The sequence below is a fragment of the Scomber japonicus genome, chromosome 7 (genome assembly GCF_027409825.1).
Source record: "Scomber japonicus isolate fScoJap1 chromosome 7, fScoJap1.pri, whole genome shotgun sequence".
Lineage (NCBI taxonomy): Eukaryota > Metazoa > Chordata > Actinopteri > Scombriformes > Scombridae > Scomber > Scomber japonicus.
In genome coordinates, this window is record NC_070584.1 from 19,123,744 (window position 1) to 19,195,832 (window position 72,089).

Sequence of the window (72,089 nt, forward strand, 5' to 3'; positions counted from 1 at the left end):
TTCGCAGCAATTAGACCACTCAGATGTGTCAGTAGACAGGCCTCAAATTAATAAATAAATAACGTCGACCACAAGTGCTCGCTGATATAGCCTTTTGAGTCATTTGAGTCTCCCAGTGGTCTATTTCAGTGCAGAACACTTAGTCCTTCAAAAAGTGACGAGGTGTACCTCCTCCCCACTTATCCTGGATGACCTTTGTGTGAAATAGTGAGCGACTTGCTTAAAATCCATTTCCACTAGTCGTCCAAAACATTTGTTTAAAGTGGCAGATCTTTTAACGTTGGTTCATTATCAGTTTGAACTGCTGAGATAAACAAAACAGTATGCAATACCATGACTCTTTTCATTCCTGGGATGAATGGGCCAAATATGACATGAGTGCAAGCCATAACTTCACAGGTTTACAACGTAACAGTGAAGATAATCAATAAGTGAAAGCTGACGAATCATTTCTCCCTGCTGATATTGAAAGTTGTAGAAATATTCAGACCAAGGTTGTTGCCTTAGGCCTGAAAGTAAAAAGGAGAAAAAGAGTAGCCTCAGGCTCACCACTGTGTTGCCCCTATAAAACAATGTGTTTTGAGAGTCATCACAATCTGAGGGACTGTGTATTTGTGTCATTTTCCATTTTGTCTTAAGTCCTTTAGAATAAAGAAAATATGGGTGAGTTACTTCTATGTCTGTGGCTATTATATGTATTATAGCGGTCCTCCTAAATGATTGTATGTGTGTGTGTGTGTGGGGAGGGGTTAATGATACATTAGGAGATAATTTTCTCTGAGAATGCTACGTGTTGAAATTGAATGATGCATATAATGAAAAAAGTTTGCTATGGCATTCTTTAGAAAAAAATGTATTGCCCTGTTTGTAGATACTTTTGTTTCATATTGTGGACTCTTCCACAGAATAAGGCAACAGAAGACAAAGCAGAGCTTCTGAATTTGAGTGGGAGCACTCAATCAAGAAGAAGTCATTACCTCAAAATGAGAGCGAGCTACGCTGTGCTGCCCAGCTTCAACTGAATACCCCACCTTTCAGCAATGCATAAATAACGTGCCAACTGTCTTTGATCTGGTGGAGGCGATAACTTCACAAGCATGTGGACACCTTCCACTGATAGAAGAGCACTGCCCTGTCCAGACATGTGTCAACAACCATCACTTTCAGATAAATGTACTGGAGAGGAAAACGTAAATCAGAAGAAAGCTCAAGATGGTCAAAGGCAAAAAGAAGAAGAAGAAAAAAAAACATGTTCACTGTGATTTCAGATAATGAAATAGGTTTGTGATTTAGGAAAGAAAACTACAACTGACAATTATTTCATTAGCAATTAATCTGGTGAGTATCTTCCTGATTCATCGCTCAATCATATGGCTTTTATAAAATAGTTAAAAATGTACAAGCCGAACAATCCAAAGTTGTATTTCATTTAATTTACAATCGTATCAGAGAGAACCAGCAAATATTTACATATGAGAGGACAACGAATTTGTGTTTAAAAATGTGGCCTAAGTGATTGTTTTTTCTGTTGATCCATTTTATCCGTTTTTTTTTTTTTTTTTACAGATCTAACTGCAACTTTATAAAGTTTAGATGTCAAATCTTTATTGTGAAACATTTATTTCTGAATATTTATTTTATCCAAATTCATTTATTTTTTGAAAACAGAAAGAAGACATCTCATGTGGAGAGAAGCCTTATTTTTGGAAAGTAATACCATCACAATTATATTTGAATTAAATCAATGGTTAGTGTAATAGTTTTTTTATGTCAGCACAAAATAAGTCACGTTAATGACACCTGTCAGCAACTTTTCAATTACAAAAGTGGACACTTCAGATTGTGATTCCCCCCAAGAAATCACAGAGACTGGTAAAAGCCCCCTTCTGTGACAGAAGGGCAGATTGGGTGACTGTTCCTGGACAGTCAGGACTCTGACATAGCTGAAAAGGAAAAAAATAACACAGTAAAGTGAGCACACAAAGCACTCCTCTGAGAGGTCAAAGCAAAGACAAGTCCCCCTTTCAGACAGAAAGAAAAATAAAAGCCTGTGACTTTCAACGTGCCTGCTTTAACCAAAGTGCCCAAATCGTGTGAAATGAAGGGTCACCATGTAATAATGGTGATATTAAAAACTGTTATAATTGCCTCTCATTTCCATTTCAAATTTAAAATATGACCAGTAATGGCCCAGCCCTCAAAGAGGCAATTTATTTAATCCTTATTCAGTGCTGTGAAGTGGTGAGGAAAGTGAACACAAAGACTGCATGAGGCCATCCTGGAGTCTGTTTTTGCTTCATACATTGTTTTTTTAAATATTTTATGATACAGATACTCAATTTTTAAGGTCCAAAGCTATGCAGCAGAATATTTTGTATAACCGTTAGCAGCTCCAGTGAAATTGTCTACAAGAGCAAATGCATCTTTAGTTTTCTCTATATTGCAGTGAATGAGGCTGAAAACAGGTTAGGTTTAGCCCAGGGAACTTATTAGCAGAACCTCCCTGGTGGATGAACTTCCAGGGAAAAAGGAAGAGAGGCTCTTCTTCAGGCTTGGCTGTAACGCCATGAGCATCTTCTGCTGGTAAAGAAACACTTCAAACACCCAGCCCCTAATGAAACCCACCAGAGAGGCACTATACTAATTAATACACAACCTGCATGAATAACCCATATGTGTATACTCAGTGTTCAATCTTACATTATAATCATATCATACGTTGCAGAATGCATTAACAAACACATACACCCCGGGGAATAATGGGTTCAACTACCTTCAACATCATGACATATGCAGATGACAGTGTGCAAAACATCTGTCTATTTTTATGAGGTTTTCTCTTTTTTAAATGAACACTGTCTCTGAGAGGCAGGGGAAATAAAAGCAGGCATTATGTATGAGCCCTTCATTTTGGATGTGCTAATGGAGTAAATAAAGTGCTTGAGACCACATTGCTCCTACTGTGGTTATTTGGGGTTTCTCCTCATACTGTAATATTGCATGAATCTCTGCTGTACGGTATACTGAACATTTGACCAGAAGTCCTATGAAATGCTGATTCACTGTCTAATTAAGAGACATGTTTATATATTTAAAATCACAGTAGGTTCCTCTCTTTTATCTTGATCTTCATTTCAAGTGCAGCCCTACCAATAAATCTACTGGGCCTTTTCTAACATATGGCAAATACTATGAGTTAGTTACAATACAAATAACGAGTTAGAAAGTGCAGAACATAAATTTCGAAGATACATAATAGGTAGTTTAAAAATAGTGTATCAGTTATAAATTTTGTCCAGCAGAAAGTACTGGCAAGTCCTACTTAGCGCATATTGTGTTGTAGGTCACAATTATTTGTGTATAAGTCTATACATATCAACTGATCAGCATATTGTGATCTGATCATTTTAAACTTTAAAATATTGAAAGCTTGTTTGCGTCAAAAATCCAGTATTTGTTGGGCTATAATTTCTGGCATATTACAAAATGCAGCAAAACAATGCATTAATACCACACACTCAGGGGTGAACAATCGAAATTTGATCAAAATCACAATATGACATACTGCAATTATCAAATCACAGGAGGTTTGTCAAAGGATAAATAACATTTTAAATTAAACACATCACATTCTACAGACTTAAAGGACCAGTGTGTAAGATTTAGTGGCATCTAGCGGTGAGGTGGCAGATTGTTATCGGGCTACTGTGAAAACATGGCACTGCAACATGTCAGCCTCCATGGAAGGAGATCCACTCTCTATGTAGATTTACGATATCAGGCTCATTCTAAGGTAACAAAAACAAAACAGTTATTATTTTCAGGTGATTATACACTTAATTAAAACATACTTATTAGTACTTTACTCCATTTCTGCTGAGTCCATTTGGCTGGATGCCACTAAATTCTAAAAACTGCACCTTTAAGAATACATCCTTGTTTGATACTGATCCCCACAAAACCATACTTTCAATGAAAATGAAAATATGTAAGAAATGATAATTCTAATATCACAAATCAATTGCAACATCAGTCAAAATAAATACATTAAATGTTTTTTAAAATCATTCAGCCCTACATGCACTCAGTGGTCTGCTTTCCATACAAACTGCTATTTTTATGCAAACTTACAGTCAACTTCCAGGTCATAACAGCTTTGTGTAGAGTTATAACTTTACTGAAATATTATTCCAAAAACAACAAACTAAAAAAAAAAGACTTTTGATTGTGTTTGGGCAAACAAGTTAAATTCAACTGAAAACCAAAAAGTGAAAAAATTCAAATCTTGCAGCTGCCATAAAATATATACAGTACTGTATTTCCAAGATCCACGGTGGAAAAGCTGCTTGAGCCGCAAAACAGATTGCTGGGCCTATGAAAAACCACCATGTGGGTACAATAATAACTCATTGTCCACAAATACATGGGCTGTAGCAGTAATCTTCTGATCTACTCAGTGAGGAAATATAGATATTTGTAAAAGCGCTGAAGGGATTAGGCAGGGTTTTCTACCTCCTGCGGTACATGGCCTAAGTCATGCTGAGAACACCAGGAGCTCTGTGGAAGTCTGTTAAGGACGGAGAGGATTTGACCTAGCTGCTGTATTATTCTGATATGACCCAAACAAAGCCTTCACCAGCATGGGACCAGTGCAGGGGGTGCGGTCTGTTTCTGTCACTTATCCTCCCTCTTTACAATGAAGAACAAATATACTGACATACTAGAATTTACAAGAATATCTGTTAGATTAGGAAGGCTTTATGTGAATAATAAATATATTCACAAGAAGAGTATATGCTTTAACTGATACAGCATGACTGATACTGATTGTAGTGGTGATACCAGCTTGCTAAAAAAGAGCTTTGTTTAAAAAAATGTACACCGGTCTTTTGAACAGGCTCTTTTCAAAAGCATTAGTTCACACTGCTGATGTACACATACAGCTATTAACCCGCCCTGTGATTCTCCTGAGTTAATTCCTAATGAAAAATAAATTGAGTTGCTCCCTACACTTTCATAACATTTCCTCCTCAGAATAAATGGGCTCCTTTATGAGAAAAGACACACTGTTGTTAATGATTTTATAAGCAGGGAGCCCACCTGACATCCTGTTTTCTATTACTGTTCTTTATTCAATTTGCAGGGTGCGCTGCAGGTGACCTAACCTATAAAAGGGCACTCCAAATTAAATTATCAGAGCTCCTTGAAATTTTATAAATTCAGAATCAGCCTCACAGAGGGATCTTGTAGCAGAAACTAATGGCCTCACCTTTAGCTTAGCATAAATCAATCGCACCAAAGGTTATAACACATCATGCCAGAACGTATGAATGCAGTTTTTGACATCATAACATGTAGTCATTTTGAAAGTGTGAATGGCAGGTATATGAGGTCATATGTAAAAATGTTTGTGTGTAACTGCATACATGCATGCATGATGTTAGAGCAGTGATATCATAAAGACAAATACAGAACAATCCAAATAAGTCTACAATAAAACTACTAAATAAATATAGCATATATCATTAGTGTAATTTTCTCCACAGCTATATGGAGTTTTAAGACTAATATGTGTATTAAAATATATCACATTTTAATGAAGATTTTAAAAAATAAACAATTATAAAACTCCTCAATGTCAAATATAACTATATAAGATGTAAAAAAAAAAAAAAAAAAAAAAAAAAAAGTAAGAGCAAGTCTTTCAGAGAATTAGATTATATTAGAAATGGACTACTGGCCAAAATTAATCTCATATATTGATCAGACTTCTTTCATGGTTATAGGAAAATTATTTCTATTTGAATACAGTTGAAAATGTCCTGTAGAAGCATTACTGATCATTTTATATTGTGTAGTTATGAAAACTGGCATTGTGAAGCTCTGTCACCTCAGTAGGATCCCATTTACCCTTGAAAGAGCACAAGCTCTTTCCAGTGTCATTTTGTTCCAGTTGGTAACCTAACAAGAGGTTGGTGGCAGAAAAAAAGGCCCAATCAGTAACACTTGTTGCACCTGAGAACATGGAAATGTAAGAGTTCTGTGTTCGAGAAAATGGAAAACATTGTCTGGTAAAGAACTGGAATATGGATAGGATCATTCAACTGTGTTCAATCTCAGTCAGGACAAATGCTTTTATGAAGCAGTCAAGCATGAAGGAAATTCATTTGTAAATTGCACCCGATCTTTGGAGAAATTGCTCCTTTTTCAAATTCAAGTCCAGATGCAGAATTCATAGAGAGCAAAGTCTTTTTTCATATAATACAGCTGCACAGGGATTCCTTGAGTAAGAACATTTTCCAATAGTGCAATAAGCTGAAAGGTATTTTTACAGTAGCTTTTCTTTTTTGTCTTTTCTTTTTCTTTTTTGAGTAGCGTCATCCTGATAGGTATATTTTAAAATCCCACACTCTTTTCTTTAACACAATTTTTATCTGTTATTTAAAATAATTATTTAATAATAATTATAACAATAATTATTTTAAATATTGCATGCATTGCATGATGTTGTACATTATTAAAATAAAAACTTGTATATGATTTGTTCCCCTAAATTAACATCATAACATGTAGTAGTGTACCCATGTATGAGAGGGTTAACTGTCAAGGAAATGTTACACCAATTGAAATATTAGTCTTTGTTCTCTTTAAGAAGTCAGAATGATATATGCCACATGACAGTAAAAATGAATACAATTCCCTCACTTTTATCCTGAAGGCCAATCACCCATATCTGAAGTCTTCTAGTTGCTAGAATAATATTTTTGAATTCAATATTTTCCCCTTACAGTTTAATCATTGAGCATGAATTGCAAAACCTTGTGCTCATCACTACTGAGCTTCACACCAAACATCATTTTATAAAGCTGTGTTCCATTTCCTCAATATAAATTAAACCTTTACTAGAGCCCAATAACTCATGCCAAGTGTGTCCAAGGCAACTCAAGATTAGTTTTGTCAGACTATAAAATGACATCAACTAAATTTAAAATTAAGCATTAATTTCCATTGACAGTATATACATAGTATAAGTAGAATCAGGGCAAATCTATGATGAAAGCTTCCATCACAGTACACAGATCACAGTACACAGAGTGGAACTTTTCTCTGTAGCGCTATGCACATCTTTCAGGACTGGTTATTTTAATGTAGAATGGCTTACATTGATTAACATCACCTTCAGTCAATAACCTTGTTACTATACCTCATTAGATTCAACCCTCCTCCCACAAAATTAGATTTCACCACGATATCACCAGACAAAGGCAAGTAGTTGGCTATTTAGCTGGCAGTCGGCACTTGGGGAGGCACCTGAAGTTCTCATTAAGAAGATTTATAGATCAATTCTGAACTTTCACGAATGAATTGACTACATTGACTATTTTCGGATTCCCCTAATTAATGGGGGCAGCTACTTTGTTTCCTTATTGGGGAACACTCCCCTGAGGATTACATACCTGATTACAATTGTTGGCGGGGGGGCAAAATTCCCTAGTTTTTGTAGGAGATGCCCCCATCCCATCCCCCATGGCAATTATGCACTTGACCTCAGGTGCATTTAGTTGCATTAGCTCATTTGGCAACTACACAATTTATTTAGCAGGCTTGTTGATTAGGTGGCCATATAACAGAACTGTGAAACAGGAAGTTAAATGTTTAAAACATCCAGAACTTGGAGAAACACTTCAGTATGACGTTGTATTCGCAAAGCCAAAAAGTGCTATTCACTCTCTACCAACTTGGATCTGATTTTATCAAACTAGTTCAGGTGCATCAAGGAAGGTAAGGAAAAAATCATGTTGAGCCCTTTTCTTTCATAATTTCTAACCCTAACTGCAGTCCTTTTCGGTACAGATTTTGCGTTCATCGGATCACCAAATCCGATCACGACAGCTGACCCCATTTCTCTCCCTCATAATCATAAAGAGGAACTCTGATCTGGTCACTCATCCAATTACTTTTACAATTACAGAAAGTGGTTTCAAGTGTGTTATTAAAACATGTCAGAGATTTCCAGGGACATCCACTTACATCCAATACAGCAAAGAGTAGCTTCACTGTCCTTGAACATTTTCGTTCAACAAATGGAAATGCACGGCCTTGAAAACCTTGATATCTCTTAAGCTTAACTTGGTTAAAGAGTCAATGCTTGTACAGAGGTAGTTTCACTTTGCCATATTAAATAGTAAATAGCTTGTGGCAAGAGGCCTTTGCCCACTTTTGTATCAAAAACTGTTTGAGAAACCAGTGTATCAAAGTTTTGAGAGTCCAGATATTACCACTTCAACGTCATCTAAAGAGTACTGGGGTAAATATATCTATAACTATTAAATGTAGCTGCTGGATGTTCAATTTGCTTCTTTTTCCTCTATATGTGCTGAACAGTATTGTCCCACCATGTCCACTGTTCCACTGTTACCACAGGGTGGCAATGTGTGGAAACAAAAAGGCAACTATTAACTCTTCGTAAATCAAACATTTAACACTGTGTTTCAATTTTAAGATGTAACTCAAGAGCTCATCAATGCCTTTCTTATGCTTAAAAAGATTTCTAGCTTGTACAGCCGACCTCATCAGAAGGCAAAAGTGTCTGTAGAAGGAATGTCTTCATCAAGTTTTTCTTGGCCTTTATCCCGATCCAGGTCTGAGAAAGAAATAACATATCTGCAAATATAATCAGGCCAATCATACTGCAAACTTTTTGAATGTGTGGTCTTTATAATCACTTGTGTTTCTTTTAAATCTTGTCTTCATGACTTTTATGTTGAACGCAAAGCACTTTTGTTGTTGAAAGGTGTTATACAAATAAATCTGCCTTGCATATGAAAAATGACCGTGTGGCACACTATCTGGCTGAAGAGGAAGACACTGTCTGCTGCTCTGTTCCAATTGTCTCAGTATGAGAGGAAGCAGACGCTAAGCTGACTCCTGACCACCAGGCAGCTGCTGAACCCAGAGCCAACCCCCCTCCCCGATACACCCACCCACCCCTTCATTCCACAAACCTCAAGCTACAGTACGGGAACAATAAAGTGTGTGGGTGGTGAAGACAAGCTTCGGGCAAACAAACCTTTAACATCACACGTTATGCTGGAGTTCCTGACCACCTGCACATCTACTTTAGAAACAGTAAAGGTAACATAAGGTTAAAGTTGGAAGGCGTGTCTGTATATGTGGAAGAATGCTGTTTGATGATATTAGAACTACTATCTCAGCATGCTGAACCAAATCAATTTTCGATGAACAATGGAAGGTTTCATTCACAGGAAATAACTTACTATAAAACAAGCAGCAGTCATAGAACCTCTCGACACGAAGCCACTTGCAAAAATATGCTAAATGAAATTAATGAAAAATGGCAATGATTCATTTATTTATATAACACAGTTTTTGTGACACTGTTCTATTCTAAATACAAGCTGTGTCTGTAATCACTCATTCATTCATTCATTCACAAACATGAACACAATAGACAAACAATACTTTAACCCATGGCCCAATCAATCAACGGAAGACATTATAGCACATCCTCCACACCACCCTCTTACCTAGACAAGAAAGTAAATGTGAGATTGCTGTTCATTGACTACAGTTCTGTGTGTTCAATACCATTGTTCCTGCCTGGCTCATCACAAAGCTCAAGGACCTGGGATTACACAGCTCACAGTACATATGGAGCCTTGACTTCCTGACAGGCAGACCCCAGATGATGAAAGTAAGTGGACACACCTCTTCTACCTTTATCCTCTACACCGGAGCACCCCAGGGCTGCATTTTGAGCCCTGGATAAATCTCCCTGTACACACAGGACCTGACCCTCTGGTGTTGGGACAATAACTTACTCCTGAACATCAGTAAGATTAGGGGGCTGATACTGAATTTTTGGAAGAAGTAGTGTAGAAACTCCTAAATATCAAAGTGTCCTCAGTGGAGAGGCTAAAGAACTTCAAACACCTTGATGTCCACATCACCAAGGCCTGACCTGGGGGTTGCATACTGATTCGGTAGTGAGACAGTCAAGGCAGAGACTGTTTCACCTCCGAAACTTGAGGAAATATCAGGTATCTTCTCAAATACTGAGGAATTTCTACTGCTACACGAAGAAGACTGTTCCGACTGGCAACATCAACTACTGGTACATAAATATCACCAAACAGGACTGCAAGGTCCTGCAAAAATGGTTAATTCAGCTGAACATACTTAAAGGATATTTACACTTAAATTATATTTACACCAAATTGATACACCAGACCAGCACTGTAAGGATCAGGATGAGCTTCTTCCCACCACCAGGGTCCTCAGTCCCCCGTCAAAAACATATAGATTTACCTTTTTTATTTTTTAATTATTACTAATCATTAATTATTTTATCTATTTTTCTTGTACAATTTAAAGGAACAGACAGGATTGTATTTCACTGTGATTGTTCCTGACAAATAAACTTGAATGATTAATTGATTGATTGCAATTTCGAAGACTTAGAGTAAATTCATGTCGTCACTGAAAGGTGGTGTCCATAAAATGTGACACATTGCATTGGGTTGTTAGCAGTGATAATACCATACACCTTTTTTTCACTTGGCTCAGGTGTTACTGATAACATTTGCAACAGCTCAATCATATTCAACTCTTCTAAGTTAAGACAGTGATAGTGGGAAAGCATTCACAACACCAACACCCTGACATCTAATGGGATTCAGTCAATCATTAATTGAATTATTCACACCTTTGGGTTTCCTACTGTGACGTGTCAAAATGTTGTCTGTTAAACAGGCCTATTGAGGGAATTTTTGAGGGACTATATGAGGCATGAATTTCTAAAATAAAATGCCAGACAGTAAATAATATATAACAAATGACAAATTCTAAAATAAGGTTGCATCAGTGGATTTATTAATAGAAGTGGGTACAGCGCAGCCACTCAGTGGGTGTCATACCCAGATAAAGCGTGTCTGAGTTAACTGTCCACATTCGAGATGAAACTTTCCTGATTTTAGTCAAGTTAAATAACTTAGAGAGAATATAAACACTCAAAATTCCATGAAAATGTACCAGCTCAACAGCATGGGTCCTCAATTGTTTTCATCCATATCTCCAAAAGAGAAGAAAACTATATTTTGATGTTATTGTTTACAGAGGTGGGTAGAGTAGCCAAAAATTGTACTCAGGTAAAAGTACTGTTACTTCATAATAATATGACTCAAGTAAAAATAAAAGTAGTCATCCAAATAATTACTTGAGTAAAAGTAAAAAAGTGCTTGGTGAAAAAACTACTCAAGTACTGAGTAACTGTTGAGTAACGTCTGATTTATTTGTTAACACAAGCATTCAATCTGACAGACAAAAATACAAAATAAGGTAAAAAAAGAGTTCATCCAATCAATAAAATAATAAAATTAATTACAAAATAGCTTAAATTAAAATAATCCAAGTAAATTCAAGTACTTCAATAAAATTTAAAATCAATAAAATAAAAAATAAATGAAGCACAAGTAACACAAATTTCCAAACCTTTGTACTTTTTCGCCATGCTCTGCAGGCTCATAAACTCTGTGTGTGTGTGTGTGTGTGTGTGTGTGTGTGTGTGTGTGTGTGTGTGTGTGTGTGTGTGTGTTTGTGACAAAACACTGCATAATGTAGCTTCTGTTTCGCACTTTTTGTAAGGTAAACATGCTTTCAGTATTAGGCCAGTTCCTCCTCATCTGTGTCTGCATTACCTACCGTTGATTCTGACATTTTTCACCCGTTTCTCTTTTTTGTTGCTACGACTATAAATTGTAAAGCTAACCCGTCCCGCCGCTGAGATTGAGTATGGTCACGTGACGAGACTGCACGGCTACATTTGATTGGTGAAACACAGTCACGTGGGAGAGTCTTTGGCGGATGTCTCTCTCTCTGACAAAATAAAACATTAAAATGAGGCGTAGAATACCAAAGAGGTAAAAAGAAAAGTAACAAGCTCAATGTAGCCTAAATGTAGCGGAGTAAGAGTACAGTTTCTTCTTCACAAATCTACTCAAGTAAAAGTAAAAAGTATAGTGATTTAAAACTACTTCTAGAAGTATAATTTTTTCAAAAACTTACTCAAGTAAATGTAACAGAGTAAATGTAACTCATCTCTGATTGTTTTTTAGCATCTCTGTTTAGCTCCACATACAGACATGTCAGAACTAACTTTGACCACATGGTCTTGGCACATTTGCCAAGCTGTGATGTTGAACCAACAATGGTCTAGGGGTTTATGGGAAATGCTGTTCATTAAAGGCTGCAAAAATCATATAATCATGTCTGCAAACTGAGATACAGTAAACATGATTAACTTTTGGCTACTGCTTTACTAAAAGAGTGAAGTTTCTGCGGAAAGGTTTTCTGATTGGTAGTATCAGTCTTCTTAAGACAGTGTTTAAACTCACTGTCTTCTAGCATACCATCAGCCACTTGCAAATTGTTCTGTCCAGTCTATTTCTGCTGTGCCCTGTGTCCAGAGAGCCTACTTAGTTGTTATTTCCTCTATAGAAACAAAACACAAGAGGCAGAAGAAAACTCTGATGAGTTTAACTGAGATTGATGGAACAGACACACTGTTGAAGACAAAAGCGTAGCAAGTTGCTTCAAAGAACACATAATACATCACTCTCTTATCGTAACAGGCTCACTCTGTAAAGGCCTAGTCAAACCAGAAAGCACAGAAAAATTCATCCATGCATCCTTCCAAAATAAGCAGTGCTAGAGGTTTAGTGCCATTGGGATGGCCTGTTGGTGAGCTATTGCTGCTGACAAGTTAACCACTAGCATATTAGCCAAACAGGCATATACTGGCCTAAAGTAAGGCAGTCACAATTGCTCCTGACCTCTGTCTATTTTCCTTGTATTGGACTGTTTACTCTCCCAGGCATGTTGTTCTCAGGATTGTATGTAATGTCATTCGATAAAACGCTATTAAAGCGGTTAAAAAGCTCTCCAGGTTGCTTGAGGCATGAGAAGTTCACATCCTATTTTGTTCAAAAGATGTATTTTTACCATTGACTCCTGTCTCATAAAAGTGAAGATGGTACAACACAGCTAAAAGGAAATTCCATTGAAATTAAAGGATTTATCATTTATTTATCTTGTGTGATCAAGCCTGAATACATCAATATAACTCAATTGAAAGAACACACCTGCTGTCGTCAATACATGGGACCCCTTACACATTAAAATAATGGTTAATATTTGGACCGTGCATTTTACAAATATGCAATTTTTCACTCTCATAAATCAAGCACTCTTGTAAAGGATGCACAGGCAGTGAATTTCATCTTTAGGCATTACATTAATAAGGCGCATGTGCAATTAAATCTTGCTTCAAGTTATTGCAGTGTTTATAAGGAATTCATAAGTCATGAGTCACTCTCCGTCATCTCTGGCTCATATTTGCTTTTGGGGAATACATTACACATTTTATGACTAACATAAGACAAGCTAACTGAACTTAATATGAACTTTTTATTTATTTATTTAGTAGTGTATTGGTCTTTCTAGGTCAAAGGGTATGTATTAAGTTGTTTTTACATTAAAAATTCATGCAACAGATATGTTTGTTGGTAGGAGATCATTGAGAGTAAAGTTTTGCTAAAAGCATCATATCTATTTCTTCATAGTTTTTTCAACTATATTGTTAGCTAATCCTTGTTCTGTAAAATATTTCGAATGGAGTAGACTGTGTATTGTCCTGTTAAAAGACACTTTTATGTGTCTGTAAGAAAGAGTTTTTGGTTTTCTAGAGGACTGTCTCAAACACCTAAGCTGACAATAAAGGTTCTTCTTTTTACTGGTCAGCCAAATAGGTTGTAAAGGACCTCTGAAATTTGTTGACTTTATAAGAGGATATTCTTGATCCTCTTATCCTCCCCTGACCAAATGCTGACAAACAAAAATAACAAAATCACATTTTCAACTTTCTTTCTTGTAATGCCTGAGAGTTGTTATTTCAGATTTACGATGAATACTCCCTGTGAATGAAGTGCAGAGTATTTTGTTGAAGGAACATCACCTTTACTTAAGTGTAATGTAAATGTTGCAGGGATCTCCACTCACACAGCAGCTGGCATCTCTGTGCGCGAGCAGAAAGCGTACTTTGTCTCTTCAACCTTGTGCACTGAAATATTCAAGAGCTCCAAGTTTATGAGACAGTTGCTGCCATCTGTGCCCCAGCGTTCAATCCTCCCATCATGGCTGAACATAAGGCCAACATCAGAACAGATATGTGTGAGAAGTGTCAAAATAGATTCTCCAGTGTACTCTGTATTGCAAATCTCAATATCGCCTAAATAGCACAAACAGCACCGTTCATTTGCGCACACATGCACACACACACACACATACTCACAAACCCACGCAAAATTCCACCACTACAGAGTCAAAATTTCCATATCTATGAGAGAGGAAAGGAAAAGAGGAAACATTTACACAAGGCTGCCTCCACACAGTTGAAGAGATCTTTTCTCCTACTGTAGGTGTCTTTTTTTACAATGTCATTGTGGAGCAAGCAAGCTCCTGAGAGAGCTCTACGAATTTCTCACTAAATGAGAGATTTCCTGTGACAAAAAAGCACAGGAGGAAGGGTGCAATCAGTCCAGGTTTGTTCTAGACAACATCACTTCCTTCCTTACCGTTAGGAGAGTGTCAGAGCGAGACATTCAGATGTGGTTTTCACCAAGCACTTTCCCAGGACAGTAATGCAGTGGAATTCTAATGGTGTCATTCAAAGCAGCTGCCTTTCTCAGCAATAAACTAAACGCCTTGCCTAAGCAATTCAAACCGCCTCCACAGATTGCACTACAGTCAACAAAGAAATCCTCCAAGTGAAACTATTCATACATGAATGTGTTTGTGTGCCAAAAAGTAGGTTTTGAAAAGACCTCAGTTACACCTGAATGGCTACTTTTCTTTTTTGAGTATTGTCCTCTTTTTCACATTTGAATTCACGTGTTTCTGAACTGCCAAGTAAATTCAAACTTAAAACAACAATTCTGAGTATTATTATTCATGGGCGTGGTGGATATGCAAAATGGTATATATCTGCACTTGGTGGAAATAGCTTTTATTAAAGATAAAAATGAAAAATAAGACTGAAAACTGACATGTGACACTGACACTGATAGGAGGTAAACTGCTTCTCAAAACTTTGTTTTGGAGCTCGCCAACAAAAAATCAGTAAGACCCAGCCCTGCTCATTTCCCTCACAGAGAATGGGGTCATTAGTCCATGACTGGTGTCAAAAAACCCAAAATAAATTGTGTTATCTTCAAAGGCACACTGATGAAACTGCAGCACAAAGAGAGTCGTTTCTGTTTCTATAGCCATTTTGATAGTAATACACTCATTTTAAGACTCTGCGCTTGCATAGAAGTATGAACAAAAGTAAACTACACAATGTGTGAAAGACCAGCAAGTTACAAACTAAAACCAGACATTGATAATGAGACTTTTCATTAAAATAAAGCACGATTTGAAAAGACTACGACCAAGAAGGTAGGAATTCAGTTCTTTATAATGGTAGAACTCTTATACTGTACTCTGTAATCCTCAGCTTGATTTAGCTGCACAATGTGTCTGAAGGAACTACAAATATTTATGCCTGTGCCTGAAAAACACTGAGATGGTCACTGAAAGACAGACAACACTGGAATGTGTGTGTAAATTTGTGTACTGTCCTTTGCGGAAGGGAGGGGGGATGTCCTTCAGTGAAGTTAGTCGTGTTGTTTTGGCCAGTGTTTACATAGCCTACTGTACGTGTTCAGATGAGAACAATGGCATGGAGGCGTACAAAATGGCAACATGAGTCAGTGTCAACAAGGAGTTTTTTTAAAAAGAGAAAAGGTTCCTTGATGTACGCTGCTGAAACTCATTTTATGTTTTGGTGAAAAATGGAGAATTGAATTAGAATAAAGAGTTTGGTGATAAGTGTAAGAGTGGCTGGTGAATGAACCATTTACTTGTTTTTAAAAGCAGCAGATTAAAGATCAAGACAGGAAGGGCCAGGTTTAGGGAAACAGGAAAAGTGATGCAAGGAAGTGGACTGCGTCACCAGCCAGCCCACCACAGTCTCTGCTAAAAGTAAAATCCAGACCCAGCGCAAGTATGGAGTCTTTGCTCAAGTCACCAATGAAACTTGTACTTTTGACAGGTATGTGAGCTTCTCTATCCTGTAACAGGTGTTTAAGACTGTATGGAGGCAGTTGTAGTTGTGTTTGTATTCATAAAGTCTCCATGTTAACTGTGATGTGTTTGATGTGAAGAAATTGCAGTTGACCTCGGCATGTGATATTAAAATAATTCAAACTATATTTTATGTAATGATTTATCATTTAAAACAGACGAATGGTTGATAAAATTGTTGAATAATACGTTGTATTTGAAACCTGCGTCAATGAATTATGTAACCAGCGCCGCTCCAGTTAAAGGATGCCTGTGTGTTTTAGCAGGTTACCAAAAAAGTGGGAGACAAAGATTCAATATTTACTGAAATCATACATCACAAAAATAAAACAGTAGCTTTTGGCATTGTTTGGAATGGTATATGTTAAACTCACACACTGTGTTTTTTATTTGCATTTGTGCAGCATGGCTCTCCAGTCTGATGGACCCATGCAGCCTCTCTGACATTTGTAGTAGTTGTAACAAACTTGCGACATGCAAGACCATTAATGGATCAAAAGAGGCCTGCTACTGTAACCAAGGATATACCGGAGATGGAACAACGTTTTGCAATGGTAAATATAAAATACAAAGCAAGCAATGTATGACTGAGTTGTCACAATGACGCAAGAATACATCACATCCAGCCTTGTGAGTAGCTGCCATAAAAGCCTTGACTATTTTTGGAAGCTTTTGTTGTTTGTGACTGGCTGCTCATCATTAGAAGACAGAAGCATCACGGCAATATTTGTAATCATGTTAATCTAACATTTTTGGAACATGTTGGTTCACTGTGAACAGCAACATATCAAAGATATGAGCAGTTAAAACAACAAAACATCCCAAAATTTAAATAGGGACATAAATGATTAATATACTGTACAACATTATGTGGTCATTTGACCAACACATATAAGCATGTTAGACAGTATTGATAATCTGTAACTGTTTGTTTCATATTTACTCCAAAATGTTAGTTGAGCCCAAAAATGACACATAGCTTCAAACAATGTTCAATGATGTTAAAGTCAGAATGTTTTCCACTAATTAAATGATTTTAATATGCAAGAAAACTTTGCTTTTAGTCTGTGTTTAGCTCATTAATTAATTTGATCATTTCAAAACATAAAAGCCCAATAAAGGAGAGTTAAAGAAAGATCTGTCTGAGCAATTTTAAAAAATGAACATCTTTTTGTGTGTCATACACTTTTACATAGATTGTGTTTGTCAGACCAGCTGTGATGGTTTAAAACATGTAATTTGTGTATTGCCTGCCAACTATTTGGCAGCTAACCTCATTGAGAGTTAATTACAGAGAAAACGCTGCAATGTGAAAAAGATATCACCACGATACAGCTTTAACATTTGTGTGGCCAGCTCTGCTTCTCAGTCAGCATTGTTACTCCTGTTATGTTTCTGGGCTGTTTAGAATTCCTGGAACCCTTTTTGTTTCCTGACCAAACCTAATCACAATCAGAGAGCAGCTTACATATTTCAATGGCCAAATGTAAATCAAAATGTGACTACTATAAACACAGAAGCAAATGATTTAAAAACAAAAAGGCACAGTAAAGTCTAGGCAGTTCCTATGTAGTGTTATGTCCAAACTTCTAAGAAAAGCTAGTCAAGGGAAAAAAATATATTTTAATGCTTACAGTACATGAGTGTTTGGATAAATCACTTTTAGAATTAAACAGACAATACATTTCCAACAACTGAGTGACACAACACAGAAATATGGTGTCTTTACTTGAAGGTAAAAACAAGACATCAAAGTGAATATGTGAATGCAATGTTTGTGCAACAATGACGGTTCAAGCGTCCTGTGTGTTATGGAGGTATTTCCCTTTTGAATATAGTCACCTCCCTCATCAGGGCAAAGGATTTCCCTTCTCAGGCAACTTTTGCACATAAAGAGGAAGAGCAAAGCATCCATCATACCTAGATAAGTGAAAACAACAGTGGAAAGTCTCACCAGGTCATTTCCAATAAACTGGGAGACCAGAGACAGAAGGTGTGTTTGAAAATAAAGCTGAACAAGAACTTTCTCTAACCTCTGCATGTGGTGCTTAGTAAACCTGAGAAGTGAAATCTAAAATATTTCAAGTAATTTCAATTTCTCAGAATGAAACACCAGCAAATAATTGCTCAGAAATCACACATGTTGACAATTCAAATGGTATGTAAGGTAGCAGCCAAAGTTCTAATCAAGTCTAGGCTAACTTCATGGAGTCCAAGACAAGACCACAACTGAGCTTCATCAAGTTCAAATCAACACCAGAACCAAGGATAAGTATCAAATTGAAGTATTCTTGAATAGTGGTCTAATTGTGGAGGACAGTTCAAGTCAATATTTGTGTGAACATGCACGCGGAGCCAGAAAACAAAAACAACCGCCTGGTTCATAGACAATGGAGAGAATGATGAGGTGATTGTGTAAGGTTAGGTTTTGGATATGAATCAGTGCATTCATATGAAAAATACACATCATGACTTCAAAATCAATGCTGCTAAATTCAGAAGTTTGAGTTGAACTTCTCCTTTCTGTGTTTGGAGAATATGCTGATTTTATGTCTTAAAATACACCATAATAATTTAGTGCTGTGTGATGTTATTTTCCTACTCAAGCAAAAATAATTTACAGGATGATTTTAGGATAAACATTAAAGATTAAGATTATTCTTTCTTGAATGCACGGCAGTCAAAGAGGAAGAAATGTATTGTTAAAGAGAAAGAACAGAGATTTCAACGTCACAGAGAAAAATGGAAGTAAGCTTTTTGATCAAGGAAAGATACTGATACTTTTGCATGTATATGCCCACTAAAAAAATCTCAGGAACAGAGGCTGGTTTTAAGTTCAGGAACTTGGAGCATTGGTTCTCAAACTTTTTCTTGTAAAGGACCCTTAAACAACTTAAAGAATTAGACCATAGACTCCTATTTGAGATTTTGACTTTTAGATGTTTTATTACAGAATGTGTATGAAACCCATGACTAAAAATAATCACACATTCTGTCATTGTGTTACTAGATAGTGTTACTAATAAACTAGTTCCCGTTTTGCTGAAGACCCCCTGGGACCCTCTCAAGAATTGCTGATGGTCCCTAGACATCACTTTGAGAACCACTGTCCTGGAGTTGAAAGTGTTGAAAGGCCTTGTGGAAAATTGGAAATGAAGCACAAGTACACAAGAGAGATTCAGTAAAATAAAAAATAAAACTATTACAATGAATCATAAAGCTTACAGTCAATAATGCAATAAACAGCTGAAATTGATCAAATAATTATTATTTAAAATAATGTCTCCAAAGGGAAAAATTGAAATGTTGTTTTTCTTTCCTCTAGCAAATAACCCAGTGTATTCTGTATCCACCTCTTCTCCCCACAGACGACGACGAGTGCCAGAATGCGACTGATATCTGCGGGAGCAAAGCAAAGTGCACCAACCTGCCGGGCAGCTACGACTGTACGTGTTTGCCTGGATACAAATCGACAGGACTGCCCAAGTTCCAAACAAATGATGGCACTGAATGCATCGGTAATGTCCGATTCTTGACCACTCAAATTATAAATGTGAAAGAATTTGCTTTGGTCACATAACAATCAGTAACATATAAACTATACTGACATAGGACCTCACATACAGCTGGTCATGATATAATCTAAAGCTGTGTGTGTGTGTTTGTCTGTGAAACCAGCTATGACACAGCTGTGAGGGCGTCAGAACTGTGTGTGTATGTGTGAACTGTTTTCTCTTCCACTGTACTGGAAAGGATAAATACGTTAGAGGTGATTTTTTTCCCTCGTTCTTTCACTTCCTTCCCATCTGCTATTCTGAGTAACCATCCGAAATCTTTTGCTTCATTTGCACAAGAAGAATAGCACCTTTATCCTGTAATGTGGCTTAACATATTCCTGCAGATTTCCAACTGAGCAGCACACACATTTAATACTGTTTAGAAACATGTAGCTGATTTTAGTAGCTGGTTCACTATTATTCCGATGTGTAACATGCATGTAAGGATAATATTTCATCTTCCAAAACAACTATACATGTTATTAAATGTAGTGAGTTGGCAGAAATGGTTACCTTCAATTCATCTGTCAGCATTTTTAGCTTTTAGATATATTGCAGACAGATAAAAGTAAAATGTTATAAAGCCAATCAGTTAGATTATCAGTTTAGATGGTGGCCTTTTAAAATATTGTCTTTTAACTTGTGTATTTATTGGTTATTTATTTTACCATCTGTTATGTGGAGAGTGTCACTTTAATCTTACTGTGTTTATCTTTAAGTGGAGCTGAACTCTTCATTTGCATCTTTCAGACATTGATGAATGCGAGACAGGACAGCGCTGTGGACTGAACTCCCGCTGCCATAATACGAATGGATCTTTCTATTGCACCTGTCAGCGTGATTACATCCCAACTTTGGGCACTAAGCACTTTCATCCAGAGAGAGATGTAAGATGTATAGGTCAGTATCAGGACGTAAGTGTGCACACACACACACCACATGAGCTGGCAATTGCATCCAAGGACATACATCTTTCCTTCATCTTTTTTACTTTCTCTTTTCCACATGCACACAGAATATAGAGCATCTTTTTATACATTTTTGACTGATATGCAATACACCAGGTTAGCGGCATAAGATTGCACCAGGTTACACCAGACTCTATCGTATATATTTTCTGACCGTTCAAGCAATGCTGATGAGATGTTATGCCCTGTGCACATTTCATGAAATTTAGGTTACTGTTTCGGATTTCTTTTAAAAACGTGTGTTCTGGTGAAATCATGGAGATAATTTTGGTTGTTTTCCAGAGCATCCTCAAAAATACTGCCATGACAACATTGGGTGCATCACGCGGACTATCAACAAAACACTTGAATATGTAAGTACCTTTCCTCAGGATCTCAGCCAAATATGGTAAAGAATAGATATGTGGATACTGCCCTCTATTGGCGTGGACAAAGATCAACATGAGATGAAACGGACTGCAACTATACCATACAGTATCAAAGATGCACAGTGTCACTGATGCAAAGCACCTGAAATCAGGTCCAGCCAATGTAATCCAATTGCAGATCGCAGTGCTGGCAGTTCTGAATCATCAGTGTGCCCCCTACAGGCACAAAAACTAACAGCAGCAGTGGTTTAGGAATTTAGACCCCATCTACAGGCAAAGAAAGTAATGATTTTGACACATGGGCCAACTTCAGGCGACAAGGGTTAAAGTCTTTATCCTCCTATGTGCATGCGTATGTGTAGGTGTGTATTGTGGGGATTTAAATGGAGTAAATGGAGAGTTTTGTTAACTGGCATATTGGAAGGAGTACAGACTTCACACTGCTCCGATTCATTGTGTGTTCACTATCCTCCAGGATTGTCTCCTGGTTTCTCGACAGGCAAAATGGGCTCAACAGCCTGATGGTTAAACTGAATGTTAAACTCAGTAAATAAAAGTTTAAAAAGAGATTCAAACATAAAAAAAATATGAACTGTATGTCCACATTTTTTTCATATATGTATTTTTTTTCTAACTTAAATATGTCAAAAACTGCTGTTGCTATATATTATTTATTTATTTTTTGGTGGTGGTGTCAGACTGAACGACCAAGCAGCTCCTTCTTATGAAAAATCTCCAACTTGTTATAATTTATATAAATGAGCACATTTAAGTTTGTGAGTTATTTACATACCAGTTCCATCTTTTTTTTAAAGTTAAGTAAAAAAATGCTTCATGGAATATGCTTATATGTTAACTTTTTTCTTTCCCCCTTCTAGATGAGAAACCTCACAGAGCCCGAGAGCCTGCTGAAGGAAATTGCTGACCAGACATCCGGTGATCTCACGTCAGTGGAAGTGATTGCATATGTTGAGGCCTTGCATCAATCCGCATCAACGCTGTCTGCCGGAGAAAATGATTACATTGTCAAACCATCCGTCATCAACTCAACTCTCTCAGTAATCTTTGTTTACCAGTCTTGGTTCTCATTCACCATTTGGAGCTCTGCCTAAGCTGCAATTATGCTTTGAACTGGTTTACAAAAAAGAAAAGAAAAACAGGATGGCATACAGTCCAGCTCTGTTTTAGCATGTTCAGCAATTCAGTTGTTTGTCTAAAGAATCAAGTTATATGCTATACTATGAGTTTGAAGGCTTGTGCTAACACTCAATTTACTTAAGTCAAGTGATTACATTGTTTTATTATATTTGAGTATACGTTTTAGGATTTTAAGAGCTTGATATATTTTGCATCAAAGCTAACAGGAAATAACACTTTGTCCCAGTTTATATCATTAAATATTTGCCAAAAAAAAAAAGGGTTAGCAGTTTTTTAAATAAAGATAACCCAGTTGCAGAGAAACCAAAGCCATATTGTTCTAAACATGCCTGATTAAAAACATTGTGGTACAAGCATCCATTAACATGCTATAATATTATAAACATGCCATACTGCAACATTTTCTTTTCAACAGAAATTAGTAAAAGCGGTAAACAACTTGGTGGAGGAGGATGAACGGGAGGCTTGGAGCAGAATGAAAGAAGAGCGCAGGGAACATACCATCACCAAGCTGCTGCACACTGTCGAAGAAAGTGCTCTGACGTTGGCCAACAACTACAAAACTCCAACCGAGCTCGAAATCAAAGCTGTACAAATGGGTGAGATAATTATTAACACAGGAGAGCTCTTACAGACACTCAAATTATATGAAATTGTCTTGCCATTTATTCCCACCTGTATGCAGAAAGTGATGTTTTGGATAATTGCCATTTTCATTATTCCTTGATATGTTTTTTTTTTCTTTTTCTTTTTTTTCTTTTTTTATCCTCAACCAAAGAATTGAAACTCTTCACCTTTGATGCCCGTGACACAAAAAAATTGTCTGCTTCCATGGGAGGAGATCATATTAATCTAACTCCGAAGCTGAGACCAGGGGAGAGCAGAAATGGTGAGAGTCATTTCAATGTTTAAAGAAGGTTAAAGTGAAACACACCTTTTCAAAGTTACCATCTGCATGCTTGGATTTCTAGAGAATACTGTTTTGTTATCTTTTGCCATTTTGCCACATGCATTGTATCCCAAACAAGTCCAAATTTTCTTTCTTTTAAATACCAAAATCTAAGCTGTTAAGTATGATTTTTTGCTGATCCCTTGGGAGCAGATATGAAAAAGTTCCATCAATCTGATCAAAGATTTTAGGTCTACCTTTGTTCTTGAACACGAGCACTAGCAGCAGCAACATCAGTCAGAAGTACTGGGTGTCAGCTTGCAAAAAATATTGCTTCTTTAGGAGCTCCAATTCATATTAAAGTCCAAAATTAATTTCTGCAGAGACATACCAAACCACCAAAGAAAATTATGATTTCATAAATGACCTGCATTTGGTCCTATCTGCAGACTGGCTGCACATTTAGTATTTCTGTTTTATGTGATCTAAGAGACAACTAAACCGATTCTATAAAAGCATGTGTGCTCGCTGACTGGTTTAACTTTAATCCAAAGTTTGATTAGAAAGAAGTTTGACCCCCTCCTGTCTTTTGTTAAACTTTTCTTTTTGTCCATCAGGAACTGTGTCAGTGGTGTTTGTGCACTATGACAGCATCGGTGACATCCTGAAGCCGAGCAGCGACCCAGGTGTCACCGACTACTCGCGGTATGCAGGAACAGGGGAAATCACTGTCATCTCCCAAGTCATAGCAGCGGCCATCAAACCTGCTGACGTCTACCAACTTGACCATGTCACCTTCACTTTGAGACACAACAAGGTAAAGACTGCACAGAGTGCTGCGGTCGGCCACATTGTTTTTCCCACCTCTGCACAAAACGTATATCTTCAAAATGTATGCTACTCCAGAGTATTAGTGTTTCTGCCAGTGGATTTTCTTTATGATTTCCTTGAATAAAAGGAAATGATTTTTGTTATTCTGCAGTATTCAAGGTATAGAGAGATATGTGTTACACAGATGAAATTTTGAAAAGTTTAGCCAGGGGTGCAAAAAAAAACAAAAAAACGGTGAAGTTTTCCTTCAGTTGCCCACTATTTGAAACTGACTGTGAGCTCTTTTTTTGTGCTAGCTATATATAATTCATTTATCAACATAGATCCAATATGATCTTGCTCAGTTTAAAACATCAATATACCATCATATATACTGTTTCCATGTCACACTGAAGCCTTCATTGTATTCTTTTTTGCAGCGAGAAGCAGCTTCTTTATTCCGATTGACTCTGGCAGTTACTTGATAACTGCCAGTTTCCATTAAAGTCACATTGACACAAACTCACATGGGAGGAGTAGTTAGTGCTTTGTGTAAAGTTTTATGAAATTTTAAGATTTTGTTCCATGAATTTCAGCAATGACCTCTCAGTTAAGGAGAAATGTTCGAGGAAAGGTGAAAAATGTTCGAGGAAAGCGGGTAATGAGGGAAATAACCCTAAAAGTTAATGTACTGTTTTTTAAAGATAATGAAATGAATGAGAAAGTGAAATCATTATTTTTGTTGGACCCTTGAGGTTTAAGCCTAACGAAGGAGGTGTTGATTTATGTTGAGCAGTAAAAGTCTTTGGTAAATTGCCTTTAAAGAGCAACAATCCATGTTTTTGGCTCTGCTTTTGTGTAGACATTTCAAGGATTCAAGGATAATGTAAATTATCAAAAATGCTACACCAACTGGTCCAGATGTAAATCTAATAAATGATGTATATGATACATAGTAATGATTCAGGAAATACAAGTGAGGCCAACCTGAAAAACACTACACTTCATGTTATTATGTTTTATTAATTCATTATTTCTTTATTTTTTTATTGCAAATGTGGTTGTATGCATGATAAAACTGCACATCACTACTTATGGAAATGATGTTGACCTCTGCATTTTCAAACGTTCATGGGGATTTCAATGATAAATAATCCACCTTTGGCAACATATTTGCACATTGTCCCCAGATTCTTCCCCCACAAAAAATGCCTACAGTGACCTGCTCCCTTGGCGCATTGTGTGCAGCACACATGACTGCACTTTGTGACCCATGTCAGTCATTTTAACCCAAACTCATGCATGATAATTACATTATTTTATTTTTCTAACAGTAGTTGTGATACAGTGTCAAATGAAAAATAAGAAAAGTCAACGCAAAATAGCAGCAGTGGATCTGTAAATTTGTGATTTCTGATATCTGATGCAGTCAAACCGTAGATGGATGGAAATTCATTTTCACTGCTATTTTGATAAGCCCTGCAAAATCGGTTTTAACCCCCCTGGTGATGTGGTATTACCTATAGAGCACAAAAACTAATAAAAACAGTACCATTCACAGTTAACAGTGTCTTTGTTCCTCTCTATTGTCTGAAGTCCGTAGACACTAAAGCTGATGTGATGAAGTGCGCCTTCTGGGAGTACGAGCCGGACAGCCTGCAGGGCCACTGGGCCACTCACGGCTGCAAGACCGTCCACGTCAACAGCAATGCAACCAGCTGCTCCTGCAATCACCTCACACATTTTGCTATCCTCATGTCCTCTGGGCGAGCCAATGTGAGTGATCATACATGAAAAATACAACTCTAATATCATAAAGGTATTTCTTTTTTTCGCATTTTTTTCACTGGGGCTTTAAATTATTCATTAAAATGATTTTAGGAAAAAGGTCGGTCATGCTGAACAAATTTCTTTTCATTGAAGGTTGAGTTGAGCTTCATATCTGGATTATCCAAGTATCAGTTTAAGTGCCAACGGGATTGTTTCAATTTTTGTTTGAAGAAAATTATCTCTGTCTAATTATAACTTTCATAAATCCAACCTTAGATGAGGGAACCCACTAAATACAGTCATGTTTTACAGCATTTTACAGGTGGTACATTGATTTGTGCTTAGATTAAATGTTGCTGTTGTCCTCTGAAAACCACATATCTCCAGTATAATATAATATAATATAATATAATATAATATAATATAATATATCTGGCTCACCAGTATTTAGATTAAACACTACATATTTTCTCTTAGCATTGCTGCTTTTTTAAGGCCCATCTTTGAATTGTAGTTCCAAACTCCATTACAGTGAAGAATTAATTCACAAAAAAACAAAAACTACTTTTCCAACAAACTTCTAACAGACAGCCTGGCTCAATATATCTTCAAGCCAGCACATTGGTGTGACACCGGCGTACACTCATGTTATATAAAATGAATCCAAGCAGAAAACACAACAACTTCAGCATACCATGAAACTGTGAATGGAACACCTCCCTTTCCATTTGCTTCTCAGCTGGTGGCCCACTATACCATCCTGACCCGGATCACCCAGCTGGGGATGATCATCTCCCTCATCTGTCTGTCCATGTGCATCTTTACCTTCTGGTTCTTCAGCGAGATCCAGAGCACCAGGACCACTATCCATAAGAACCTGTGCTGCAGTCTCTTCATGGCCGAGTTCATCTTTCTGGTGGGGATCAACATGTACACACATAAGGTAACGAACTCAGTGAAAGAAAGGAAACCTCCTGTTTGTGTTTGTGAAAGCCTGATTTTATATTCTGCCATTTAATTTGCTATTAATTACACATCATTCGTATTTTAATTATTAGTACATAAGTGGTCACTCAATCAGCTATTATGTTACATATTTTGTGTTAGACTTATTTCTCTCTGCTTCTTATTTACATTAATATATATGACAATATTGGGACAAAATAATCCTCAAATGATCAAATCTCTGTATCCTTCTCCCTACTTCTGTCTGCTTCTTGGCAGCTTTTCTGCTCTGTTATTGCAGGGTTGCTGCACTATTTCTTCCTTGCAGCCTTTGCCTGGATGTGCATTGAGGGCATCCATCTGTACTTAATAGTGGTTGGCGTCATCTACAACAAAGGCTTCCTGCACCGTAACTTTTACATCTTCGGCTATGGAAGCCCAGCAGTGGTGGTGGCCATCTCAGCGACACTCGGCTCTCAGTATTACGGCACTGATAAAGTGTGAGTGTAAAAGATCTGAGTTTTTTATGACGTAGGTGTAAAGGTGAGAGTACAAAGACTTGTACAAAAAACTAAGACAGCAACAGATTATTAATTAATTATAAATACAATAGATTAAAGATGCCCTAGACTAGTCTGGTAGAAAATAAATTAGTGTAAAGGAAATTCCTGAAGGTGTTCAGGTAGGATGGAGAATTTGAAAAGAAGTCTATAAATAGAAGTAGATCTGCTGTTTGTTCATGCAAAATGCAATTAAGAGATTGAGGTTATGCAGAACAGACCCTGATTGTTCATTACTATGAGGAGAGGTTAACAGTTAATCTTGCACTTGTAAGATAAGAAATCTAATCTAAGGCAAAATGATAAAAAAAAAAAAGAAAAAGTCCTTCCACAGGAAGAGGGAATATTGCAACAAAAACCTAAAGTCAGTCAGCAGAGGTTGTTATATAAAATATTCTATATTTGTATTTTAGGTGTTGGCTGAGCACAGAAAACAACTTCATATGGAGTTTCATCGGGCCTGCATGTTTGATCATTCTGGTAAGATCCCTGAACAATTAAGAGTGATGCAGATGTCTTTGTAACATGGTAAAAACAAAGCATTAACTGGCATCATCAAATAGGGATTGTATCAAAGACAAATATTAATTTGATGGTGTGTGTTTGTTGTGTTTGTTTTCCTCGCTCTCCTGTAAGGTTAATCTCTTGGCTTTCGGAGTAATCATCTACAAAGTGTACCGGCATACTGCCGTGAAAAAACCTGAAATCAGCCACTATGAAAACATCAGGTGGGATTATCTGTATTCTTGTTAAATTGGTCAAAAAATATTGAAAGTCTGGTTCATCAAGTTCCTTATCTGATGGATTATTATCTGGTATCATCATTATTTTCATCCTTTTGGTATCACATTACAATTAGTCCTCTGTTTGTTGTGTTGATTCACACTCTCAGGTCCTGTGCCCGCGGTGCCTTGGCGCTGCTGTTCGTGCTGGGTGCCACCTGGACTTTTGGAGTGCTGCACATTCTCAATGAGACCACCCTCACTGCCTATCTGTTCACCATCACCAATGCCTTCCAGGGGATGTTCATCTTCATATTCCTCTGCGTGTTGTCCAGAAAGGTAAAATCCTAAATCTGGTTGAATTCATTCATTTGAATATAGGTAATGCTGAAGAGAATGTTCACGCTACTTTGTTGATAAAAAATACATATTTTTGCATATTAGTAAAAATGTAATTCCAATGCAGATTTAACTTGAACACAGAACATTTCTAATATATAATATTGAAAATGTTGTGTATTCATCTAAATTGAACCTTTTTAAATTCTGTTTTTTCCAGATTCAGGAGGAGTACTACAGGCTTTTCAAAAATGTGCCATGTTGTTTTGAATGCCTGAGATGAATTAATGCAACAAAAGCTTGATCATCTGCACTCGTACAATAATAGTCAACACTACAGCTTTGCAATATCCTGTGACTCATGCTCTTGTTTTTTGGAAAAATGCAGTGGGAGGAATTGTTTAGTACAGATGTCTAATAAATATGAACACATAGCAGCAGCAGTCATTTCTAAATATCTTGTTTCCGCTATCAAAGACTGTCACCATCTATACATGATGTTAGTTTATTTTATGTTCAGGATACTATTTGTACAATGCACATACAGATCATTGTCAGATATTTCATTGAAGACAATTTTCTGATAATAATACTGGAATCAAAATATTTTGAATATTTTCAGTTTAATTTAATGCCTTTACAATTATGAGCTTTATACTCTGAATATTCTGCGCTGCCCGTTGTCTTTGAGCCTTTCTCGTGTTTGAAATTGATTTGTAAATTATTAAATTGAATGTGGCAAACCAACACATATTTGTGCTGCTCACTTCTGTTATGTGTAAAAATCAGTGGTCTTTTAATGCATTCTTGAACACCACACTACAGTCTACTAAATATGAATTTTAAGGACACGTTCTCTCATATAGTACATTTCAGTCAGTAGGAAGGACAATGGCTCCATCTATTGGATATAATAAAGAACATACTTTGGCTGGCAACATTTTCTGTAGTGCATTTTACATTTGCCTGTAAAGTGAGATACATTTGTCTCAATGTGTATATTTCCAGTTGATACAATGTGTGACAGGTGTTTAAACTGGACTTTGTGCAAAATGTTGGCTATACATGGTAAGTAAGTTATATCTGTGTCTTTAACTTAAAAAAAAGCACAACAATCTTCAACATTTATAGATGTTGGGCTGCAAGGCATCGCTTTATGATGATTTCAAGACTTATGTGTAGGAGCAATTGTTTAAGGTTGGATCATAATACAAATGCATCATTTTACTGATCCTGCAGGATGTTCAGCCCTAGTCCCAAAGTCCAGAATCTTTAAACTGGTCACACTGCCGTGTAATAAGTCAAGAAACAATTCCTAATGTCTGTAGATGGGTTTTTTCTCTACATTTGAACCCTACAATATTGGTATTGTTAAACTTGCGAGAAAGCGATGTCAGCTGTCTACAGTAGCAGTGTTCAGACTGATGATGGACATGTCTTGTGCCCATTTCGATTCTGACTTGCCCTGTCTTACATTTTTTCTTGATTGTCTAAAAACATTGAATTCTATGTTTTCTTGTGCACTAATTTTACAAATACCTGTGTATAGAGAGGCATGTCATTTAGACTAAATCCTGGACAATCATTTGTAGGACAGGGTAACATTTAGATTCCCTGTAGATATCAGTGGCCTACATCTCTCTGGGAACTTGAGAAAAAGCCTGGGAATGTTGTTTTTAAACTGTTGAAGATATAAAATATGTTTTCTCTTTGTGAAAGATTAAGTCTTTGTTTTGACATGATTTTCACCTTCTTTGAATCTCTCAACTTAAACCTTACCAGATTTATAACTGAAACTAACTGTCACTCAACATGTTATTCTGTAAAAAGTCCTGTATATGTATTTGTAAACCTAGACTTATTGTAATACTGCTTGGCAGGTCTTTTATTGTTTTATTTTGTCTCAGCACTATGAATCCAGAATTTACTTTAAGATAGATTTGGCTGACAAAGGTGTTTCTAATACTCACATCACATTATCTCACTGCACTTTTCCACTTAAGAATAATCATCTATGAAGGGCTAAACCCAAATAAACACTGTCTCGCATTGTTCAAAACTGTATATTTCTTTGTTCTCAATTTTAGGACAGAATGTGACACTGGTGCCCTCTATTGGCTAATGCTCAGAATGGAAAACAGGAAAAGCAGATAATCAGGTTAAGCACGATTACACAAGGGACTGTAGTACTGTAGTGCAATCTGAACATAATCCTAAAAGATGGTAGAAATGGACAATTAGGCTGATTGCTACTTGATGTCATCACCATGAGACTGCACACATAAACAGGGCTGTGAAGCCTTTAGGCAGAGGCAGACATTGTTTGACTTTGTTGTGTCCAGGAGGACGGCTTTGTAGTGTCGGGGGATAGTGATTAGCATGCAAAATTCAAGACCAGGAGTTTCACTGATATTTAAGAAGTAAAAAGAGCAAGCGTCTTCTGCTCCTTCGCTCCACATGGCTGGGTTTAACTGAGGGAATAAATGTGTATCCCACTGGGTTCATCCCTCCATTCAGCTGTGAAAAACTTGTTTACTTCATTTTCTGAGTGATTCAAATTGAGGCTTTAGCTTTGATCTTTTATAAATACTCAAAAGAAGCTTGCTTTTTATTATGTGTTTATATAAGATATAGCACAATACTTATGTCTCACACAATATACAAATGTTTAAAAATGTATAATGTAATGTCCAACTTATTCTCAGTGATGTCACAATTTTTAGCATATAGGCACTGTGGTTTGTTTTTCAGGTCAGGAATTGTACACATCTGTCACAACCGCCCTTTTGTTTTTCACAATGAGCTGCTCTGTATTATTCATGTCACTCTGACAATGTCACCGGTCATCATGGCTCTAGTGCACAGTTCACAGCATGTGTTTACTTTAAATCAGTCACAAGGTGTATTGCAACCAGTTTCCCTAATCAAAACCCATGCTGGTATATAATGGACAAATCTGAAATGTTTGCTTCCAGTCACTCTCACCATGTGGGGGCTCCTTCTCTGCTGCCTTCTGGGCATCTCTAGTAAGTTTTTACTGATTCATCCATATTATTTTAATACATTTATCAGAATCAACACTTCTAATCTTTTCATTTCAGTTTAAGATGATGTGCAAATTACTTAATAATGTTTCTGGAGCATTGTAAATGTATTTCACTGTTCAATAAGACACTTTTTAATATGGGTATTTAAAAATGTAATCAATTGTGAATAATAGGTAAAATATAATTTATGTATGACAAAGAGCGACTTTCAGAGGTTAGGGATTATTTATAGAGTATGGTGATGGGTCATTAATGAAATCGACCTGTTTGTGTTGTTTGTGTATTTATGAGGACATTTGTTTCCTTTTTTGGATAAAAGTTTAGCTTGTAATATATTGTAATCCCTTAGATCGATGAACCATAAATAACTTAACTGACTTAGAATTGGCGTGCTTAACTCATAGTCTTTGGAGAGTAAAGGGTGCCTATCACTTCTTTAATCATTTATCTTACTGTTACTGTTACAATATATTATAAGATATATTTGGTAAATCCATATTTTTGCTGGTACAATCACATGCACCATATTGAGTAGATCTTATTCATTTTCTGACCATTTGTCTCTTGAGGATGGTTGTTTGTATTTATGTGCATGCATTTGTAGAATAGTTTTATAGAGCTGCAGCACATGACGAGGTCACTGTGGCTTTTTTGCTGGTGTACATTATAAAAGAAGTTTTGTTTTATTCTTATTTTTTCAGCATGTCAAAGTTTCCATTATGGTGAGTCTTTTTATCTTGATCAAAAATGCAAACTCACTTTTAAAAAATGTTTTCTATGAAGAAAGACTTCAAATGACATTTCTATTTGTTACAACACATTGCAGATCTCAGACTGAATCCTAAGAAAACCTATGAGTACAAATATGAGGGAACGGTTAACTTTGGACTCGGCATGCCAAACCTCGCTGAGTCTGGGGTGAAAATGACATGCAAGGTCAAGATTGATGGTGTGTCTGCACAGACCTTCATTCTTCATGTAAGAGTAACAGTAAAGGATAACAAAAACTTTACTGACAATATGTTCATTTTTATGTCTGGTTCACAAAGTGCTTCATTTGTAATCTATTATTTATTAACGTCCTTATTTAATAACATATCAGAAATAATTTCCAAGTCAGTTTAAAAAACAGCTGGTGAAAAGTTGTATTGGATTTGAAGCCTCTAATCTCTAATGTATACTGCTAAACTTTTGAGATTCTTTATGAACTTGATGATTGCAGACTGTGTAACATTGTGTCCATCTGTGTCCATCTACACACAAACATCCACCTAACAGGGCCTTTTTTGTCATATTACAACAATAAGCAGTTGCTACATACAAACAGTCTTGAAACATTGCAAATACAGTAGAGTAAACACAAACAATCAAATGAAATATCACAAACAAACATCAGTCTCTGTCCACTTCGGTTAGCTTACATATTTCACCTGTGTTTCATCTGAGATTTAAGTAGAGAACGAGTGAGTTTTCTCTACAGGCACATGAGCAAAAAACTCATTTCATTCTGTGGATCAAAGGTTTCAGATCTGGCCTTCGAGGAGTTCAACGGTTTTCCAGGGAAAAATGGCTTTAATGCTTCCCCAAAGCTCTCACAGCGCATTGCTGCCCAGCTAGTCAAACCTTTTATGTTTGACTACGCCAGTGGACACGTTGGTGACATCCATGCCTCTGCTGAGGTTTCTGACACTGTTGTCAACATCGTGAGAGGAATACTGGACTTCTTCCAAGTAACAGTCAAGACCACACAGAGAATCTATGAGCTGGAGGAGGTGAGCGTTAAGTCCCCAATGACAACAAACTGCTCTGTTCTGCCATCGCCATTCATTCTATCCAGCATTACTGAGCATATAATAATGTTACAATGTTCTATTTTGTTGCAGGTTGGCATCCATGGCAAGTGCCAGAGTAACTATGCTACAGAGGAAAATGTGAAAACAAATGACATGACCATCACTCAAGTTGTTGATGTTACTAACTGCAGGGAGAAAGCAGCAATCTACAGGGGAATGGCTACTGCTGTGCTCGACAAAGAATCCAAACAGGTCTGTTTATGTCACTGAAGATGCATCTGATTCCACAATTATAAATTAAGAAGACCAGAATGGGTTATATTTTTACTTGTGTCTTCCAATCCAGAGAGGGGAATCTGTCATTTCAACTGTGAGATATGTTTACACAGTCAAATCAACAGCAGAAGGAGGTCTCATTACCAGAGCTCATGGCCTGGAGCGACAGCACTTCAGTACCTTCAATGTGAAGGGTGGCAGTTTCAAGATGCAAGCAATGTAAGACAGAAAAATATCTGCACATTACGCCTGCGTGGTGTCTGTCTGCTATACAAATTGACTGCATTAAATAACTTCTCCTGCAGGAAGGAATTGGTGCTGCTCAGTGTGAGTGACGCAGACAGAGCTGTCATGTTCGGGCCAATGGAAAGTAAGGGCAACCTCATTTTCAAGTTTGTGAATGCAGGAGCTAATGTCCCCATTATGATGCAGAACCTGGAAGACCCCATACCAAAGGTAATGATACATGCGTTACCAATGCAAAAAAGGTTTCCAGAAAAATGGAGGAAGATGGAAATAAGCACAAAGCTGTATTCTCTGTTTCTCTTTACAGGCTATTGAGTTGGTCAAGCATCTGGCTCAAGCTAATAGTTACCAAATTGACAGTGCAACAACTGAAGATACTATAAAGCTGTATCAGCTCCTGAGAGTGATACCTTATGAAGGATTAGAAACCATGTGGAAGCAGTTTGCTGGAAATGAAGAGCACAGGTTGAGTAGTAATCATATTGTGAGGGGTGTAGCTACTGAATCGATTTTGTCCAGTTGAATAATAAATTATTAAGTTCTCATTGATTCAATTCTTCACCATACCAAGAATATAACATTAGATTTAGATATCCTAATTATAAGACATTTTAGAAGCTCATTTTTTGATGTTTCTCTAACAGAATCAAAGGTGGTTGCTCTGTGAGGCTGTAAATAGTCATGCTTTGAGCTTACCATGAGTTTACCATGTTCACCATCTTACTTTAGCTTGTTAGCACTAGATCAAATAGCAGCTGAGACTCATGGGAATGTCATTAGTTTTGCAGGTATTTGGTCATAAATCAACGAATACAACACATTAACATTTTGTGTCAATAACTGTCATATAAAAGAATTTCACTCAATGCCGCTAACTTCAATCTCATGCTGGCACTAGAGAAAAGTCAGACTCTGGGGATTCCCATAGTCATTAGGATTCATCATCTGAGAGGCATCAGTTTCTAAAACAGTTAGTTGCCAATACATCCTAACAACTGCTGAATTATTTCAATCTGGACTGACTGCTGAACAACTAATACTGCCACCCATAAAAGCATTTTTATCTGCTAGCATGGCTACAAATGGGACATTAGCAGCCTTACAATGTTTTTTGGTGGCCTTGAAATGGAATATGTTTAAATGCAATTTAATTTCTCAGTTAAGAAAATGCAGTGAATGCAATACAGTGCAGGGGTAGTGGATGTATGTACAAGTTTTACCTAAAATATGATCTTTCACCAACCAATATTATTCAGAAGAAGTACAATCATTCAGCACCAAGAACACTGTAGTGAGGGTTTAAAGTAAGTAACTGAAGAGTATTTTCTTCATTTAGTTCAGGGATGGATTCAGTCTGGCATGTTACCATTGATGAATGATTTATTATCATGTGAGGTATGATGACAGACAGGTGATGGCTGAAAGACTGCTTTCCTTGTTCATTAATATTAAGCCAGTGACACCTTGTAACTAATATTGTACAAATGCAATTAAAAGTGGCATGTGACTGCTAAATTTCCTCTCTTTTTCCCCCCACATCAGACGATGGTTTTTGGACATGATTGTTGAGGTCACTGATGCCAGAATCCTGAAATTCCTGGAAATGAGGTTCCAGGCTGCAGATGTCTCTGCAAGTGAAGCGCTGGAGACTTTTGTGCTGTCTATTAACCACCTCCAGCCTATTCCAGAGCTGGTTGAAATGGCTAAAGTAAGTTCACGAAAAAGAAGGAATTGTCCCATGCACACTAAAGCCTTTGTCCAGATCATGTCAAAATGTCTTTGTCTCTCTTTCCCAGATGTTCCTGAATATGCCCTTTACTAAATCCAGTATCTACCTGTGGAATACTGTGGTACTTTCATATGGCTCTCTGGTGTACAAGCATTGTGCCTATTATACACCATGTCCAGTAACTGCTGTTCAGGTATTCAAACTAATAAAATAATTACTTCTCTTCATTACATAAGTAATTCCAAAGAGAAACAACATCAGTAACCATACACACATATGTTATGTGGTAAGAGCTTAACTGTGTGAACCAACACTGACTTTCTTCTCTTGGCTGGAGAGTGATTTCTCTTAAAAAATCTAAAAGTAAAATTGTAATAATATTGAGTAAAAGTTGACTGTATATTTGTTCAACATCTGTATTTAGCCGCTGTTGGACATGGCAATGAACGGTCTGAAGAATGGGAACGAGGCAGACATGGTTCTTGCTCTGAAAGCACTGGGGAATGCAGGTCATCCAGGCAGCATTAAAACCATCATGCGCTTCCTCCCTGGAGTAGCTGCCACCCCTGTGAATCTGTCACCTGGTGTACTGAGTGCTGCTGTGCAGTCTATGAGACTCCTCGCTGCCAGAGACCCTCACAGTGTAAGTTCGCCTTTGTGTAAGGACTTTTTACATACTTAGATATCACAGCTATATGCTAGGTATTTATATAAAACATGTTTATGGTAATTGTATGCCTCCATTTTTTTAATGACGAAAATTCTGAGAAACTATGTATTTACACAAAGCAGTGTAAGATCAGAAATGGTGAAAAGCATTTCTTCATTGGAATAGGTAAGAATACTTTTAAACAATCATAACACATAATCTTTGCATAACAGCTGCTTTTCAAAGTTCACTGTCGTTCAGGAAATAATAGACTGTGCTAGAATAGAACAAAAATTACCTCAGCAGCGGGTGGTTTTTACATTTCAGCGATGGTCACTGGTTCCTCGACGCCTTACAATGATGTTACTTCTGCTTTCAGGTCCAAGACATCACCATGAGTCTGTTCCTGAAGAAGGACCTTCCCACTGAGATACGCATGTTGGCCTTTATGACCCTGTTTAATGCTAAGCCTTCAATGGCTCTGGTGTCCACAGTGACGACACATCTGCAAGAGGAAAAAGACCTGCATGTTGTTAGTTTTGCATTCTCTTATTTGAGAAGCTTTGCTAGATCCAGTACACCAGACAATCACTTCCTGTGAGTATAATGAGGCAAAAACAATAAGCTGGTGAATAATGTTTAATATATTCACTAATATCTAGTTTTTAACAGCTCTTAATAACTTTCTTTATTGTGGTTTTAACAACAGCTCTACTGCCTGTAATGTAGCTGTTAAAATGCTGGCTCCTAAGTTTGGCCGTCTCAGCTATCACTACAGCAAAGGACTGCGCATGGACTGGTTTAATGGTATGTTCAGTGAATATAGGTGAACCAGTTCCCTGTTTTTTAATCTTCTATAACAATTTACTACTTTCCCAATGCAGATGATTTCCTAATTGGCACATCCACTGAAGTTTTCATGCTAAGAAGCGCTACAAACATCTTTCCAACTGAAATCATGATGAAAGGAAAGTTTTATTTCATTGGTAGAATTCTGCAGCTAATAGAGGTACAGTGTGATACATCACTATTTGAACTTTCATTGAAGGTAAATGCATCTTCTCAGTCATGAATAGTAATCGTCTTCTCCTTTCATGTTAAAGTTGGGAATCCATGCTGAAGGAATTAAGGAGCTGTTTGGCTCTGGCATCCCTGGATTTAAAGGGGATCTCAGTTACAATGACTTTCAAGCTATTTTCAATGTGGTGAGTGTAAAATTGAGACTTAAAGGAAAAATAGTCACAATTATACTGTGATGTGTCCAGAGCTTATTTGTCTGGGTGACTTGTATGCTGTGTCTTTTTCAGCTTAAAAACTGGCAAATTCTGCCCAATGATAAGCCTGTCCTTTCTGCCTTCATACGCGCCTCTGGACAAGAGTGGTTCCGTGCAAATCTCAACAAGGACTTCATTCAGAGCATCATCGGGGTGAAACAATAATTGCACAAAAACTTTACTATTAATGATCTATTTGTGTCAAAGCCAGTTCAGCTTTTAAAAAGGATCCTGTTGTTCACAAGGCCAATTACATGTTCTCTTGTTATCTTACTTGCAGGCTGTCAGTCCTTCTGCAGGGAAAGGAAGCCCTCTGTGGGATGCAATTGAGAATTTACAGAGGGGTATTTCATGGCATAAGACCAAACCCTTCTTGATCTTTGAGGTTCGCTACTTCCAGGCTACCACCCTGGGTCTCCCACTGGAGATCAGCAAATACTATGAAACAGTCAACGGGATCACTGTTAATGGTGAGGAGTCAAATTTGATGCCTGGAGCCTATGACTGCATGCAATTTAAATCAGTGATGAATTTTAAATTATTTGTTCAATTTGATCCTCCACTGAATGTGTGTGTGTGTGTGTGTGTGTGTGTGTGTGTGTGTGTGTGTGTGTGTGTGTGTGTGTGTGTGAATTTCAGCCAAAGCTGCAGTAAATCCACCAATAACAGATCGTCTTGGACAACTCTTGAATTCTGAAATTTCACTGGAGACTGATGGTTTTATTGGGTAATTATATTTAACACTGTTACAAATTTTAAAATATACACCTCATGATTCGATTAAAATACGATTCAGAAGGCTACAAATCGATTCTAAAACAATTATTAATGCATCTCAATACATCACAGCCTCATTTTCCTTTCTTAATGAGCAGCTAATTTTGATTTTGAATTGATACAAGAAGTCAGATAAATATTTTTCTTTTAGCATGTGTCAACATTCAACAAGCATGTTAAACATAAATGGCTTCGCATTAAAATAAGTAGACCAAAATAAGTCAATAGTGTAGAGCTAGTAGGGGTGAAACTCACCTGCCTGTATGAGAGTAACAAACAGCTATTTGTTATCATGTCTCCAGCAGTGCAGAGCCGTCTCTCTGCTGCACTGTTAGCTCCGGAACAGACATCACTGTCCAACACACTGAGCAGCTGTAGGGTTGTAGAGGTGAGACAGACTGAACACCAAGTTGTTTTCTTCACCTCAGAGTTTATGTTGTTTCATGCTGCAGTGTTTTGGTCAGCTGCTCTGTTAGCCGCTTCGCTAACGTTAGCATTAGCTTAGTGACGGCGTTGACAGTTCACAGTACACTTCACAATCATTCTCAAAGGTAATTATTTAGTTATCCAATCAAAAAATGCTACAGTCGCTACTCTTTTAGGATAAACTACAGATTAACTCCCGCGTGTGCACCCTATAAGACTGTCCCGCTGCTCCGCGGCCCTCACTGTTTGGTTCCGCCTTTGTCGTCCGTCAACATCAACTTATTAACTAATGTTAAAATAATTGATTCTTGACTTTTGTTGATCGAAGCAGAGCCACCCACGTCCGCATTGCGATGCATCGTATAATCGAAGTATATCTTCACCCCTAATTCCCGTATGTTTAGTAATTATTACACAAACCGATGTGTTTGGTGTTGCCTATCGCATCATTATAACGTTGCCATTTCAACTAAATGATACATTTCTGTCTTTAGTTTTACAAAGGATTTTTGGCTTTTCTATGGGATCAACACTGAGCTGTTCCAGTGCGGTTCTGAGTTTAAGAGCAAAATGCCCATTGCTATCCCATGGAAGTTTGTCGCCAAGATTAATGTCCGAGAAAAGAAATTTGAACTTGACTTCCCACCATGCCAAAAAGAGTTTGACCTCCTTTCACTCAGGTATGTTTGTGAGTGTGTAAAAATACAGATTCAAAAGTCATGGTTATATGTGTATTCTTTAAGTTTAATATATGCTATCACTGTGCAGCAAGTATGCCAAGTTTAAGAAATCTACCATTTCTTTTCAACCAACAGCTCCAATGTGTATGCAGTCTCTAGGAACATTGAAGAGCTATCTTTGGCTAAAATGACCCCAATTATTCCCAATGCTCTTGACTCCAATGATGAAGTTGTCCGCATGGGTCCCTCAGTTGTGAGGCCTGAGTCAGAAGAGGTACAATCAGCAGATCTACCTGCCCACTGTTGAAGTTCAACAAATGAAGATTTACTGAGCTCAAACCTGATCTTTGTTACTTTTGCACTCAAGCAGATCCAGACACCAAACACTTGGCATCCAAGAACCAAACTGTGCACTGAGAGTAACATTTATGGAGTAGGACTGTGTGTGGAATCTGAATTAAGGAGAGAGTATTACCATGAGGAATACCCCCTGTACTATTTCCTGGGATACACCAACGTGGCAATCAAAGTTGTCCCAGGTATACACAACAAGTCTATTACACCATACAATACTTTGCAATCCAAAACAACATCACAATATATGGGCAGCTCAAATTATCTAATGCTACGCAAAGTGGTTTTTGCTGAGAGTCATTACAGTATTACAGACAAGTCCTCTCATGCTGCTTCAGGAGGCATTTGTCAAGGAAATAACTGTCTTTCCTCTATGAATACTGCTGCTGCATTTTGCACTTTGACACGCAGTATATTTCTACATCACTGTAGCAAGGCAAGATGTCACTGGCAGTCAGCAAAAGCAAGATTTTCAAGGGTTGTAAAGTTACATTTTTAGTAATCACAATCCTATAAGTCTCCCAAAAAACATCTTTAGCCTTGAAATGACATTTGCATTGCTGTTGTACTGACATGTATTAGGTTGTTCATGTTATTGTGTCTACCCCTATACATTTGTTTTTTAAACCTTTTTGCTAACATAGATGTGCACTTTTATTAGCCCGGGCAATCAAAGCTGTTGACAAAATCCACTTTGAGATCAATGCCGGCCCGAGCAGACATCCAGCGGGTGTTGGCCAACTCCTTGAGACACTGAAGAGGCTTTCCAAGGTATTTGGCTACAATAGCAATGTCAGCACCTGTCAGCACCTGTTGTGGAATTTCATCCATTCAAATTTTCCTGTTTCGTAATTGTGTTTACAGGAAGCCATCCGGCACGTGCGTCTGTCTTCTGATTCATCATCAAGCGCCAGAGAATCTCATCACAGCCATCATGACAACACAATGGAAGTATGCTAAACATACTCCACCAAGAGTGACCCGAAATTAGTTTAGCTTATGACACCAGAAATGTATACTGTGTGACCTTATCATGGTTTTTGTTTAACTGTGCTAAGGATTCATGATGAACAAAATAATTTAAATAATTCAAATGATCTATGTTTAGACTGCAGCTACAGTACTTGTGTGGACAGTATATTGTACCATAGTAACACACATTTTGATACAAATGCTTGTTCCTTCATCTTAAATGGCTCCTACACTCCCAACTTTCACAGTCCACTATGCCCCAGTAGTTTCACATAATCACAAAAGCACTTTGACTAGAGTATTACTATGAATTCCACACCTGACATCATATAATCAATACTGTGCACATATTGAACATGAAGCACACAAACCCATTAGACTCTAATGGACTGCTTTCTATTTAATTCCGAAGGGCTTTTACTCAACACCTGAAGCTGTATTCAACATCAAAGCGCTTGTCATGAGTGGCAACCAGAAGCCTGAGGGTTATGATGCAGCCGTCTACTATACGCCCGAAGCAAACATTCAGAACGCCCAACTGATTGTGTCCCAGGTTGGAGAAGACACCAACTGGAAGATGTGCGTCGACACCATTGTGAATGGTCGTGCTGAGGCAAAGGTAGATATAAAATACACATGACGGGGATCCTTTTTATTAAGTTAAGTGTATAAAATATCAGAACTTAAAAGAATAACACTTTGCTATTTTATGTCTTTATTATTTTTACCAAAAAGAAAAATGATTTAAAAACACACAACATACAACAGACAAATTAACTGCCACACCAAAGTTTTCACATCTCTCAAGTATAATGTGTGCAGACTAAATCTACACATGGTTTTATGTCTGCTTGACATGTGGGTACATTCATGCTGATGAACACATAATTAGTGCTACGAAAATCTGTATGATCACTATTTTTAAATTAACAGCTGATCATATGATATTTTGAATGTGACATCCATATGCTCTATGGGGCTACAGCTTAAAGCCCTAACCCTTAGGATAGTGATTTGACCTACAGTTATTTGACCTATAGTAGTCAGGTGATGCGAAACACAACTGTGAATGAATGATAATATTGCTTCATCTCTGCTCGATGTGTATCCAAGTGCTGCTAACAAGTTTGAATGATCAACTTAAAATGTAATAATATGTCAGTGTATGCACAGCTTGTTTCCCCTTCTCCCAAGTTGGTACATCACTTATTGTTGAGTAAGCCTGAGGACTAAGATGATACTTACAATGCCTGAACCTTTTTTTTGTGAACCAATTTAAATATTGGTTCAAAACTATTAAATCTATAAGCTTGAATTAAAATGATATGAATCAAAGTCTAACTCAGAGAACGCAACTCCTGAGTTGACGTTAAACAGCCCACTCGCAACTGTTAATATTACAGAGTCGAGTTTCCAACCTTAGAAATTATCTTTAACAAAGTTTTATTCCATTTGGTTTTGGGATGTCATCAAACTAATCACACAATTGAAATTAATTAGGGAGCACTGATATGACCTGTCACCTGCAATATGTCATTTTAACCAACTAAAAGCAGTTTAAATGAGAGAAGCTGCTCCCTTAATTTTTTGCACAATGTTCTTTGCTAATGAGAAAGAAAGGGATGAGAGGAAATATGTGCATTTTGCCCTTTTTTAACAATCACACCCTTTCTTGTACAAGACACAGCTTTGCAACACTAGCAGGCTATAGTGACAAAAAACTGATACAGATCCATTAAAATATGCACATATCAGCCCCAATAATGCTCCTGATCTGCTTAGGACATCTCTAGCGCCAGGTTAAAAATGTTGATTTAGAGCCCTATAAATACAATTCACTGTCTACAAATACTCATCATCATACTAGAAGTCCCTTTAAGATACATATCAAAGCCACAACCAAGTCTATTTTTTTTATAAATATTCCCTTTATGATTGTTCTCGTGTTTGGTCTAGGCACACTTCAGATGGGGAGCTGAATGTCAGTCCTATGAAATGTCAATGAGAGCTGCGACCGTACATCTGCCCGGTTCTAAGCCAACACTCAAGGCCAAGGTACACTGGACTAGGATCCCAGACACCATGGCAGAGATGGGCAGAAGGTGAGCCTCAGTTGTAGAAAAAAAAGAAAGAGATTGTATCGAGGGAGATAAAAGATGATGAGATAAAGGAGGATGATCTGGAGAAGAAGGTGAAGGTTGACTTCCATTTACATTTTTAAGAGACATACTTTGTTTTACTGAGCATGGTAGAAACATTTTCTGTGTTTTTATAATGTATATATAATCTTATGTATTGTTAAAGGAGCTTTTTATCTTTCCCAGAACTGAAAGCTACATCCCAGGCATGGCTTTCCTTCTCGGTTTCTACCAGCAACATGAGAGAAATGCTAAGCAGGAGGTTTCTGCATCAGTTGTTGCTGCCTCAGCAGACAGTGTTGATTTGAAGATTAAATTCCCAGAGGTGTTGGAGGAAATATTAACTTCATTTTTATGCAAAACTTCTAAATCCTTACTGCATGTAACTAATGTTGACTGGTGTATTTACACAGATGTATCTTTTTTTTCTGTCTTCTCATTAGTATACAGTCTACCACCAGGCTATTCCAGTTCCCCTGCCACCTGTCAATTTTGAGGAATTTCAACATGACACCAGAAACACAACAGTAAAGAGCTTTGGACATGCATAAAAAACATGTGAGCTTCATAAACCAGTTTGATTAAGCTGAACTGAATGTTCAAACAAATTTTCTGTCTTTTTGAATGCTGTGTAATTGTGTGTGTGTGTGTGTGTGTGTGTGTGTGTGTGTGTGTCTGTGTGTGTGTGTGTGTGTGTGTGTGTGGCAGCTTGTTTTGACATATTTCTGTGCAAAGCAGAGGAGCAAAAACAAGCAAAGAACTATGCCATTTTTTCCTGCTTTCCAAAATATGTTCTATGTTGCAGAAAAACAACAAAGCTGGGCTTTGGGAACCACTGTGATAATGCTGCAACCAAAATCTCACCACCATGATGAAAGCGAGGACCATAAAAGATGTATCAGTAATCCCTCAGATGTCACCAGTTTGGAAATTACCATTAAAGGTCCTGATTTATTCATTTAAGAGCATGTTAATATTTGAACAACCTCCTTTGAAGTATAATACTTAATACTGTGTCAATTCATGCTTATATCCCAAAATATTGCATGTAAAACTCGGTTTACCAAAAACTGTTTGAGCAAGTTTTTGTATTGTTTTTTATTGGAATTCTGTCACTTCATCCAAACAATGTTGAAAATCCATATATCCTATGATCACCTATGATTAAACATTTAGAGCAAACTGTTGTTTTATTTGACTTCACAATAATGAATCTGCACCATGCTCAGTTTCTGCTGGTATTCATAAATGTGCACTCAAAAATGGAGCTGAATTGTACAGTAGATGAAATACATATTACACTGATAGAGATATCGTCTGAACTCAATGATAATTATTCTACAGTATTGTTGCACAGTAATCAGCATCAGCAGCACTGATTAAATCCCTGGAAATCCTTGAAAACCTGATTCAGATCAAGTCATGAAATCTGGTGCTTTAAATTAAGAGCGACAGGCTTGTCTGATGCAAACTTTGCTTTTGTTTAAAAAAAAAACACACATTTATATAACATCATATTTTGCCATATGTCATTTTCCACATAATATGTAAGAGATGGAGTAGAAACTGCACATAACACAATCTGGGTTTGTCTATTCTGCCTTCCAATTTGGCAAGTAAATGTTAACAGGTCTTGTTATATCCCATTTGATTGTCACAATACTGGATGTTGCAGTTGTGTTTTGAATTCAGTAAACTGGAAGATAAATGTCGTTTCGGGAGGGTTTCTACTGAAAGAGATTGATGTTTGCAAGGTCTGTATGACCTGCCATGTTTGGTCAACTGACCCAACAGGACTGTTTGCAGATATCAGTACACAATGTCACCATCCATGCCCTTAAGTGCAAGTTCACTGCCTCCACCACACAAAGCACCCCGTACCTCTTGGTTAAAAAATAAACAAAAAAGGTCCAACACCTTATGGAATACTGGTTTACATTATTTAACACTGAGCTATTTTAGTATCTAAAAATAGACATGTGTTCTGAATGGATAAAGGATTTTATGGACATTAATTGGCTCTTGCAAACTGAGCTTGGCCCAAATCTCAACTTTGAGTCTTAACAAATGGGATGTGTCACTAGCCAAAGATAATGATTGCATCCTAACCAAAGACTGCTTGTCCTATCTACTTCTGGCTCCAAATCTCCTGCCTGCACTGATTTAGCCAGATGGTGTTGAATTGCAGAGAAAAGACATCGCCATCAAAGGCTGAACAGGATGTGCACAATTATAGTGGCACCATTATGTTCCATTTACATCTCTAATATCCTGCAGGCTTTGAAGTGCCAGTTGACAGGATGATTGCAAATCTGTTATGCATTACATCAAGATCTACATCAGCTCCTATCATCTAGGAGATCAGGACACTCTGACCTTGTGTTGACATGACTTCACCAGGTGAAATCAGCTGGTAAGAAGGCATTAGTGAATGATTGATCAAGTCATTTGGAGGAGGAGGGATATACTATCCCCTCCTTTTTATTGCTGCTCACTCTGTGATTGTGACGTGCCTCATTAGGCAGACTACACCAGCACGGCTAAAAGTCATCTGACAGTAGCTGATACTAAGACCGTGGCTACAGACATTTCTGCCGATTGTAACTAGTAATCCATGTTTTGTGCATATAGAGCATCACTGATGGCACAAAAATCCAATGCAGCTGAATATATAAAACCCACTAGTTCAAGAAATGATGCCTCATTGCAAAAAATGATTAGGGACAGTATCTGTGAAGATGTACGTGTAGAGCACCTAAATGAACATACATTTTAATGAAAATACAGAATTTTGTGAGTCTATGGTTATGCTGCAACATCTGGCATTTTACTTGCTCTTTGGATGAGACAATAGGGAACACTATTCTGTGGTGTGTGTGTGTGTGTGTGTGTGTGTGTGTGTGTGTGTGTGTGTGTGTGTGTGTGTGTGTGTGTGCGTGTGTGCGTGTGTGTTTGTATTTGAGTGTGAGTATTTGAGTGTGAGCACTAGAGGACAGTGTTTACCCGACATTAAAATATGCCTGGCACAGTGCTAACAGCCTGGCACCAGTATTTGTTCAGTTCGCAGAGAGGACTTTGCAGTGGATGTTGACATTTTGAGAATAAATAAACATATGTCTTGGGACGGTCAAAGTGCTCCTGCAACTCTCTGCCATGTAAAGAGAGGACCCATTTTAGTATATTCAGTAATATAAAAAAATAATAAATAACAACAATTGGCATGCATGCTGTTATATCTACTATAGTTCTTATTAGCGAAGGCGTGCAGCTTTAGTGTCAGGTGAAGAAAAAGCATTTAGGTATGATTGATCGTGCAATTTGGAAGAGGAGCCATAAAATTGATTGCTGTTTTTTTTTTTTTTTTAAACCAGCATTCATGATTTGACGTTACTTGTCATAGTCAGGTCTCATTACCTGCTGGTAAATTTCCACCCATGCTTCACTCTGCCATTCAGCCACACCCACCCCATCAGCCAACTCTGTTCACCTGGGCACTCAGCTGCAACTCATCTGTAATAAAGCCACTTTATAAGCCTGTCCAGCTCACTCACACATTGCCTGATTTTTCTTTGCCCCTCATGCAAGACTCTCCAGCACTCGTTTTTGGACTGAGCTGCTGTTGCCGACTCTGCCTGCCCCTGACCTTCCTACCTTGTCTCTGCCCCAGTAAATACCTCAGCCTTCTTCCACAACTGCGAGTTCTGCCTCTATACCTCCTGGTTTCTGTCTGCCTGTCCCTGCAGCTGCCTGTTCTCCTGCCTCAAGTACGAACAATCTTTACCAACGCTCCCTGTGGTGTCTTTGTGCTGCTACTGGGTTCTACCTCCACCTGTTACATTACTGCATCCCCTCCTAATTTAAAGGAACACAGACACAAGGATTGTAAGCAGGGAGAAATGGAACTGGGCCAGACTGGTTATATCAGTGACATTATCGCTGACACTATTAAGTGGGCACACCTCATCACGGACACTTTAAAACACCTCCAGAGGGAAATCTGACATCATGCCTGCTGTTTGATTTCCACTGAGCTCAAATCATCTCACCCAATAATTTCACCATCAAAATGAGCTTGTTGGCATGTTCCCTAGTGTTAAGAGATCGTGTTGCGCTGCGCTTATGTAGCTGTACTGTGTTTTCAAGGAAAGCCTTTTTAAAAAGCTAATTTACTTTAGAGTGTACTCTTGAAGCACAATAGGACATAACACTATTGAAATATGTATTTGATATATAAATATACACTGCCTGGCCAAAAAAGGTCACACACTCTAATATTTCGTTGGACTGCCTTTTAGCCTTGATTACAGCACGCATTCACTGTGGCATTGTTTTGATAAGCTTCTGCAATGTCACAAGATTTATTTCTGTTCAGTGTTGCATTGATTTTTCACCAAGATCTTGTATTGATGATGGGAGAGTCAAGTCTAACCCTAACCCTAACCCACTGCGCAAAGCCTTCTCCAGCACATCCCAAAGATTCTCAATGGGGTGAAGGTCTGAGCTCTGTGGTGGACAATCCATGTGTGAAAATGATGTCTCATGCTCCCTGAACCATTCATAACCTGGTCATTCAGTATATTCAGGTAGTCAGCTGACCTCATTCTTTGGGCACATAATGTTGCTGAACCTAGACCTGACCAACTGCAGCAACCCCAGATCATAGCACTGCCCCCACAGGCTTGTACAGTAGGCACTAGGCATGATGGGTGCATCACTTCATCTGCCTCTCTTCTTACCCTGATGCGCCCATCACTCTGGAATAGGGTAAATCTGGACTCATCAGACCACATGACCTTCCATTGCGCCAGAGTCCAATCTTTATGCTCCCTAGAAAATTCAAGCCTTTTTTCCGATTAGCCTCACTGATTAGTAGTTTTCTTAAGGCTACACAGCTGTTCAGTCCCAATCCCTTGAGTTCCCTTTGCATTGTGCACGTGGAAATGCTCTTCCTTTCACTATTACACATAGCCCTGAGTTCTACTGTTTTTCTACGATTTGATTTCACCAAACTTAAACGTTTGTCAAAAAAAGAACTTAATCAATACAGACTGGCAGAAGCAGATCCATACATGAATCATTATAGCAGATGTGTGCATTCAAATGTGTCGCTTGGTTTACTTTCAGTCAAAGCAAGCAACAGTACAAATGCATCACCCAACTGGGGAGACTGCTCACAACAATTTCATCTTTGACTATGACAGCGACCACAGTGAAGAGAGCAACAAGATTGTCAGCTCTATCTGGTTTGCCTTCCCACTATAATTATGAGGATAGTTCCAGAAGCAAGTTTGCAAGTCAAACTGTATGCTTATCTGAGTTCCCCACACACTTAAGGACAGGCTGGTATTTTTTCCATGTCTGTCTTGATACAACACTTGCATGCCAATATTTATGTTGAGAGTTACTGGCGGTTGTAATCATTCTTCCTGTCCTGCCAAGGCATTCAGCTGCCGGAGTTGATCCACTGCTACTCTAGCAGGTGCCTAAGACATGCCCGCTTGGATGCCTTTAGACAAAGATATACTCCTGAGTGGACACATACACAGACAGCCACTGACACACATCATTTTGCCTATTTTCTACACATGCAACAAATCAGTGTCCACAGGAAGATAGCATACAAACTGAATGTTAGCGGATGTTTGCACAGAACCTATGCATACACCCTCTGATGGAAAAATTTACATCACACGCACCCTCAAAAACTTGTGGAAGTGGCTTTTATGTGTAGGGTATCTCTGGACACACATTACAGTCCTTTTTCTGTGTAAAACTTACATTATAATGATGATTCTTCATCAAATTGAGGAGAAGTAATAAAGTTTTTTTTTTCTTTAGTTTAGCTTAGCAACCCAAGACAAAAGAGAAGGAATGCAATAGTGTTATTTTTCACACAATTTTACCATTAGGTTTCCCTCAGGTCGCAAATTGCCCTGACTGTTAATGGCTCAGCAGCTCCACCCAGCAGTATATGATGGAAGCAGCAGCTATTTAGGCTACAAAAACAATCTTGTGAAAAAAATGTAAAAATGTCATCAAAAACCTTCCATAAATTTTTCATAACACAATCACTGATCTTTTTGTTGAGCTGACAAGATATTTATATTTAACTCTCATTTCCTCACATATGCGTTCCCCGAACAGGATAAATAAGAATCTGTTGATCCAAAAGTGTCTTTTTCTCTTCAACCAATATTGCAAGTCTAACAGCAGAACACTGTTTTGTTTGTGCTCCAATCCTTTATAGACATGTGCAGCATGCATCAAAACAGCCTTTCTTAGCAGCACTCCATGCAAATCAGATTAACTGCAGCTGGGCTCATTTACATGTCAAGTCTTAGTAAATATCTTGCTTAATTACAAAACTGTGGTGACGCAAAAGTTTGCTACAGGCTTAGCAAAAAGGCAGTGTTTCTTTGCTGAGCTGTGGCAGAGGAATACTTTGATGTGTCATCAAGACAAATCACTAATAAGAAACCTACACAGGTCCATCAGGACAAAGATACACACATGATTTGGGTTTGAGACTTGTGAAAGCACACATTAGCTTCAACTGAACTTCAACTGAATACTTGGAACAAGAACTGTGGACTTACTATCACATTTTTTTTTACAGTTGGATCATATTAGGAAGGGACTGCTTAATGCCAATTATGGAAAGGCTTCATGATTTCTGCTAACTAATAATGTCATCATACGTATTCATATGTTGACAGAGAGATAGTTGGAAAAAGTCCAAATCCTTAAATGTATGAATGAATTTTAAAATGCTGAACGAGGCATTCAAGTTGGTTTACCACACACTATATTATGTTAACACTGTACTGATTGATACTGAGATTTCTCTGAGTGTACTGAGAACTTACATTGCAGGTTCTGAAGGAATGAAGGAATGAGAGTGCCTCTCATGTTGACATCACTTTGCTCCTACATTGACAAAAATATAAATAATTAAAATTAAAATTACTAAAATAAGTTGTTTTGTTTGGTTTGTTTGTTTTTTTAAAACAACCTTAGTCACCATGGCCAGGGTTTAGGATTGCCATCCATATCAGAAAATATGGCATGTAAAGTAGCACGGTCAACAAGCAGCACAATATAGGAACATTTTACAAAACACACATTGTAATACTAATGCAATACGTAAAATGCAAAAATAAGTGTACACATTATGATAACAATGAGATGATAATAATAGTGCAATTAATATCAACATATATTGGTGTAAATGTAATAAAAAGTATGATGCAGCATAATGCTGAAGCAGGGTGAGCAGAGGGACAGGGCTGAATGGGAGTTGAGGAGCTGAACAGCCTCAAGGTCGCCCTTCTCTGTGTCCTGCAACCTAGGCAGCAAAGCCAACGTCCTAAGCGGGGCCACTTAAATGCAGGGTACAGAATGTCTGCGGGGTCATGTAGGATCCTGCCAGCTGACCTTAACATCTGCTGCTCGCATAGGGTGGATAGGGCCCTGACAGGGAGTCCAATAATTTTAGATCAAAATTTGACTGTGCTCTGCAGGTGGTTTCTGTTCTCGAGGCTGATAGAGTGGAAACAGCAGGTGAAGGAGAATGTCATGGTGCTCTAATGTAGTAATATGTTGTGAGGATGTCCTTGCTGATCCTAAAGGAGTTGAGTTTCCTCAGGAGATACTGCTGCTGCTGACATTTCCTGAGGATCTCCTCCATGTTGGAAGCAAATTTCAGCAGGTTATCAAACATTGCACCCAGGTGCTTATATTTCTCAACAATCACTCTGGGCTTCCCATTGATAGTAGTGATGACTACCACTGGCAGTTCTCTTTGCTTGTTGGAGAAGGTCACTACTATCTCCTTGGTCTTGCTCACATTAAGTTCCAGGTGGGAGTTGTCCCACCACTTCACAAACTCATGAAAAGCTGGGCTGTGGTGCTGTGAGAGGCCTGAAAGCAAAGACAGGAGGACTGTGTCATCAGCAAACTTGACCATGTGACAGATTGGCTGGGTGTACCTGGAGTCATTGGTGTAGAGGATGAAGAGCAGGGCTAAGAGGACACAGCCCTGTGGGGAAGCAGCTGAAGTGTGTAAGAGGTCAGAGAGGGTATTGTTGACCAGCACTCTCTGTGACCTGTTGGTGAGAGAGTCCATTATACACAGGATTAGTCAGTCATCTTAGTGGAAGCAGGTCGTGAGTTTCTCAGCAAGACTGTGTGTCTGCAGGGTGTTAAATACTGAGAAGTCTGCATACAGTAGTCTTGCAGTAGTGTTGGAGTGTTCCAAATGCTTATGTATGGTGATTATAATGACTACTTTTGCCCTCACAGTATGCAAGCTTCAGTGGTTCAATCTGAGAGTCTGTTCCCTTGATGATATGGTTTTTGATGAGCCTCTCCATCGCCTTTTTCACAAAAGAGGTGAAAGCCACAGGCCCGAGGCCTTGTTTTGTGTATATACTTACATCTGCAATTGTGGTTTAATTGAGATAGACAAGTATTTAAGTTCATTTATTGTTTAATGATTTAAGTCCTGATTTTCTTGTTTAAAGATTTTAATTAATCATATGTTGAACATGCTTTCCAGAAGACAAAAGGGGGGAGGCACTTTTTTTCCTTGTTTTACAGTGGTTGGCATCAAGTTTATTTATGTATTACCATGACCTACTGCTCCAGAGTGTGGATCACATAACAGACTTACATCTAAATCGCTTCAAACTAAACTTTACACAAACCAGAAAAGTACAACTGCATATGGTCATTCACAAACATGCACAAAAAATGCACTAGTTCTAGTTATATGCAGATGGTTGACAAATTAAAGGAAAAAGCAGGTAGAGTTCTGAATGCTTGATACCTACAGTGAGGCATTTTTCTGGCATGGTTTGGGTCCACTTGTCCTCTTAGAGGGACGGGTCACTGTAGATTAATACTAAGTTATTCTGAATGATCACCTTTATCCTATGATTAAACATACCCTAACGCTGCTCTGACGGCACATGGTAGCCCAACGCCTTACTAAGCGACATTATGTTGGTTTTTCCTTTAATTTGTCACATGGCTGTATATGATTTGACAAACAATATCCGTAATTGATTACTCAAAAGCTTACTGAAAATTACAGCAAGTAATGTCCTGAGTGGTGTACAACAAGTGTGTGTGTGTATGTATGTATATATATGTACTGTATATATATGTATATATAGTCTATATTTAGATAATACAAATCAGGCTGCTTGCCTTCCAACTCCAACCACAATGTTCGCCTCACTTTTTAAAAAACTATAACTACAATTGTTGTGGTATTTATTATTGCCATGACAGGAGAACTGAACAAAAGGGTGGTAGAGGGAGGGTGGGCTTTGACCACAGTAAGGGCTTAATTTATTTTGAGGAACTGCCTTCTGTGACTTTTGTTCTGCCTATGCAGTGTTTTGAGTAAAGGAATTAACAGCTCATAGTAGATGCAGGTCTTACAGTTTTGTGGAAATGTCAAGTTTGTCAGTAGGTGAGGGTTATAATGCAGACTGGGCAGCTGAACTCTAAATTAGTATGCATAGTGGGCAAACATAGATGTGAGGCAATTTGTTTTGTGGTCTGAGATGTTTGAGCAATTGCTGCATTAACACTGCATAGTGGTACTACTGGGGTTTGCAGGTGACATACAGTAATATATTGTCAGCACATACAGTGCACTGATTTGATAATCATAGTTAAGAATTATAATTCCATTGTTGAATTACAGAGGCAGATTAGTTAACATTTTTGTGAGATAGATAAATGTAACTGGTCAATTTTCCTTCTTTCATTAAATAGTTTTGATATTATCATTTACCTTTCTCAAAAGTACTTTAGAGCTCAGATCCTGCATCCACTACGGACTCAGAAAGTAGGAGGCATGGTAAAAACACAGGGGAATGCCGCTTTTACTAACTATAGCATCCCATGGACACTATCATTAGGCTTAATTCTTCATTTATTTCAAGCATACTTCCTGATGTGTTTGCTTCTGGAATGTATTAAGTTTACGTACATTGGGTATGATGTTTTGGATACAACTTAAATACCTTTTTATTTCTAATAAAACATATTCTGAGACTTCCCCAGTAAATGCTCACAGCATTGGAATCATTGTGCCAGTAGTATTCATGAGGAGGTTTTCCAAATGTTTCTGACTTGTTCATGGTTCTATGCTGTGTAACATGTTTTCATGGGAGTAATACAATCACGTTCAGGGCTGATAGGGCTGAGAGTAGAAACATGAACTTGGCATGGAAAAACATGATCTTGATCCACCTACACTTTAATTCCGTTTGACTGTAATCTGGCAGGCAATCACTTTTTTTTTTTTTTTTTTTTTTTTTTTTACAGGTGAACATAAAAGTAACTTTTACATTGTAATTTAATTTCCCCCTGCAACCATTTAATAGTTTAACTGGGGAGATGACATATGTTGTCAAACAACCAGGAGGGGGCACTGTTGATCTTACCAGTGACGTAAGGAGCCTTCCAATCTATTTTTACTTCTTGTGAAAACGTTATGTCTTCCTGTACCGATCAGTGCTATTCTTCTGTTCCATTTGACCCAGAAATTGAGATGTACACAACAAAACGGGTGTCATGTCACAGGATGATGAAAACTGTGAAGCACAATTTACTATACTAAGCATATGGATACAATTTCCTGTATCTCATACATCCCTATGTACCCTTTGAGAAATAAATACTGAAGTATAGGGAACCAGTCCAAGTAACCAAAGAGCTGTTCATTGTACAGTTCAGAAACACTCTTGCAAACATTTAAAAGGGTATATTATTTAATATACATATATTTAAGTAATGCGACAATTTCCTGCACTGCCAAGATATGTAACTCAGTTTGTTCTTTCTCTTCTGAAACACTATGACACTGCCAAGAGATCCTTGGTAATTGAGCAACTGAAATTGCACTGTGAAAGAGCAGTAGTGAAGTAGTTTTAAGCATTCAATGGCCAAGAATACAGTTATTCTTCATGTGCAGTCTTATGGACTCTGTATCTATCTCAAAAGAAGGCCACTGATCCTCCTGCCTGTGAAGAGTGGTCTCCATGGCAACCTCACAGTTTATCAAGGTTCCAAGCAATACAGAGGAGAGTCTACTGATGTTGTGCACACACACACACACACACACACACACACACACACACACACACACACACACACACACACACACACACACACACACACAATTTACAAATACAAATATTCAAATATTCAGATGCACTGTGAGAAAAGAATGTAAGCACATTATGAGACATGATGAGTTGAGCTGAGGCCTGTACAGGTTATGTTCTGGATAAGAGATTGAGTATTTCAGCACCACCTCCTGACCAATCAGTTCTCTTGGAAAATGGCCATTCTTAGAAGATACCGTCAACATTGGTGCATGGATCATGAGAGGAGCGCTTAGGACAGAAAGAGTTTTTAGGGATAGATGCAATCCTTTAGATGTCCCCGATGACATTCTATACGAAAGGTACAGATTTTCAAGCGACATTAAGTTAGTTTAATATTCAACATTCATTTGACATTCAAAGTATAAACCTATTATGCGCTTCAACCATTTGAATGATGTCAAACCAACTGTATACCATACAGACTAATATCCTTCATGTGCCTTAAGGCTTATTTTTCAAATCTATCTTTTCGTCAATTTTTGTTACAAGTACAATAAATAAATAACCTTACCACCACTCCAGTTTCAGAACTTCTGTCAGGAAACCTGACAAAAAGTCTCAATAAGAACATCTTGAGAGTAATCGCTGCAAAAGTGCAGAAAAGCAGAATTTTTTAATTGACCAAAACATACATTTAAAAAATAATCCTTGAGGCATATGAGGGATATTATTGGTTTGACATCATTCACTCAAATGGCTGAAGCACATAATAGGTTTGTATTTTGAATGTTGAATATTAAACAAACTTAATGTTGCTACGAAGGGAAGGGCACTGAGGAAGTGCTCTGCCCAAAACGTCTGTGCTGTAATAAAGTGAAATTGTGTGATCAGAGTGCTGTCCGTTTATATTGTCCGATAAATTAAATTAATATTGTATAATCAAGAATTTACGCATTAGTCAGCAATTTTCTGTCAGGATTCCTTCCTGGCTTTTGCTGCAGCAACAGTGTTGCTTTTGGCCTGGATGATGTGTTTGACTTCTTCAAAAATATGAAGAATTCATATTTTTGAAGAATAATTGTCTGCTCCGCCATAGTAAAGTAGTCTGCTCGGCAGGGTTTCTCCATGTTTGTGATTGGTCAGACGCTGCAAACACCCCCCCTTTATGTGAGCGCAGTGATCCACATTGGAAAACCCTGGGTTCAATTACCGAATTGATAACCAGCTCCGTAGTACCTACCTATCTTATCATGATTGCGAATGTCTGGGTAAGTCAACCCAGAGACGGAGAGATATCCCGGGTATGTTAATCCAGCTTCGTAGTACAGGCCTCAGGTCTCCTGTTTTGATCTTTAAACCCTATCAGATGTCAAGTGAAAATGTTTCCATATGCTCAAGTGGTATAAATAATTCTAGCAGTCATCTTATATTGTTGTTAGTAAACATATACATACTGAGGTAAGCAGGTGGCAGGGTTTCATGGTGATTAGAGATTAGCTGCATGACTGGAGACTTGCAGGGTTGATCCCTGCAAAGACCAGAATTTACACTGTGTAATACACTGATGCTTTGGCTCATTCAACCATAACATACAAGATGCAATTAAGCAGAGGGATGGTTAACCCATCAGAACCTTTTTTTTCTGCAGAGAAATTAGAAATAGAACTGAATGGAAATCTCACAGTATGGTGTAAATTGATTTGGGACCATGTTGTGAATATTCTCAGGTAACCAAAATAACATTAGAAATGTATTGTTACAATACAGTCAGGTTTCTGCTCTATCTTCACACAGTGCTAACATTAGAATGAATTAAAGAAATTATTTTAATTGCAAAAATTTGGGGGTTGCTTACCAGAAGCAGAGCTGGAGTTCACCTGCGGGTTCCAAGATAACCTGGAGGCAGACATGAGTCAGACGGCTCAGCTCCATCCATCTTGAGTTTTCTTTGCAGCTCTCCCTCTTCCCCAATTGGAACCCTGGAGTTTGATGCCAGGGGATCCAGAGCTCCATCCCCACCATGACCAGGAGCTTTGCAGCTGCAGCTTTTTCCTCATTGACATTAATCTGCTAGCCATATGCCCACCGCTAAAGTAAGCAAGCTTGCTGTTCATCATAAAGAAGTCTGCAGATATGAAAACCATCAGAAGCCAGCAGAACAGTCTGCACTCAGTTGTGGCGTCTTAGGTGGGGACTATGAGCAGGTGCCACTGGCCAGACATCCTCCATTGTAGCCTCACTTCACAGAGCTCAGGTCCTTCAGGGAGACAGCATTTTCCAACTGCGGAAAACTGAGTGCGTTGGTGACTTGCAATGGAGGCTTTCACCACAGTCCATGGGGATACAGAGAAGAGGTTCCCTGCTGTACCACTGCTAGAACGAAACTAAGCTACCACCCTGCTGGCCACTGTCTCCTCAGGACCAGGTTTATACTTGCCTCAATAACCACTTGCACCAGTGTGCTGCTCAGGTGGCTGCAGCACAGAACAACGACTTGCTGCTGTCCTCCGCTATGTCTACTGTAGCCACTAAGCCTGTGAGCAGTCTGGAGTCAGGAATGAAACACACAAACACACAGAACACTTTTAATGGGAACTGAAGTATAATCACAAATGCAATGTACATTGAATTTGGAGACAGCATCACCTGAGATTACTGCCTCTCTCTCTTTAAGCAAGACGCATACATCTTCATAAAGATTGGTTGTCAAAGATAGTCTGGTACTGTCTAGCTTACTAGTACTAAGGGTTCAGTCACACGGCTTCCACAAGAGTCCATCTTCTGCTTGCATCTGGCAGCTTGAAACCCAAAGTCCAACACAGGAATAGTACATACAGTCTGACGTGGGGTTAATGCAAAACAGAGTCAACTATTCAGTCACAGTAAAGAAATGAAAACTGAATTAAAATGATGACTCCATGAAGGCCCCAGCTCCCTATGGGAGAGATATGTCACACATATAAGTGTACACATACTGTATCTATGGACGCAACTCCCTCCAGATGGGGAGGGATGTGCTAATCTCAAGTTGGAGGGAGGTAGAAGAAGCCAATGTCTCTCCACATAAACTGTCTGGAGCTGTCTGTGGTCCTGAAAGACACTTCCCACAGTTGCTGACAGACATACACGTTTGTCAGCAACACTCTGCTTTTGTATACTGATACATTGATACTTGATTATTTTATACTTTGAGTCTGCGATAATTAATACGAAGTTCACAACAAAGTTTTCTTTAATGACCTTTATTTCTTCGCTTCTCATCGTAATTTGTGAACTGGTCAGGTTAAGCCTGCCCTCTGCAGTGGTATGCACTATTCAGGGGGCAAGACCTCCTTCTATTACAGCCTGTTGTGCAGGTAGATGGTCAGCTTTGAGTGTTGGTGCATGGAGAGAGGCTCAGACCCCAAGTCGTGTCCCCTGCCCCTTGAGCTGCTGTATCTCCAGAGGCTAGTAGATAAGGAACTGGCTCCATCTATAATTAAGTCAGGCGCTGCAGCCATCTTATCCTGTCAAGAGGGCTTTTGAGAGAGATCCATTTTTGTGCAAAGTTTGGCCAAATGAGTTAGCTGACAGACCTGTCATCAGGGCAGGAATTATACCACAGCAAAACAGCCACTGAAGGAGTGTGGCTTGTAGTGCTGCTTCTAAAATTAACTAACCACGGGCAGTTTGGCATGCTGTTTTGAACTGGCCGTTGTGCCCTTAAGAGAAATGTGCGCATTCCCTCATCTAAAACTACATCTCTGTCATCATTTTTCTGACTGCTCCTATGATCTCAGGTTCAAATGTTGCTGTGATGCCCGAGTAAATATGTAGTCATCACAGGCCAAAGTGACCTTGCACTAAAAATGACCTAATAGAAGGCCTGCCTATCATGCGCCCCTTTGGAACCTCAGTGGGATTTACCCCTTGTGCTGCACACTCTGGGAAAATACTCGCTTCAGCCAATAACCAAGTGAGTGATTCGACTTAGGTCCTGGGTTATCTCTCTGGTGGTCTATCCCCACCCCGCCTCAGAACAGTGAAGCAGAAGAGGCGTCTCACCGACTCTGCACATTGAATGTTCTCTCATTATGCCTAGCGCACAGCAAACATCAGACAGATACAACTGTTTGTCCACTACAAACAACACTTACAGGGAATGTCCCTGTCAAAATAGTGCCCATCTCACTGGCTGTGTGATGTTATGCCACAAGCCTACATCACAGCAGGAGTAGAGCTTCTGCAGGGCATCCATGCTCACTCCACAAGAGCCTTACTTCATCCCCAGCCTTCCTTAGAGGGATGGCAGTGGCAGACTTCTGCACAGCAGCATCTTGGGCCTCTTCGTGTCCATAAATTCCTTTCTATCTATGCAATGTATCTGAATCCTACCTAACTCAGTTTTATACGTTTTACACAGCCAATGATGTGTTGTGAGACATGGCGCTTTTAGGCACGTGGCAAGCAGTGTTCTTCTAATCCCATCATGGATTAGTGAGCTGCATGAGGACCATTACAGTGTGTAGTTAACGTCCCACTCTCCCACAGTGGCAGGTGTGTTATATGAAGGGAGTGCAATTTCCACTGACATGGTAAATGACTATAACATAGCCCATACCTACCTGCCTTATTTTGCACTTATGGGGTTGTAAACTGGTGTATGTTGTCTGCTTGTAAATCTTGGTCTCACAGAGAGCCATTGACTCAACAGCAACAGCTCTTACAGAGTGCAAAGCCTATACAAAATAAACTGTTAGTTACATATCATAATTCCAGGCTCTAAAACTTCAGGCGTAGCCCTCTAAGATCCAGGCCCCCCTGCTCCACCAGCATTAGCTCAAAAAAATGCTGTCTTTTGGGAGCAAAACTCAGGTCTTGAATGTTTAAGCTTCACTATCAAAAATGATGTATGTGCAGAGTTTGACACTGAAAGGCTATTTTCATATTCATCTGCTCAAAATGGAAAGTCTTTTGAGTTCATTGAAAATTAGATTTTATTTTTTTTGGGGGGGGGGGGGGGGGCTACAATAGTTTGGGAGCCATAGTCCAATGTTAAACTTAAAGTATGAATATGTAATGAGGAAACTAGAGGCGTCCAGTCCAAATTCACTCAGAATGGACTTTACAGTGACGTAGGAGACATCTTGTGTCCAGCAGTTAATCTTCTGAGATGGAATCTACATATTCATAGAAGGAGCATGTGTCATTTTAAGGATTTTAATGTGGTAATATGAACCTTTTTTTGTAGTAAACTCCTATCAGACAAACATTGATCCAAGCAAGTCTTAAAACCTGTCTGAAGGGGGTCTTTTATCTAGCTGGAGCCAGGAAGTAATAGCTTAGTGCAAAAGGCTAAAACCAAGGGGAAACTGCTACTTTACTTATAAACACATTGTATCTTGTTTGTTAAATATGTTAAATATGCTTGATATTATTGCAGAGCAGCAATCACCAAAAGAATCAGAAGAAAGAACAGAATTAGTGTACACATACAGTAAGGTTGGAGATATACATACTTTAGTCATGGGATTTAGACAGCTACGTAATGAATGGAATTGTTCACATACTTTTCTATTTGTATTACTGAAGGATTCCACTAGAGGCCACACCATACAACTAAGGATGAAAAAAATACTTCCAGGTTTTGCAAAATATAAACAATAAACACAGCAGCACTAGAGGACATTACTATTTGGTTTTCATGTCAACTTATAAAATGGTACTAATCTCACAACAGCTATAATATATTGCAGCAGCAATAACAGGTCATACAGATGCTGATAGTTGTGGACTTGGTCTATAAATTTGTCTTGGAAACTTTCCATCATTGTTGTCACTGCTAACATACCTACTGACCCTTGACCTGTCACATCCCCGTGCTGCCCCTACTATACCCCTACCATTCATAACATCTTGGGGATGTGTAGGGTTCATTTCTAAGGACGTGCACAATCAATGCTACAAACGGATACAAAATACACAAGGCAGTCATCATATGCATAAGAACTTGTAGTTAAAAGTATATCATTGGCCCAATGCCCCATAAAACAACAACTTGTCATTGCTGTTTTGTTTTTTTTTCATTTCTGCTTGTGTAGAGATTAAAAAACAAGATAGTGTATTTTTGAACTTTGGACAGAGCTAGGCTAGCTATCCCTGCTACAAGTTTTTAAATTAAGCTAAGCCAAGCTAAGCTTCTAGATAGCTTCACACTTTATACACAGACAAATGGTATCAAGTCATGTTATTCTCTGCAAGAAAGTGAATAAGTGTGTTTCTACTATTTAAGTATTTAACTTTAAAGTTTTTCTTACACAACTTCAAATTATTTTATATTCTTTCACTAGGATGAGAACAAGACAAGCATTTTTTCCCCACTTTTGTCTGTCTGTCTTTCTCATCCTCTCACCCTCACACACACCATAGACTAAAAAATAGCCACTGTGATGTCACCTGTTGGTTTGTGGACTCGAGTGCTTGAAGCCTTAAGTTTGCAATTTAGCCTTCACCATCTTTGATCACATTTGAACCAGAGGGTGGAGCTGAGTATAACTGCTATCTTAGTTAGCGTAGTGTATTTACAGTCAATTGTTAACTGTGATATTGCCTATTTTATCTGATGACAAAAAACTGAATTACTGACCAACAAAAACTGCTCATCTGACTCCTTAGGGGGTGTTTTATTACAACAAGTGCTGACCAAGACATTGTTGAATACCAAAATGTTAAAATGAAGTTTTATGAACTGAAAATACACTGAAATAGATACTCAATCTCTGTCAATCTGAGGTTGCCTCTGATAGCACTTACCTGTCACTCAAAACACCCACACCATTATGCCATTATGCATAACTTTAAGCGTTAATACAATTTTAATGTGTGAGTTTTATAAAAAATACATTTGTCATGAACAGGGAAATTAGCCTAAGAGACCAAAACAGGTTTTTGTACCAGGCTATAAACATGTCTATTTCTATGATCACCAAAGAGCATGACAGACATAACAAGTACGCTCAGTATGACACCTGAGTTCATCTCCCAGTAATTGAGCAGCTCAGCCCACTAATAGGGTGATGTTTTAGCTCAGAAAACACACTCACTAGTGATTTTTGAAACCTGTGTGAAGTAGTTACCGTAACTTCCCTCCTAAAAGGTTTTCTGACCAAATGGCTTTTTTTTTCTTGTTTCCTCAGTCTTGCATCAATTACCTGTAATAAGAAACTGAGCTAAAGTGGCCATTGCTGAAGGACTGCACTGTTGCTTTTGATCTAATCATGTCCATAGAATGGCATGTTCAATTTGAGATAATGGCCAAAGATTACAGCGTTTTTAGGTCCATTAGAGGATCTTAAATTTGTTTTTGTTGCTGTCTCTTGCTAATATGAGCTATTATGTTGTCTGTGAAGATTCTCAGTCATCCAGGTCATGGTTATCCAAGGAGGGTTGAACTGAGGGCAACTGGACCTGGTTGTACATACGTGAACAAATTTTGTCTCTCATCCAAGGGGCTTCTTCATTTCTGACAGACTAGTGGGGCATCCCAGGTATTTAAATTCGGGTTCAAAATCAAGGTCATTGATATCGCCTGGTTGGCTAGTGCTTGTGGCTGTTGTAACGACATTTGCTAAAATCATTGGAGTCACCTGAGGCCTTGAGTAAATGACAGCTAGCGTTATCACAATAGGCCAAATGCTAATGGTTGTTAAATGGGACAGATAAAACTAGATGAGCCATCATATTCTTTGTCAAATGGAAGACTCATTGATGGGTAACACCCATTTTGATTGCATCTTGCTCCATCTGATCTGGGTCTAATGTCGACTGGCTACAGATTGCATATTTGCCTTAACTGTCTCAATAAATATTTCAAATTCAAATTTATAAAACAAGCATGGAACAATGTGTCTGCCATTTACAGATTCTGACAAGCTAGACATAATATTGTGATATGATGAAGCTACAAATGTGCTCTACCAGTCAACTTCATTTGACACACTCTTAATGAGAAGTAGGATAATAAATTATTGTGTCACCATGTTAAATAAATGGGAGAATTTAAATTTGGCAACTACCAAACATTTTTAGACACACTGAAAGATGAGCCTAATCTGCAAGGTGTTTGGCATTTTGCTGCAGATCTGCTGTCATGTCTGCTCTCAGTGAAGCAGAATGATTAAAGTAGCAGAAAAGTAACACTTAACACAACAACTTGACAAGTTCGCTGCACCTCCTCTGACATGAATAGATAATCTGAAAAACACACCAGGATAACATAGACATATATATCATAATGTGCCATGATTGCCTTGACAAACTTCACAATTACACAGGTAAAATGTGCCAATATCAGGTGCCAGGGAAGGGGCAATTTATCGTAGTGCAGCAAGCTTATGCCTATTGGTTCCTGCCAACAGGCTGCTTTTCTCACCTTAAATGTACCACGTCCAGGTTTAATATCCCTGGAGTGACAAAGCCAAGCAGACTGCATCAATGTGTTAAATAACTGTTTCATATGACTGTCATGGTGTCAGAGAGCACTTATCATCTGTCCGCAACACTTTTTTATTGAAATGACAGAATTTGGATATTTTATGTGTTTTACTGCATTTATTTGATGGAAATTGAACCAGTTGAGGGATTTTTAGCCGTGTTAGCGGCACAGCTCTATACAGATCCACCGCTTTATTTTAAACTGCAATATCACAAGAATGATTGGATGGATTACCATGAAATTTGGTTCAGACTTTCATTGCACCCAGAGGTTAATTTCTAATGACACTGGTGTTCCCTACAAACTTTTCAACAACTAGATGAATGGGTAAAATATTTTTTTACAAACAATGGTTCCCACTAAATTTTGATTTTGGTGACCACCTGGCTAGGGATGTGCAGAGAGCCTTATTTTGCAAAGTAAGTTTTCCGCACTGGGTCTCAAACCCTGATCTAACAGACTACAGATGACTGCCCTGACCACTCATCCAAAGCTCAGCTACATCAGATCCTCTGTCCTGCAGCTATTTATACATCAATGACACAGACAGATAGAGTGGAGCAGAGGAGAGAGACGGAGACAATGATGCAACCTCGCAACGTTGCAAGTCCCACCCTTTAGAGTGATACTCTTTTTCCCAAAAAACCAAGAATACCTTCCTGCAGTAAAGATAGCTGACAAGAGCACCGCCATAAATCCAATCCTTGCCGGACGTCCCAAGCGGTAGTTAGTCAATCACCACTCGTACAGTATATATATATCCAATCCTTGCCGGAAGTGTCGAGCGAAAACAAAAATAAAAGCCTAAAAAACCCCACATACGTTTACACATAATTCTATGAACTTTGTTGCAGTTACATGTTTATCGTAACGATATAATTGACTAATTAATTGACTCCACAAGTTTATAGGCTACTGTAAAACTCAGAAGTTAGTTAAAAGCCTACACTAATCAAGTTATAATGTTAACGTTTCATGGATTACAAATGTGAATATTATGTTTGTGTGGTGGTGGTAGGGGGGTTTACTCTCTCACACACAAACGAACACACACTGAATAATAACTAAGATTGAATAGAGTTCTCAGATTAAATAAAACGAGGATTAATAAAATATTTAAACAACCAAATTAACTGAGCACTTTCAGATTAAGCAGCAGTTGCAACATGCACACACAGTCACAACAAATGCCATACTTACTTTCACAAGAATATTCATTTATCAATATTTAATATCTAATATTTAATGTAATACTGTGCAATATCCGTATACAGTGCAATATCATTACTCTCATTGTCCATACCCATTACTCACTGCATTATCACCATCACTGTGCAATATTTAAATAACGTGCTAACCATGTTGCTAACCGCTAATCGATATGGACCATGTATGTATTATGGACGCCAAAAAAGCAATACATTACACAAAGAAGAAACTTCCGCTTGGGACTTCTGTTATAGATTAGATATATGATGGCGCCCTTGTCAGTCATCTTAACTGAAGTTGGGTCCCTCTCCAAAAAACAGGTAATTTTAAAACATTTGTATGAAATAAATATTATTAAACCAAAACTTGTGCATTTCCAAATATTGTATTCAGATTTGGCTCCACATTTGCCCCTGACACCTAACGCCACCAGCAGAGAAAAAGTGTCCAATACTTTGGTTTATGCCCTAATTCCTGAAATTAATGGCATTCCCATCAGTCTCATGAACAATGCTTTGCTGTTGTTTAACACATGTCCAGAAAGTGGTTGACAAAACTAACATTATAACTGCAACATTTCAAGTAACTGGTGTCAGTATCATTCAAACAGACAGACATTTGGTTGGATTAGAATGGAATCATTTGCTGGCAGAAGACAAAGAAAATTTATACTTACAAATCCAGCCTCAGTGACAGGACTCACGGAATGAACCTCTTCAAATAAAAGTCTGCAGCGGACTCCAGTCACCATGTTTCATCTATGTGAAACCTGTGATATGTTGCATTAACAGAAGAAAAAGTGAAGACATAAAAGTCACTAAATGTGTATAATTAGGCCATGTTGTGCATTCATGTTCAGGATTAATGGACCTGTTAATGATAGGCTTGGTGTAGAATCCTCTCTGCTTCGTCATTTATAGTGCCTTAAGGCAGACATAATATACATGCACTGAATCCTATGAGATCTTACGTGTGTGTGTGTGTGTGTGTGTGTGTGTGCAATCCTTAACAGAATAACTGAATGTTTACCTTCTAATCCACTACTCTAATCCCAACAATTCACAAACTACAACTAACGTGTGTTTGTTTCAAGCTTTTAGTACTCGAGTATATGTCATCATTATTAAGGACACATGCTGTAGAGTCGGTATGTAGATGGATCAGCTGTGTTTGCAGATTATTCAGTACATTGTTTCAGCTGTAGAATGAAAAAACATACATACATAGTAATGTGAAATAAGCACTACAAATTATTCCACTTCCAGTCACGTTTGCTTTCGTATTGAAGAGGCATAAGTGAGCGAATAACTGCAAAACATAACATTCCTATCAAATTAAAATGTACTTTGTTTTTAGTGGTTATTAGCAAATGTTAGCATTCAAACACACTAAACTGATGAACATAGTAGCCATCATACCTGCTTATCATCTGCGTAGCTACTGACTGAATATAAATATGACATCACACCCCATTTTTAATAATCTTCAAATAACCAATTGAAAATAAATTTACCAGAAAGATTAGCACTTAGACAAACAGCAGAGTGATAAGAACAACCTAAAATTAAAGAAATCATCCTTAGGAATTTATTTGAACATGTTCATGCCTAGTCTTCTACTATTTGACATTGATTTGTTTTACCATGACTAGGGGTGGGGAAATTTCTCAATTATACGATGCATCGCAATGCATACGTGGACGACTCTGGGTCGATTTACAAAAGTCAAAAATCTATTATTTAAAGGTTAGTTAATACCCTGATTTTGACGGATTACATAGACAGAACCAAACAGTGAGGGCAGCGCAGCAGCCGGACAGTGTTATAGGGCGCACTCAAGAGAGTTCACCTGTAGTTCATCTTAATAAAGACACAGTATGAGCCTCAAGATTCACAAACTTTGTTGTTTTTCCTCTGGATGCATTGTTTGACTCTGGGACTGACTGAATTGAAACTCATAGTCAAGCCCAAACTGTTAGTTTGTTAATATACCGGTCAAATTCAGTTAAGCAAAACATTACCACTAGTTAGCCTACCATTAACCCGACACACATTTTCAGGTGTAATATGTGTTTTTATTGTGTTTCAAATAAATTAATAGCTACTGGTGCATTCAAATAAACCAGTCTTTAATAGAAAAGCATTGTTCTCAGCATGATGCCCCCAAAATAGCCTGCGTCTTATACACGGGTATATACGGAGCCCGTTAAGGGACACGGTAAAAAGAAGAAAAAAACCTTTGATTTCTCGTGCTCACGAGAAATGTTTCTTAGTAAATCAGGCCCCAAGTGTGAATAATCACAGACTCTATAATTTGCCCTGATGTTTAATATAATTCAGTGTTGCACAGATCTGGCACTATACACAGAAGACAATGCAGTCCAAGAGAAAATAGTTAGCAATGACACAAGCATGTTAAAGTTCAACTGATTTGTTGTTCCTGTGCATTGTGAAACTTACTGTAACATTGAGCCAAATGTCACTGCTGTCACTGACGAAACCTGCTGTCAGGAGGCAGGTAGACTGACATTCACTGAATCCATTGGTAATTAGTGCTGCCTATTTATAGATCTTTCAAGGCCTTTGTACTGTTGATCAGACTATTCTCTGACAGAGATTACTTGGTATTGAGTTCTCAACCAAAGCTGTGGTTTGTTAAGTATGACAGACTCAGTTTGATGTGTTTGCTTCATAGATTTCTATCTATTCATCAAAAGGAGCTCTTGGGCTCTGGGCTTGGAATGCTTCTTTTAACCATTTATATTGTTGATCTATGTCAACATGTGCCAAATGTTAATCTTTGAGAATACACTGATGTTATTGTTTGGTCTTTGAAACAATACTGGTGCCTTTAGAACTTTCTGAGAAGCTTTCAATGCTCTATAAGCCATACTATTTCAGTAAAAACTTATTCTGCGCTCAGAAGTCTAAACATTTGATTCATATTTAACCACGGAGGATAACTAAGAGCTGGTTTTCCCTTAAATCTACTTATTGCACTTACCACAGAAGCAGGTTTTCATATTAATTAATATTCATTGTACACCAAGAAACACTGCACTTCTTTTATTCTCATGGTACACTGAGGTGTTAATTATCATTCATGCTTCCTATAGTATATTTTTATGCCTTATATAGGACTCATGGAGCACTGAGGTTTATTCCTCATGAGCATTCAATCATGTACACTTATGGTAAATATCCAGTCCTGTAACAGTGTATACTGAGTTTATTGTGGTTTCATTGTGTTTGGGAGGATTTTTTATATGATTTTGATTTTATACATGATATAGCCACCCTCCTTTATTTTCAGTATTTGCTAACCTTGCTGAACTTGTTTATTGTCTTACTATGCTGTAACAGCTGTGTATTTGTCATTACACTTCTATCCGTTACAAGGGGTTGTATAGTAGTATAAAATGGAGTAACTCAAAATATTATTTCATATTATTATGATATTCTGGAAATACTTTGTATTTAATAAATAGTCTGGAGAAAAACGGAAATGTATCTATATTCATGAATTTCTCCATATATTTATTTTTTAATATGATTCACTTTAAGTTCTGTAATATATACTGAGGCTGTGCCAAGGAAATGAACATGTACTATTAGTACAAATTAATGCAAAGTCTTAGCCCACTTTCTACTCCATAGAATAAACCCATTAGGCAAAAAGTACCTGAAATAAATTAGAAAGTTCTTCAGAAGAGCTAACCTCTAATCTCAAAAGAATATGATAAGGTGCATCCTCAATAAAGAGAGACTTTTATATGTTTCCATATTCAGGTCAATTTTCTTCATGAGGCAATAAAAAGATAAACCTTAAGCCATAACAGAAATCTCATCAAGACTAGCCATCTGTTCAGTAAAAATTTCACGTTCAAACCTTTGGGCATTTCTTGTTTACCAACTTAACCTTTGCACTGTTAGCCCCAGTTGATCATAGGTCACTTACCTTAAAGGGTTGATAACGCTGATGAAGGCCAAATGCTGAATCACATTTGAATTTTTCTTAACTGCTGATGCCAAATCAAATTAATTTTAAATCTATTTTCCCTGTGTATGTTCTTGAGTTACTTGGCTGAGCACCTGGCCATCCCTAAGCTTTATTCTGTGTCTTGTACACACTTGTACCAGCACAACACCCCTTTGTTCTCTGTGAATTAATACTCACTGCTAATCTATAGAGACAGGTTTTAAAGAGTTCCTTCCTTTGATCTAATGTTCTCATTATGATGCAACATGGAAATTTCTGTGCAACCTCTGAGATCTGAACAGATTTCATAAGGGGAATAGCCAAGAGCGGAAGAAAAATGTGATTATTTCGACCAGTTTCTGGGTTTCACTATGATGGTGTGTAGAATTGCTTGTGGCTACAAAAAAATGAGGATGCTGTGTGAGAACTGTGGGCAGAAAACTTGATTTACACATTCAACCGCATTACAATTAATACAACAAAAGGCTGAATCTGTTGGAGAGTGATGCATAAGGCAACACCCATCAAAGACATCCAATATTCAAATACTTTCTCTAAGATTATCTTTTCCAGTCTCTTGTAATCTTTTATGTATTACATTGTAACTTGATTGATACACATGGAACACCTCAAATGGATCCTTGTATTAAAGTGTTTGGATTTGCCTCAGTTCATTCTACTGGAACGTTAGTACCATGACCTCCATTTAACATGGCTCTGCAGTTATCACAAATTACCTTCCAGCCCTTACACAACCTCCCACCTCCCTCCTTCGCCCATCACTTCAAGAGTGCAAAAATAAACAAAAAAAACCACACTCAAATGAAATTTTGGTGTACTTGTGTCCTTCAGTGAACACTCTTCCCGTGAAGCTCAATATTTGGAGGATAAAAAGTAGTTAAAATGGATTAATTACTGCGGTCACTTTCCACTCGCTGCCCAGGGGACTCGCTGTAGGACTGAAAGATTCACCTAGTCTCCCACCGCTCCTTCCATCTGCTATGTCACACCTACGGTTCACAGCCAGCACACTGCATCTCCGTCAGCCCATAGGGATCAGGGGCACATTAAAAATATCTGGCTTGGCATAGAACGCTTCGAAACTCTGGGAGCAAAACAAAGGTGAGGGTTAAGGGTTAGGTGCAGAGGGTGAGCTTAAAGTGGCTTGACAAGAGCTCTGAAGCCCGCCTGTGTGTGTGTGTGTGTGTGTGTGTGTGTGTGTGTGTGTGTGTGTGTGTGTGTGTGTGTGAGCTGCTCCCTGTGAAATCACCTCAGGGTTTGCCATATCTTTGGCAGTAGCCTCCCTACCAGAGAGTGAATGTCAGCATGGCAATGCAATGTCCTTCTGCCTCTCTAGGGCTTGTCATTCACACAGTGGGCTTTTTTTCTCTGAGATAACATGCTTTATTCTCAGTTTTTCTTGGGTCCTACAGCAGTTTTCAACACGTCTCTCCAGTGAGTGAAGCATATTGATGGACATTCAAGTGTTGTCACACCAACGACTCCACAGTGCTGACCTAAACTGAGAGGAGAATTCCGAGCAATGTGACCAATGCTGTCAGAACTCAGCACATCATAGCTAAGTCCACATCACAGCTTTTGTCATGCTCTGGAGTCACATGAAATCATCTAAAGAGCACAATCACTGCATAAGTCATTACATTTTACAACTACAGTTAAAGAGACATTTAGCTACCCACTATAAGACTTGACCAACCTTGTCTCCTAGAAATTACATTTGTATACTGCAAAATGTTTTTGCCAAAAGCTTTTGTGGGAATTGTAATTGATGCATAAATTATTTTCACTACCTAGATATTTTCCAGTTCAGACAGTAACATTTGTGTCTGCTTGTGTGAGGCATTAACATGCTGGTTGGCTCCAGGGCAAAAAAAGAATGACGTATACTGACCCTACTTTCTGTGCAATGTGTGAAGTCTTACTATGCCTGAAAACTAGATGGCCTAGATAATTTAGGAATGTGCAGTATGTAAGCACAAATCTGACAAAATGCTGCTGTTGAAACTATATGATACATTAAAGCCTTCAAGGCAGACAATACAGTGAGGCCCACTTTATGGCTCTCATGTTGTTGTGAAATTGTGCTTCACAAGTGTATTTTCCCCCCAAATTTTTTAATTGAAATTACAACAAATCAATTGACACAGGATAAGCCTGAATTTTTGGGATTTCCCTGGAACAGTTGCCTACTTACTTTTAATTCAGCCGTGTGTATTTAGTTAAGTTTAGACTGAAAAAATAATTTTTTTGTAAAATATTGAAAAAGTAAACAGGTCTTGTATCATCACCGTAAACGTTTTACTTTCTCTTACCTTAAACAAGTGTTTTGAGTTTGAATCAGTATAACCATATAAACATTAAAGGATGACTGATTTTCAAGTTGGTTCCTATGATTCTTACGTGAGAATTACTTATATGAATGACATTAAAGTTTCCTCTGTCTTCATACTATCAAAATACCCCTCTTCATCTAGTTGCAAAAGAGATCCGCCTTGGACTACAAACTATTTTCCCTAATTTTTGTAATGGTGCCTTCAAGGACTGTAAAAGCGGTGGAATCTAGCGCAGCTATGGGAGCCTAATGATGCAAAAATAAAATGAGTCACACAAGTTAAAACACAATTTATATGTTGTTCTACTCTAGCCTACTATTGTTATGAGACCAAATATCATCAACAGAGTATGGATGAGGAACAAACCACAGGAGTTACAACCACAGCCTTAAGACAGGTGCTGCAGCCAGGGAGGCTTTGCAGTGTCAACCAGTGTCTGGTGAGGCCTGGTGAAGTGTCTTCGGCAGATGCGCCATGAGAGAGACAGAACTGAAAACTGCAGCAAACTTGACAGTGCTGAGTTTCTTTTGGATAAAATCTGTGATTCTGCTGACAACAAGGATCGTCAGAGAGAATGAAAACAGACTGAAAACTCTGCGCTACAACAAACTTCATAGTGCTTTGGTAAACCTGACAGAATATTATATAAGACTTTGCAAACTCTGAAGACAAAACAGCACAACAATGACTGTGTTACCTGCAACTTATGGGGCTGCATTCAGCTTCAGCACAATGAGGTTCTGTTTCTTCGACGTCCAAATCAAAAAAAACAAACAGCTTTTTCTTCTTCATATTTGCCCCGTGTTCCACTCAACACACTATCATTAGCTTTGGAGGGGACTGAACGCAAAACATTCTGGCTGTTGTAGGGTTTCCCATGTTAATGCAAAAGGGGAATCTACAGCCTTTTTCTTCAGTTTTCTCTAGTCATAGGACACCAATCTTAAAAGCAATTGCACATAGGTGACCTACATTTAAGAAATATTTTTTACAGTGGTTAAATTCTTCTTTAACCATGCATTATTTGCCACAAGTGGGGAATATAACTACAATTTGCAGACACACTCAATATGAACATTTTGGAATTTAAAGATACATTCAAATACGGGAGGCTTTTAATCTCTTTTAAAACATAATTGCTGTTGCAAAACAGTTTGTAAACATAACTTACTGAAGACTTTACTCTATCTGAGAACCAAGAAATCACAGTATCATCGACACATCTCTAAAATAGATTATAATGTCACAACGAAATATGTCATGCCCACATAGGCTTATAAAACACATCTTGCATTACTTGTGGAGGCAAGGGAGAACAGGAAATAACAGCAAGCAAACACATTGTACTATACTGTATGTGTCAAACACCATAGCCTACATCAGATATTAACAAATAAAACATACAGCACTCTTATGCATAAATAATAAAGTCAAATCTTTTCAAGAAAAAGGAGTCAGGTAATTAACCTAATTAAAATAAATAATTGAATCTGTAACAAGCAAAAAAAATAATGTATACCCGTGTCTCTTATAGGATTGTCTATTTCCACCTACGAGAAAGAGAGTAAAAAGTAAGAATGCCAAGCTTGAAAGGCACTGCTCAGTGCCTGTGGTGAATCACAATACTATTAAACCCCTACAGATCTACTGCTTATTATGGTCATTTTCTGCTGTGGGATGATAAAAATACTAGTACTTAATGTACTTTTAACAGCTACATATGCCCAGCCACATACAAGAGTGTGTGGGTGGGAAAAAGGAGGAAGCAGATTTCTTTGTTTCTGACTCCAAGGGTGAGGAAAAAATGACTTTTGTAGCAAATCAATATTAACTCTGGTGTAAATTTCATGGTGTTTTATCCACTGCAAAAAGGTAAAATGGTCCATCATGTCCTCACTGTGAGATAAAGTCCTCCCATTTTTGGGAAGTCTCAAAATGGAGCCTTCAGACAGACTTTGTCAATCGAGCAGTTTGAATAGTGCCCTCACCACAGGCAGAAATCAACTCTGACACACTCTGGCTCCGGCACTGGCTCTGCTCCCCATGACTGTTTGTGGCAGACAAAAAAAGCCTCGAGATCACCGGGCTTCATATTATAGCACAAAACAGGGTGTGTCTACAAACAAACCAAAGCTTTTTCTGCAATGCCACACAATGAAGTGTAACAACTAGGACTGGGAACAATTACTGATTTTTTGTTAACAAATCAACAGTAGCTTGACATCACATTTATTTCCATGGCTTACACTGTTTATCTTTTTTCCTTAAAACATTCATTCAACAGTGTGCTACTTTTCTATCA

General features: G+C 38.0%; 2 protein-coding genes across 2 annotated transcripts; both read left to right on the plus strand.

Moving 5' to 3' along the window:
- Nucleotides 1–16,056: 16,056 nt before the first annotated feature.
- adgrl4 (adhesion G protein-coupled receptor L4) lies at nt 16,057–29,209 on the plus strand. Its single transcript, XM_053321974.1, has 16 exons — nt 16,057–16,168; nt 16,605–16,754; nt 19,569–19,718; nt 20,508–20,657; nt 21,008–21,078; nt 21,972–22,151; nt 22,667–22,850; nt 23,030–23,140; nt 23,758–23,957; nt 25,547–25,726; nt 26,460–26,663; nt 26,945–27,165; nt 27,639–27,705; nt 27,862–27,953; nt 28,118–28,286; nt 28,507–29,209. The coding sequence occupies exons 1-16, from the start codon at nt 16,123–16,125 to the stop codon at nt 28,567–28,569; spliced, it is 2,238 nt and encodes a 745-aa protein (XP_053177949.1). The 5' UTR covers nt 16,057–16,122; the 3' UTR covers nt 28,570–29,209.
- Nucleotides 29,210–31,272: 2,063 nt separating this feature from the next.
- vtg3 (vitellogenin 3, phosvitinless) lies at nt 31,273–43,198 on the plus strand. Its single transcript, XM_053321656.1, has 27 exons — nt 31,273–31,312; nt 32,035–32,055; nt 32,160–32,311; nt 32,854–33,105; nt 33,217–33,378; nt 33,473–33,621; nt 33,708–33,858; nt 33,956–34,113; nt 35,191–35,356; nt 35,445–35,570; nt 35,802–36,020; nt 36,406–36,623; nt 36,736–36,833; nt 36,911–37,035; nt 37,130–37,231; nt 37,334–37,453; nt 37,581–37,770; nt 37,940–38,027; nt 38,998–39,183; nt 39,319–39,457; nt 39,554–39,722; nt 40,199–40,308; nt 40,402–40,488; nt 40,922–41,128; nt 42,466–42,611; nt 42,834–42,972; nt 43,091–43,198. Exons 1-27 carry the CDS (start codon nt 31,273–31,275, stop codon nt 43,196–43,198), a joined length of 3,828 nt encoding a protein of 1,275 aa, XP_053177631.1.
- The last annotated feature ends 28,891 nt before the right edge of the window (nt 43,199–72,089 follow it).

What these genes read in the sequence shown, in the direction of transcription:
- adgrl4 (XM_053321974.1), top strand. Translation starts at nt 16,123, where the DNA reads ATGGAGTCTTTGCTCAAGTCACCAATGAAACTTGTACTTTTGACAG. An exon ending in TCATCAACTCAACTCTCTCA is followed by an intron (nt 22,152 to 22,666) that starts GTAATCTTTGTT and finishes TCTTTTCAACAG; the next exon opens with AAATTAGTAAAAGCGGTAAA. An exon ending in TGTCCTCTGGGCGAGCCAAT is followed by an intron (nt 25,727 to 26,459) that starts GTGAGTGATCAT and finishes TTTGCTTCTCAG; the next exon opens with CTGGTGGCCCACTATACCAT.
- vtg3 (XM_053321656.1), top strand. Translation starts at nt 31,273, where the DNA reads ATGTGGGGGCTCCTTCTCTGCTGCCTTCTGGGCATCTCTA. An exon ending in AGCTGGTTGAAATGGCTAAA is followed by an intron (nt 35,357 to 35,444) that starts GTAAGTTCACGA and finishes TCTCTTTCCCAG; the next exon opens with ATGTTCCTGAATATGCCCTT. An exon ending in CACTGAAGAGGCTTTCCAAG is followed by an intron (nt 40,309 to 40,401) that starts GTATTTGGCTAC and finishes TTGTGTTTACAG; the next exon opens with GAAGCCATCCGGCACGTGCG.